General features: G+C 49.1%; 2 protein-coding genes and 1 long non-coding RNA gene across 6 annotated transcripts in view; 2 read left to right on the forward strand and 1 right to left on the reverse strand.

Annotated features, from left to right (window-relative positions):
- Window positions 1-1,663: 1,663 nt before the first annotated feature.
- Window positions 1,664-4,862, reverse strand: LOC132343117 (uncharacterized). The gene is made up of 2 exons (XR_009491803.1): window positions 4,777-4,862; window positions 1,664-1,900 (listed from the first exon to the last, which is right to left on the reverse strand). It is a non-coding gene; the product is annotated as an uncharacterized lncRNA (long non-coding RNA).
- An 86-nt stretch (window positions 4,863-4,948) lies between these two features.
- MXRA7 (matrix remodeling associated 7) lies at window positions 4,949-36,529 on the forward strand. Its single transcript, XM_002696202.7, has 4 exons — window positions 4,949-5,255; window positions 22,059-22,122; window positions 27,099-27,195; window positions 35,180-36,529. Exons 1-4 carry the CDS (start codon window positions 4,965-4,967, stop codon window positions 35,292-35,294), a joined length of 567 nt encoding a protein of 188 aa, XP_002696248.1. The 5' UTR covers window positions 4,949-4,964; the 3' UTR covers window positions 35,295-36,529.
- A 22,266-nt stretch (window positions 36,530-58,795) lies between these two features.
- The window catches only part of ST6GALNAC1 (ST6 N-acetylgalactosaminide alpha-2,6-sialyltransferase 1), a 19,465-nt gene continuing 7,540 nt past the window's right edge, over window positions 58,796-70,720 (forward strand). The window contains exons 1-2 of one of the 4 annotated variants that reach the window (XM_015459001.3): window positions 58,796-59,086; window positions 59,236-60,726. In XM_015459001.3, coding sequence (XP_015314487.2) covers window positions 60,596-60,726 — 131 coding nt within the window. In that variant the 5' untranslated portion in view covers window positions 58,796-59,086; window positions 59,236-60,595. The remainder of the gene's footprint in view (window positions 59,087-59,235; window positions 60,727-70,720) is intronic. The other 3 variants (XM_010816610.4, XM_010816609.4, XM_059878622.1) reach the window with 3 other exon arrangements.

The raw sequence follows: 70,720 nt of genomic DNA on the forward strand, positions 1-70,720 counted from the left end.
CTTCATCTGTCTCCAAATTCAACTAAAGTGTTATAAAAATAAGAGGGGGCTGTCGAGGACGCATCCAGTGAATTTCCAGGTTGGACTGCGGGAGGGAAGGGCACCAGCAGGTGAAGGCGGAGGAGCCTCACCAGCGCCAGCAGGCGCAGAGGAGTGGGCCATCAACTGGAGTCGTACTGTTGGCTCTCAGAATCCTCCCTTAAGTGGGTGTGATCAGGGAATCCTGTTTACTTGTCTACAGACCAGTCATCCCTTCCTAACTCCCTGGGATGGTCATGTGGCTTTACTCTAGAAGGCTGGTCCCCTATTTTGTCTTTGCCCAATTTTTTGCATTCTAAAAGGCCAACCAAAACTCGTGTGGATTGGATGGAACTTCTGCCCATTTCCTAGTATCAGTCTACCTACTATCAGTCTACCCGTCCCCCCCGCCCCCCACCCCCCCCCCCCCCCACGCCTCCAACACACACACACACACCCGCTCTGGCTCCAGGGCATGTCTGTGCCTGTGAGTGTTCAGTCACTGAGTGGTGTCTAACGCTGTGACCCTATGGACTGGAGCCCTCCAGGCTCCTCTGTCTGTGGGATTTCCCAGGCGAGAATACTGGAGTGGGGTACCATTCCCTGCTCCAGGGGATCTTCCCAACCCAGGGATTGAACCCAAGTTTTCTGCATTGCAGGCAGATTCTTTACCACTGAACCACCAGGGAAGCCCAGGAAGTGTCTCTAGGTGTGAGGAATCCAGACCCCGAAGGGATCATCCAGAGATTGCATTCATACTTGAATGGCGTTCCTCCTCCTCTTTAAAAAACTTTTCTTGACATCTTCAAAGTGCTTTTCTTTTCCCCAGTGTTGCTACTGGGCTATCACACTCCCTTTCCTCTCCAATCCATACCAACTGCTTCTCCCTCAGCTTCAGCGTAAAGGATCAAACCACCGGACAGGCCGCCTGCCGCCAGGGGGCGTGGTGGGCATGGTGAAGTAGAAGTTCCGCTGGAGAGACTAGCCACCCAGTTTTACTTACCCAGATGCCAAAGGTAATTCCTGTTTGATCAACAACATCCAGAAATAAGAGATCCAGCCTGTGTGACAGGCCCGCAGTCCCCTGTCCTGAAAGTGCCTGGGTGGCACAGGTTACACCACTTGGCTCCCACCACCCCATGAAGGACTATGGGACCCTCTTTCATTGTCTTAGCCGGGTGAGATTCAGCAGCTGCCTTTTATTGTCACTGAGCCAGGCAAACATACCGCTGTGGACGAAAAGTAGGGCTGAGGTGAGGAAAGAAAGCAGTGGAGTGTGGCCAGGTGGTCACTGTGAGGCAGGAAGTGGGGTCCAAGGGCCCATCTGTTCTAAAGTCAACCCTTCTACCCACCTTGCATGAGCTGCTCCTGTGAGTGGTGCCAAGGACAGTAAGGAGAAAGATACAACATTAAACTATTTTTAGAGATTATTCTCTGAGATGACAGCTGATGTTAAAACCAATAGCAGGGGGATGGGGGTGGGGACTTCCCTGGTGGCCCAGTGGCTATGACACTGCACTCCCAATGCAGGGAGCCCGGGTTCAATCCCTGGTCAGGGTACTAGATCCCCACATACCGCCACTAAAGATCGTGTTTACCCCAAGAAGATCGAAGATCCCGCATGCTGTAACTGAAACTCAGTGCAGCCAAATAAATAAATGTTAAAAAACCAACAAGCTGGGTCCTAGAAGAAAGGATCTAGACTAATAACTACTGAAGACGAGGATCGGGGTGGGTGAGACCAGAGTCAGGGACCCAGGACATCTGGGTCTGTGGAGACGAGGGAGGTCACGAAAGGCTTTACCATCAGCCCGAGGTGGCCAGTGTCGCACAATGGTAGGTGCCTCTGAGGTTCGTAGTGCCGTGATGTTGAAGGTGACACCTGTGAGGGGAGAGCCACCAAAAACAGGAACATCGTTCACATTTTGCTCAACTTGTAGATCCCCATTTGTTCATTATTAAAACGTTCAACAAACGTTGGCGCTCCAGGCTCTATTCTAGGTGTTGGAGACACCACAGGGACAACAAACCCAGATCCCTGACCCCCTAGATCTTCACAGACTGTGAGGGTGCTGTTCATAAGGGCTACGGACGGGTCAGGGCAGGGAGAACCATACACGTCCATCTCCATGATCAGAAAAGCAAGTCTAGCCCTTACTAAGTACAAGTTAATGAGATTTTCATAGAGGAACATAATTATAATTTTAGCTGTATTTTTAACTGAGGACACAGCTTCTTTGTAAATCAGCTAAAGGTATTTAAGGAGCAGCACAAAAATTGCTGGTACAAGTGCTTTACAAATTTATTAGAGGTTCTGCCTCTGTATACTTTAAGATGCTAGATAGGAGTTGGAGTGGAACAGGGATTCTGCGGTAAATGTAAAAAGTACTGTTTAGGAAGTAGGCATTTAAACACGCGACCGTAGATTTCTTGAATTGTATGTAGCGTTTCCACAAATAAGTGTTTTGTCACGTGTATTGGGTCCTGCTGATGGTTCCACGTGGAGTCTGGTTTCTCCTCACTCCTGCCTCCCTAGCTTCTGTCATGATGATACATCAAAACTGCAGGAGCCCTCCCAGGATGGCTTTTAACTTTGTCTCATCTGTAGTTCAAGTTCAGAAACTTGGAACACCTCACACCCATCCTTTGTTCTCCTGAGAGCAGGAGAACTGACCTCGCCTGCTCTCGCCATGGAGACTGGACACTACAGAGGAACTGGGACCATCTGCCGAGTACCTGGTGCCTCCTCAGTCATTTAAGTCAAGTGCGCTGAGCGCCTGCTGGTTCTGCTGTAGTTTTTCCTGTGGGGACTGTCACCAAATGCCTGGGAGTGCTGGGGGACAGCCGCCACTGGTTTGGCATTTTTAACTTGGACTGCGATGAAACTTGTTCATCGTTTTAAATAAAGCAACTTGATTTGGGTTTGGGTTTTTTGCATTGTCTTGTCCTTGTTTTCATTCTTATTCATCTGAAAGTCAACAGAGTGTACTGAGTTTGTCTGCACAAAGGGACCTCTTAAAAATACACTTGACCCTTGAACAACTCAGGGTTTAGGGGTACAATCCTCCCTATGCACAGTGGAAAATTCAAGATAAGCTGAGAGCCAGCCCTCCGTATCCAAGTTTCACAGTTCTGCAGCCAGCCTCGGATTGCATAGTACTGCAGTTCCTGTTTAATGGAAAAATGTCCGCATGTAAGTGGAACCATGCACTTCAAATGCATGTTGTTCAAGAGTCAACTGTACACTTTAAGACAGGGGAGACAGGTAACAAAAATAAGACCCAAACACTTTGGGTGAAAGTCCCCCACTGGTCAAAAGCTAGTAGCCAGGAGAAAAACCTCATTCCACATTTCAGAGTAGTGGGCATTTTTATCAACCTCCGCTAAAATTCCCTTTGTGTGTCCCCCTAACATTATGTGATATTGCAGGATTAAGCTCACCCTGCTGTTGGCATCTTGTTTGTCGTAACTAGAGCTCAAGAGGAAGCTTGAGAGTGTTCTTGCATCTTCCTTTTAAAAAGAGGCACTGGCTGGGACAGGTGATGGTGGGTTGGACCTGGTGGTCCAGTGGCTGAGGGCCTGGGTTCCATCCCTGGTGGGGGAAATAGGCCTCACATGCTGCAACTAGGAGTCTCCATGCCACAACTGAAGAACCTGCAGCCAAGATTCAGCGTGCTGCAACCAAGACCCAGCACAGCCGAATGAATAAAAGTAAAATATATTTTTTAATTAAAAAAGAAGCACTCCTTCCAGGATCTTACATCGGCTATCAACTCAGTTCAGTTCAGTCGCTTAGTCGTGTCCGACTCTTTGCGACCCCATGAGTCGCAGCACGCCAGGCCCCCCTGTCCAGGATTTTACATCAGCTATCAACTCAGACACTGCTTTTCCCAAAAAAGAATGCATCCTAAGCAAAAACCCAGGGCCTGGTTTTTCAATATCAGTCCTGTGTTTGGCACGGCACCTTACAAATGGTCCACTGCTGTTTTTTTTTTTAAATAACTAGGGCAGGGTTTGGGAGTGGTAGGGGAAAAAGGTTTTCTGTTACATTTATCTCCAATCTACACTGTTCAGGGTCTGGAGAAGCAAAAACAGTAGACGTCTTTTCTTTCATTCCACCCTCTCCTACATTACAGAATTATTCAAAGAAGAAAGACTGTAGAGAAAATTGAATTTGACCTTGAAGTCCGTCTTTGGGGGCAGCTTCCACTCCCTGAGGCCTGTGTGGAGGCCTGCTGGGTCCAGACCAGAATGGGGCATGCACGGGCCAGCATCTGGAAATGTCCTCTGTGAGAATGAATGTATCAAGGCAACCCCAAAGAGAAAAAGCGCTGGCGATGGGTCTAGAAAGCGACTGAAAGTAAGCAGAGCTGGTGTTCCGTTTTCATTGTCCTACAGCCTTTACCTTGCCCTCAGCATTCCCTGGCTGTGCTTAGTCACTCAGTCGTGTCCGACTCTTTGCGACCCCATGGGCTGTAACCTGCCAGACTCCTCTGTCCATGGGATTCTCCAGGCAAGAATACGGGAGTGGGTTGCCATACCCTTCTCCAGGGGATCCTCCCGACCCAGGGATCGAACCCAGGTCTTCCGCATTGCGGGCAGATTCTTTACCGTCTGAGCCACCAGGGAAGCCCTAGCAATTCCAAAATGCTCAAAGATTACTTGTGAAGGGCTAAAATGATGCCAAAAGGACCCCGGAGTGGTGGGTATTTCACCCTAGTTTTAAAAAGAAGCCTAAGCCTAAAGTGTCGGGCCTACCTGGGTCTCAAGAGCGCTTCCCAAAGGGCTCTTGTCCCCAGCATCTTGAGTCACCGGGGGCTCGGGGAGGTCGGAGGCGGGCCGGGGGCGTGGCGCGGCGGGGACTCCGCCCCGGGGCGGGGCGCGGGCGGGGCGAGGCGGGCTCCCTCGGGGTCCCCGCGGGCGGGCACTCGGGTGGCCGCGGCGCGATGGAGGCGCCGGCCGAGCTGCTGGCCGCACTGCCCGCGCTGGCCACTGCGCTGGCCCTGCTGCTCGCCTGGCTGCTGGTGAGGCGCGGGGCGGCCGCGAGCCCGGACCCCCCGGAGCCCGCGCCCCCAGAGCCCGCGCCTCCGGCTGAGGCCAGCGTGAAGCCCGCGCCGCCCGGACCCTGCGCCGCGGAGCCGGCGGCCGCGCCCGAGGGGCCGCTGGAGCCCGCGCCGCCGGACGAGCCCGAGGCGGCGCCGGCGGAGGCGGAGGAGCAGGCCGCCGAGGAGAGGCAGGTACGGACCCGCCCTCCCGGGCGCCCCTTCCCACCCCGGGGCCCGGTTCCCCCCGCGATTCGGCGCCCCCTGGCGCCCCTGGCCGAGCCGAGAACCGGGCCCCCAGCCTCGGGCTAGGTTGCCCCAAGAAGGGCAGAGCCCTCGATCTGCAGGAAGGGAAGGTCCAGGCGTGCAGACTCTCAGCTCTCCCTCGAAGTGTGGCAGAGCCTCGGAGTTGTGGGTTGTCGCCAGGCTGGCTTTCCTCTGCTTGGCCTCTCCTCCCCTGGCACGGGTCACACCCACCCCCCTCCCACACACACACACACACACACACACCCCCTCACCCTCCAGCCCACGGGATTTCAAATGCACGTGTATGTGGCTTGTTTCCAGGGCTTCAAGGATGGCGGTTGTCCTGATAGTAATATGATAAAATAGAATACTTAAAGAAGGAAAACTGCGTTTTCTTTTTAGGCCAATTTGGAATTTGGATTCCTGAGTCATTTATGTGTGAAACCCATTGGGTGGGGCTGAAAGAAAAGTACTGGACCATTGCAGTCCTTTTTGTTGTCCTTTTCAAACTGCATGGTGCTCTGCACACCTCACCTGGAGCTGCAGATAAGCCTGGCCAGTGTGCGGTGTGCAGGATAAAGCCTTCCTGCAGTGCAGCTGAGCACTCCCCAGGCCCACCCTCCTGCTTCTGCTGTCCTGCAGCTCTGTCCTGACCCCTCAGTCTTGCTTCAGAATAGCCAGAGAGGTAGTCCTTAGTAGAACTAAGAGCTTCAGGATCTTAGTTCCCCAACCAGGGATCGAACCTGGGCCCCCAGCAGTGGAAGCACACACAGAGTCCTAACCACTGAACCACCAGGGAATTCCCCGATGCACCTCTTGACATTAGAAATCTACTTGCTAGCCGCACATTCCCAGGATTTCAGCGCCCTTGGACCCTTGGGGCCAGCGCCAAGGGCCCAGAGCCTGATCAGAACGCCTTGTTCTGACTCCCGGGCTCCTTTCCTTGTGAGGGAGGCTGGCCGGGACGGTGGAAACCATGAGCGAGCGGTTTTTGGTGCGTTGTCAGCGTGCCTGCAGTGCCCACTCTGAATTTTGCTGGACACAATGGTTTATACTGGAGAGAACCCTTTGACGGGAGGAGGAGGCAGCAAGGCTGGGTGGAGGCATGCTGATAATTGTTCCAGAACCCCTGCGAGCAGGTGCTTTGCTTGACAAGAGGGTGACTAATTGTGTCATTAGAGTGTATTCTAACCGGCTTGAGCAGGGCTGCTGTATTCTTCCCAAGGAGCACCGAGGCCCTGCTGTTCTTGCTGCCCCAACCTGTGGTGTTGGCAGGTAGGGTTTGGACACGTGCTGATGTGTTAGCTTTGCTCCTGTGTTTAGGATTCTCTTGGGAACAGGAGATGCGTAGGGGCTATTCTCAGGCTGCCACTTGCTCTCAATCGGCCATGTTCCTACAGTGAACACATTGACCCCTTTTCATCCAGAGGCAGGTTCTGGACTGAAGTTTAAAATGTCCTTTACGGACTTCCCTGGCAGTCCAGGGGTTAAGACTCCACATTTCCGCTGCAGGAGCCTGGATTCAATCTCTGGTTGGGGAGCCAAGATCCCGCATGCCAGGCAGTGCACTCGTGCGGTGCAGCCAAAAATTAATTAATGAAAAATTTAAAAAGTCCTTTAGTAGTGCTCAGTCATCTCCTGATCTTCCAGATTACAGTGCTTCTGAAAGAAGTTTCTGCAAGGCCTCTAGGCTGTCAGCAATATATCTAGGTAACGGGTTTTGTGGTGGCTTAAAAAGCAGCCGTTTCTGCCTCTCCCTGGGAGAAAGTGAGCCCTGTGAGGGTGAGTAGAGGTTTGAAGGACGAGGCGCCTTATGGAAGCTCACGTGTTGGGCACAAACTCGGAGCTGAACCTGATGCACTGCCCGAGCAGATGACCATGAGAGCTGAGGCTTGTGTGTCCGTCCTTCGTCTCCACGTCCTGACCTGACATGATCCAGGCAACAGGAGAATTAAATCTGTTTTCCTCCCTTGGAGGTCTTGCCCTTCCCTTTTGGGTTCAGCTCTCCAGCCTCTTCTGAGCTATCAAGCCCCTGTGACTCCGACTGTGCATAAGGCCGGGGGCCAGGTGCTGGGGACACATATCAGCTGTTCCTGACTCCTCTGCCTTGCTGCCTGTGGGATTACCCTGGAAGAAGCTGTGCTAAGAAACTGTCCGGAAATGGACTTGGGCATTTTCAAGGGCGGGTCCCAGGGACTTCCCTGGTGGAGCAGTAGCTGGGACTCCGAGCTCCCAATGCGGGGGCCTGGGTTCGATCCCTGGTCAGGGAACTAGATCCCACATGCTGCAACTAGGAGTTCAAATGCTGCAACTAAGACCCAGTGCAGCCAAATAAATAAATATTAGGGGAGAAACGGAGAAGGCAATGGCAACCCACTTCAGTACTCTTGCCTGGAAAATCCCATGGGCGGAGGAGCCTGGTAGGCTGCAGTCTATGGGGTTGCTAAGAGTCGGACACAACTAAGTGACTTCACTTTCACGCATTGGAGAAGGAAATGGCAACCCACTCCAGCGTTCTTGCCTGGAGAATCCCAGGGACGGGGGAGCCGGGTGGGCTGCCGTCTATGGGGTCGCACAGAGTCGGACACGACTGAAGCGACTTAGCAGCAGCAGCAGGGGAGAAAAAGAGCAGGTCCCAGTACTTTCTTCTGATGACCGTGCTGCCCCGTCTTGGAGAGCAAGCCAGAAGGCCCGCTGGGAAAAGTAACTCACGTCTGGGTTTGGGGCTGCCGTCAGCCAGCCTCGGGTCTGTCTGTCACTAAGGGAACAGCAGCAGTGGGAGAGCAGGAGGGCCCAGCCCCAGCCTGGCAGAGCAGCACTTAACTCACCTCTCCCCTCCCCCTGCTTTTTCCATTAACCAAGCCCCTTCTAATCCAATCATCTTCCTTCCTGGCGAGGCCTGGGAGGCCCCGGGGCAGCTGCTGCCCAGGCTCACAAAGCTGATTATTGAGAAGCATCCAGAGCCCAGGGAAGCCGCCTTCCGCTGTGCCTGTGGGTCATGGGGAAGCGACCCCAAGATGCAGGAGAATCGAGTCGCATGAAGGCCCTGGATGGGCTGGGAGGCTGAGCAACCGCTGAGGGAAAGGGGGTTAGATCAGGCAGGCCAGGGAGGCTGAGCGGAGAGCAGTGTCGTATTATTAAACTGCCTGTCATTTCTCTGAGGAATTAGTGTGGAAGTGGGCAGGGATGGAGGCGGGCATGCCCACCGTCACAAAGAATTATGGGGAATGATGTCAAGAACAAAAGCTGGTCCCTTGTAAGGCCAGGAAGCAGTGCTTTCCGGCGCTGAGGTCATTTAGTCGCTTCAGTCGTGTCCGACTCTTTGCGACTCCATGAACAGTAGCCCACCAGGCTTCTCTGTCCATTGGATCTTCCAGGCAAGAATACTGGAGTGGGTTGCCATTTCTTTCTCTAGGGGATCTTCCTGTCCCAGGGATCAAACCCGTGTCTCCTGCATTGGCAGGCAGATTCTTCAGCACTGAGCCACCTGGGAAGCTCACAAGGTACAGGTTAAGATTTAGGATTTGCAGACCTCTCACCTAACGGAGACGTGGATTCCAGCAGGGCTGTATCATAGGATGCCAAACAGTGGTCATGGACAGAGGATCAAAGTCACTCAGTAGTAGAGGGGTCGAATCGCTCTCTCTGAGCCAGGACTCAGGCATCCTGGTGCTCAGGCCCTCAATCTGCTCAGAAATGGAGAAGGGACTTCCTTAAGGCTGCTGGGTAATGCAGCAGGCAGGGAGACGCTTAGAGATTAAAGGAGACTAAAGAGACAGGAAAGACAAATGAAATACCTGGTCCTTGATTGGATTCTGGATGGGGTGGGAAGCTATAAAGAATATTTTAGAGATAACTGGATCAAGTTTCAAATGAATGATTTATTAGATCATTTTGTTGTATCAATGCTCACTTTCTTGAGCGTGATGCCGGCATTGTGATTATATAGAAAAATGTCCTTGTTCTTAGGAAGATGCATGCTGAAACATCTAGGGATAACATGTCATGATTCAGATAGTTACACACCCACACACACATACACACACACACGTCATGGGTGTGTATGGAGAGAGAGTACAGAGATGGAAAAATGTTAACAGTTGGTGAATCTAAGTGGAAGGGTATAGGAGAGTTCATTGTATTATTCTTCTCTGTAGGTTTGGGACTTTCCAACATCCAGTGCTGGGAAAGAAGGAACCTGATGGGGAATTTCTCAGGAAAGGGCTTGGTGTTTCAGGCACTCTGAGGGTGCCGATTTGATTGAGCTGCACAGCCTCCTCTGTCTGCCCTCACCATGCAGCTGGGCCCCTGTTAGCCTTTCTGACGGACATTATCTTGCTGTTGGGCCCATCTTAATACCAGCCTTGTCACCACAGGTCTGTCCCCCAGGGAGCTGCAGAGCCCCTAGCCTTCTCAGAATGACCGAGAAGGTAAATCCCATCCCCCATCATCTGTCCTGACCTTTGTTAATTTTTTTTTCTTTGTTGTATTTTCTTTTCTTTTTCTCTTTTGTGTCCTGAGCTTTGTGATGTCAATGTAGCCCCACTTTCTGTTCTCCTAACAGAAGTCCATTTAGTGGGTGGCCAAACAGGTATCTGGCAGTTGTTCATACCACTTTGAGTCTTGTCCTTTGGGCCTCTCAGGCTCCTATAACACAGAGTACTACTATAGATTGGACTTCACTGGCAGTCCATTGGCTAAGAATCCATGTTTCCACCATAGGTGGTACAGGTTTTATCCCTAGTCAGGGAACTAAAATCCCGAATGCCCTGTGGAGTGGCCAAAAAAAAAAAAAATCATTAAACAACAGACATTTATTTCTGCCAGTTCTGAAGTTTGAGGAGTCCAAGACAAAGGTACCAGCAGATTCGGTTCCAGATGAGAACCCACTTCCTAGCTAGCTGACTGCTGTGTCCTCACACAGCACAGAGAACACTCACTCAGGCGTCTTCCTCTTCTACTAAGGGCCTAATCTCATCATGGGGCCCCAAGGTCATGACCCCATTAAACCTAATTGCCTCTCGAAGGCCCCACCTCCAAGTGGGGGTTCAGAACTGGGGTTCATATGCTGAACCCCCAGTTCAGCATATGAATTCTGGGGGACACAAAAACAGTCTGCGATGGATCTAGTGGTTTTCTGGGGGTGGAGGGACAGAAATAATCCAAATGTTAGCAAATTGGTGGAAGTAAGTAAGGGAAAAAAGCTGAACACAAAACTGGAATAATGGGACTTCCTGGTGGTCCAGTGGCTAAGACTCCACATTCCCAATGCAAGGGGCCCAGGTTCCATCCTTGGTCAGGGAACTAGATCCCCCATGCACAACGAATATCAAAGATCCAGCATGCCACACGCAACTAAGACCTGGCACAGCCAAATAAATAAACATAAATATTAAAAATTAAAAAAAAGATCATGGGAATAGTCTCTGCACAATAATTACAACAATGTACATCAACAGAGGATGAGATGGTTGGATGGCATCACCGACTCAATGGACATGAGTTTGAGTAAAGTCCGGGAGTTGGTGATGGACAGAGAAGCCTGGGGTGCTGCAGTCCATGGGGTCAAAAAGAGTCCGACATGACAGAGCGACTGAACTGAACATCAACAAAACAAGATGACGCAGAAGGCTGAAAGCAGAGTTCAACATTTAGTCTTGTAAAAGGGTATGTTTTGTAAAGTTCTTTGAAAGTGAAAGTTGCTCAGTCCCATGGAACTCTTTACGACCTCACAGACTGCAGCCTGCCAGACTCCTCTGTCCATGGGATTTTCTAGGCAAGAATACTGGAATGGGTAGCAATTCCCTTCTCCAGGGGATCCTCCCGACCCAGGGATCAAACCCAGCTCTCCCACATTGCAGGTGGGTTCTTTACTGTCTGAGCCACCAGGGGAGCCCAAAGTTCTTTAAGCCCATAATTTAATTTTTTTCATATGAGAAAGAAATTGGGGCTTTCCTAACAGCTAAATTTTGTTCTTTCTTTCAGCGATAGAGTTTTGTTTGCATGTGAAAAATGTAGCTGTCAGTTAAAATTTTTCTGCTTAATGGGAAAAGTAAATTCCTAAAGAACATACCTTAAGGAAAAAAAAAAAAAGTGCCTGGCTTCAAAGAGTTAGAAATAAAACATTGAGCGTGCTCACTTTTAGACAGTTTCTCTTCTGTAGCCCTTTCCTTCCCAGACTACAACGTGGAAGGGCTGAGACCAACTTAGACCTCCGGTGGACATTTTTTCTGAGAAATGCCAAGTCCCTAGTGGCCAGAGCATTTCTGGAACAACCTGAGTCTGACCACGCTCGGTTTTGCCCTTGTTGAGGATAGATAAATGGAACAGGAGTCCGGAAACCTCCTCCTATCAGGCCCTGATGCACAGAGCCACTGGCTGCCCTTCTGATACCTCGCTGCTTGGTCCGAACCAAAAAGGAAGGCTGGGATGCTGATAGCAATCATTCCTCTCTCGCCAGGGAGGTGGGCGCATGGGTCCCTTTCTGCTGGCTGCAGTGAATGGCTAAAGAATAGCCAATGAGATTGAAGGCCTGAAGGAAATCGAAATGCAAGAATTCAGGGAACTTGCTTATCTAGTATTTTTGCCTCTGAATAGCCCTGGAGACTTGGGGAAGCCATTTAACTTTGGGTATGAGTTTTCCCATCTACAAAACGGAGGGGTTGAGCTAAAAGGAGGTCTGCAGCCCGGGACTGTTTGCTTTCTAGCCATCAGCTCTTGTTTCATGACCTGGGTAGCAAGCGTGTGTGTGCGTGTGCACGTGTGCTTATTTGGCAGTGTCGAGTCTTAGTTCTGGCGCTCAGAGTCTTAGTTGGTCACGTGGGATCTTTCGCTGGTCACATGGGATCTTTGGTTGCGGCACGTGGACTCTCTAGTTGTGGCACTTGGGCTTACTTACTCTGCTGCATGTGGGATCTTAGTTCCCCGACCAAGGATCGAACCCAAGTTCCCTGGCATTGCAAGGCAGATTCTTAACCGCTGGACCACCAGGGTTGTCCCTGTTTAATCCTCGAAGACGTTGCTAACCATCTGGCCGACACAGCCCTGAGCCTGGCCTCAGCAAGGGCCTAATTCTGTGACCTCGGCATTAACGCTTTCCCGGCCAAGTTCTTACTTGCTGAACACTCAGAGTCTGTGATCAATCTCAGGACAAGAAAATACCTCTGGCCCAGTGGCCTCCTATGAAAATCAGTAAGCCTACTCTAGGGTCAGACAGTCCTTTATCTTTATTCCTCATGATCTAAAACTGGTTTCCCTTCCTTGGGTAGAGATCTTAAATGCTGGCCATCTGTGTTCTGTTATTATCCTTGGAGTTAGTCATGCTCAAAATTCTTCAGCCTGGCTTTCCCCAACACAATGATCTCATTTCTTCTGACCCTCTCGGATTTGGTCAGTATGATTTAGTCAGACTGATTTGATCAGTCCCTTGGTTTTCCTCCGTGTCCTTGACCTTCTCTGTTAATCCTGAAATGTAGAGACAAGAATTCAACCTAATTCTCACTGATTGAGGGTCTGGTAGATGCCTGATTGCTACCTCAGGGGTTTTTTTGTGTGTTTTTTTTTTTTTTTTAAATGAAGCTTTTGATGTCCTCTAAATCCTATTTGTAGGAACAGTGCCAAAACCCGTTAATCTGATAGGATTGAATCTGGCAGGCTGATGTCTGAGCCAGACAGAGTGGCTTAGGGTTAGGGTTTGGGGCTTGTGAATGTGCCCTCAATTGGGATCTGAGATCAGAGTCCAGGATGGTCCTTTTAGTCTGGACGTTTGACCACACCATCCTGAGGCCTGACTCCTGGTGCCCTGGGGCGATGTGCAAGTTCTCAATCTCGCTCTGCTCTCCCCCGACCCCTGCCCCTTGAGTCCAAGGATTACCTGGTGCTTTCCTTTTGCTGGAAAATCTCATGCTCATTATATCAAGTGGAGGACTCACATCTGGGCCCGGGCCACCCCTGCCGCCTCCCAGAACACATTGACCAACACGGGCCTCCCGGTCAATAACTGCTGATGCAGGACTTCCCTGGTGGTCCAGTGGTTCAGAATTCACCTTCCACTGCACGGGGGGCTTGTGTTTTATCCCTGGTCAGGGAACTAAGACCCCACATGTGCCACAGGCAACTAGGGAACCCATGTGTATGTGTGTATGTGTGTGAATCACTCAGTCATGTCTGACTCTTTGAGACCCTATGGACTGTAGCCCTCCAGGCTCCTCTGTCCGTGGAAACTTCCAGACAAGAATACTGGAGTGGGTTCCCATTTCCTTCTCCGGGGAATCTTCCCAACCCAGGGATCGAACCCAAGTCTCTTGTGTCTCCTGCATTGGCAGGCAGGTTCTTTACCACTGTGCCCCCCCACACACACACCATGGCAAAGACCCAGTGCAGTCAAAAATTAAAGTTAATTAATTAATTTAAAAATAGCTGAGGATGTCAAAATATATACACCCAGCCCAGCACCATCCCAGCGGCCTCTTGGACATCCCCCTTGTCCTCTCTAATGAGCACCGCAGGTAGCAAATCCGTTCTCCTGCGTAAAGCCCCTTAGTGGCTGATAGAATAAACCTCACCCTCTTACCCGGGCCCCTGAGGCCCAGCAGGACCCCACCTCAGACTTTTCTTCAGCCACCCGCCTCTGCTCAGCCCACACGCTAGGGCTGGCGGACCCTCCCCGACCTAGATCCTCACGGTTGCTCCTCCTCCCCCCGTATCAAGTCTCTATGTCCTTGACCACCTTGGCGGATATGCATTCCCCCAACACGGCTACCATCTGGGCTGACTTCCTTCTCAGCGCTCAGCCCAGGCTGAGGTCATCTTTTGTTTCAGCCTATGCTGTCGGCCACGGCGGGATGTCAGTGCGTGAGAACAGGGTCCTTGCCTGCCATGTCCAGAGCCACATCCCCAGCTCCTAAACAGACTTGGCAGACACTGGCACCCCCAAAGTACCTGCTGATTGAATAAGCTGCAATAATAACAAAAAGACAAGAAAACTCTGTCAGTTCCTGCTGACAGGCAGGCTCTGCCTCCCCGCAGAACCGCCCTGGGCAGCAGGAGTCTACTTCTCTATGTGCCCAGGGTCTTGCGTGTCGCCTGCCTGCAGAGCATCCCTAAAGTCATGTATTATGCTCCAAAGAGGCAGACGGCTCTGTAAGCTGGTGATCCCCCCGATGTAAGACGAGTTCAAACACAGACTGGATAACTGGCAATTCATCAAAGGTTTGATCAATGGCCGTTTTCTATTGGGTAGAAGCCACATTAAATCAGGGGCCTCCTAACATTTTTGAAAAAGAGTTATTCGTTTATTTTTGGCTATGCCAGGTCTTCCTTGCTGCACGCGGGCTTTCTCTTAGTTGTGGCGAGTGGGGGCTTCTCTCCGTTGCGTGCGCAGGCCTCTCTTGCTACGGAGCACAGGCCCTCGAGCTGGAGGGCTTCGGTAGTTGCGGCTCGTGGGCTTTGGAGCTTGGGCTCATTAGTTGTGATGCATGACAGGCTTAGTTGCGCCATGGCTTGTGGGATCTTCCTGGACCAGGGGTCAAACCCTTGTCCCCTGCATTGGTAGGGGGATTCTTAACCACTAGACCACCAGGGAAGCCTACCTTCTAAGACATTTTAAAAGCCTCAATACCTTTTACCCTCCTCAGTCTTATACAGACGGAAGTCCAGTGCGTGGAGGAAAAGTGGAACTGCTCTGGGTGGTGGTGGGGGTGGTCTCAGCCCCTTTGCTCCTCCCTCTCCCCTCGCAGTGGTCCCTGCAGCAGTTCCACATGGCTCCAGGGCTCAGCCGACCGAGGGTAGGATAACTGAGCTCAAGATCGTCCAAGTTGGATCCAGTGATCTCAGAAGACCCTGTTCAGGGGAAGGAGGAGGGCTCAGGGGTGAACAGCCAAGGACAGATCCGTACCTGAGGCTGTGGTCCCAAGGATGACCCTGCGTTCCAGCCCACGCTCTCCCCACCAGCCATGCATGGCGGGTGGGAGGGGACAGCACTTCCCAGGAAGCTCTTAGACACTGACCTCACTGAGTCTGGAAGCCAGAGAGCTTCAAAAGCCAGGGGATTCTTGGATTGAACGTGGCAACCACCATTATGGGGCTTTGAGAAGGAAACACATGATAAAGTTATCATTTTAAGATATCCTCAGAAGAGATGATGGCAGGAGAGTGGAGTACCTGTGGTGCCCATGAAGGTACTGGGTGATTGAGGCAGGAGTGGGGAGAAGGAAGAGGAGGATCCTAGATGGCTTTCCAAGGCAGGGAGAACGGGTTCAATCCCTAGTTAGGGAACTAAGATCCCACCTGCCACGTGTCATGGCCCCATAAAAAGGAAACGGCAGGTTGGCATTTACATTCCCAGGCCATGATGAAGAATCAAGATGCTGTGACTGCAGGGAAAATTAGGCAGGTTGAGAAGGACCAGTCTGAAGCATGGGATTTAAGTTCCTTGTCACAGGGGATGAGCCTTTTCTAGCTGCACGTGTGGAGCTGGCCTGAGTGGCCTCAGCTTGGAGCTCTCATCTGGAGGCAGGGGTGGCAGAGTTGTTTTGATGGTGCAGGCAAAGAGCAGCCTGGCCGTGACCTCTGCCAGCCCATCCTCCCCAGCCAGCACCCGCCCATCACCAACGCCCCGGGCACTGGCGCCGGCTCTGCTGCTGTCTCGGCTCACCCCACAGCCGACGCTCCCCTCTGAGTGCCGAAGATGAGCAGCCTGACTGCCTGATGAAATCCTCCTGGAAGGACTGCCAGCAATGTCGAATCCGCTTGAGCCGGGAGGCAGCCCCTGAGTCTTGCCTGTTCTCGGGGCCTCTCTCAGAAACCTTCTCTGGAGACCAGGCGGTTGATTGGCCTGTCCCAGACTGCGGCCCAGGGCAAGGGATGCTGTGGGCCCCTGAGAGCTTCCTGTTATCTCAGTCTTTGCCTCCACAGGGGAGCTGGGCCTCCTCGATGACTGCCTGGTGGAGCCCTGGTCCTCCAGGTTTAAAATCAGTCTGGATTAACTGGGAGGGGGGTGGAGACGGGGGTGTTGGTGCAGCTCAGGTGGGTGGTCTCAGGGTCCAACAGACCCTGTTTGCAGGACCCCAGGGCAGACTCACCTCCTTAGGCAGAAAGAGAGTCAGACAGACAAAAAGACATCTGTCTCTGTAGGCACCTCTCCCTATCTCTGCTCCACCTCTCCCTATCTCTGCTCCATTTGAGCCTGTGTATCAGCCAGGGCAGCCATAAATGGCAATGAGCTGTCTGCAGCGTGTGCCTCTGGCTCCTAGGGGCTCCAAGAAGCCTTCTTCCAAGCCCCTCTGTGTCCTACAGCCTCCTACCCGTCCCCTCTGCCACCCCTCCCCTCTTGGCCTCTCGGGGACCCTTGTCTTGGGCTTTTGGCCTTGGTGAGGCTGTCAGGAGGCTGTCCCTCCACCTGCCTTCACTGGTGGAAGAGCTGAATTAGAAAATTAACCCAGGGAGTTCTCTGGTGGCCCAGTGGTTAAGACTGTATGCTCCCAATGCATGGGGCATGGGTTCAATCCCTGGTTCGGGAACTAGATATATAAGCTTTGATATTTGGTCACCTGATGCGAACAGCTGACTCATTGGAAAAGTCCCTGATGCTGGGAAGGATTGAGGGCAGAAAGAGAAGAGGATGAGATGGCTGGATGGCATCATGCATCAGGCTGGATGCCCTGGACGTGAACTTGGGCAAATTCTAGGAGATGGTGAGGGACAGGGAGGCCTGGCATGCTGCAGTCCATGGACATGGAGTCACAAAGAGTCTCTCTCTCTATATATATGTATATAAAGTAGCGGAGGAGGCAATGGCATCCCACTCCAGTACTCTTGCCTGGAGAATCCCAGGGACGGGGGAGCCTGGTGGGCTGACGTCTCTGGGGTCGCACAGAGTCAGACACCACTGAAGTGACTTAGCAGCAGCAGCCTCAGCAGCATATAAACTAGTCTCTAAGACGCTGGTCAGTGAGCTGACTGGGGTGTGGTCTCGGCCTCGGGCCTGCTGTGGGGGACCAGCATGATGAACCCCTGCACTCAGTCCCTCCTGCCTCCTGTCTTGCCAGCGCATCCCCACGTACTGCTCCCAACTTCAGCTCTTATCTTCTTTCTCCCCATTTTTAAATTCCCGGTGGCTCCTCAGTACCTTGTCCCATGTGAGTTCTCTGATCCAGGCCCTGCTTTCCTGGCCTCCCACACCCTCCCTGCGGTCACACCAGACGCCAAGGAGTCACTGAAAAAGCTGTGATGTTCCAGGCCTGGCCAGCTCTTCTCAGACCCAGCTCAGGATTCTCGTCCCTCCTGAGGCCTCGCCTGCACCACTCGGGCTCAGCTGAGCTCTCCTCCTTAGCCCCACCCAGGGATCGAACCTGGGCCCAGAAGTGAGCGTGCTGAGTCCCAACCATTGGACCACCAGGGAATTCCCAGTAAAGTCCTTACTGAGACAAAGGCTTCGACGTTTTGCACACGGTCTCACTTTATTCTTTTCCTTCGTGGTTGTGCACACAGCTCGCCATCTTGAAGCGCAGAGCACTGGACTGAGGCTAAGAGCTCCCACCTCCAGAAGGGCTTCCATGGTTGTCTCAGTCACTCTGTTTCTGAAACCTGCCCCTCTTGTTGTCGGTATCAGCACATTTGGTTTTTTGGGTTTGCTCTGTTTGTTTGGGGTTATTTTTTGGCCCCAGGGCATGGCTTGCAGGGTCTTAAGTTTTCCAGCCAGAGACTGAACCCGTGCCCTCCACAGTGAAAGCGCTGAGTTCTAACCACTGGACCGCCCGGGAGGTCCCCAGCACTTTTGTCTTACTGCCGGGTGCACACTTTTAATAAACTAAGGGCAAAATGCAACGAATGATATTTTTTTTAACTTTTTTTTTTTTTTTAATAATGGAAGCCGAATATTCTGTTATCTAAAAGCCCAGTAAGTAACCACCTCCCTGGAGCAGCCCCCACTCCCCATCCCCTGCTGCTGAGCAGCTGGTATGTCAAACAGGCAACAGCCTCCTGGCAGAACTTGAGATGTTCTGGGCTTGCAGAGAGGGATGTGAGTGGACAGTGACAGTGGTCAGGACTCTGGATGTTGGTGACAGAAACTCAGCTTAGGTGAGCTTTCGTGGAACCAGGATTTGAGTCGCTCACGTACCGGGGAGGCTGGGGTAGAATGACCTCGGGGCAAATCACAGCCAGGGACTCTCCACCCGGTGACCCTGGGTCACCCCCAGCTCCCAAGCTCTCAGCTCTGGGACCAGAGGTTCTTTGTGCCCAAGCAGAAATCGGGCCCATGGTTCATATCCGCCTGTCAAATCCATCACAGGGCATGGCGGGGGTGGGGTGGTCTGACTGCCTGTCTGGCAGTTCCCACCAGGACCACAGGCTTCAAGGAACACCTTTTGAAAGAAGGGGGTTTCTGTGCAGGCAGAAAAGAGTAAATGGCCGATTCAGCAGTGTTTCCAAACGTCAAGTCTCACCATAAGAAATCTATTTAAATTGCACCCACGTTTATAAAGTCACAGAAGCTTTTTAAAAAGGTATCTACCTCTACCACACATACACACACACCAGTATTTGTCTTTAATTCTGGGATACAGGGTGCCCCCAAAGTCTTGTGCAGTTTTAAGTCTTAATAACTTAAGAAGTGTAAATGCTACAAACCTACAAAACACATCGGTTGAGTATTTACTTATTTAAATTCCTTTTATACTTAGTTTCCTGACATTTGAATGCTGTGTTTTTCATTTTAAGTCTTTGTAAGTGCCAGAATCCAGACAGACAGGGCAGCTAGAGGAGTCTCCTCTGGGCATCTCAGACACCGGGTCGACCTCCCTTGAGGTCACGTCCAAACTGTCACGTGTGCATCAAATCCCATAAGATCACGGGGCTGAAATCACAAAGGCAATCCTATTAGTCACTGACCATCCGCCCATGAATATTTTTTCAAAGTCTAGAAACCAACTAGAGCCACTGGACGGTGGTATTATGTGAGTCTGGATAAGAAACGTCAACATATTTTAAATGTAAATAACCTTTCAAATGTCATTTTGGGAGATGTTTGGAGCATTTGTGCTCCTAACGTTATTAAATCTTAAAACCACACTGAGACATTGACTGCACATTTTTAAAATACTAGTAGCAACCTCTAAGTTGCTTTCATGACCCACCAATGGGTTACAGCCAGTTTTTTTTTTTAGATTTTTTTTTTTTTGACATGGGCTATTTTTAACGCCTTTATTGAATGTGTTACAGTATTGCTTCTGTTGTTTATGTTCTGGCTTTTTGGTGGTGGGGCATGTGGGATCTTAGGTCCCCAACCAGGGATCAAACCCGCACTCCCTGCGTTGGAGGATGAAGTCTTAACCACTGAACTGCCAGGGAAGTCCAGTTTTGAAAAGCACCACACTTCAAAAGTCAAGAGCAGAATTCAAATGTAAACTGGCCTTTCCCCAAGGGAGTGTTGGCAGATCAAATGACGCTGCCTCCCTTTGGACTAAAGAAGTCTGCATCAGTTCTTGAATTTCCCCTCTTGCATGGCAATTATCTGGGTTTATATCTTTCCTACTGGATGGTGAGTTCCTTCACAAAGGGAGTGTGCTCGCTTTTTTGTTGTTTTTCCTTTAACCTTCGTGTCCCTCACACACAATAGGAGAATTGGTCTCCTCTCTAGTCTTGATATTAGGCTTATTTCTGGGCTACAGCTCTGATTAGATTCATCTGTTTTTTTTCTTTTTCCCTTCTTTCTTTTCTTAAAGGAAAATATATGTAAAATAGCCTCAGGCTCACTGTTCAGCGATCCCTGTGTAGCATTTTAAAAGTGCAGTTCATGTGTATTATTAGAAAATCCAAATTATACTGAAATGGGTAAGATGGAAGGAAAGGCCGCCCCCACCAGCTCCTCTCTCCAAAGGCAGTCGCGGTTAATGGCATCTTGGACGTGCTTCTAGAAAACATTTTCTCCACATTTATGAGTGTGTGTGTGTGTGTGTGAGTCGCTCAGTTGTGCCTGACTCTTTGCAACCTCATGGACTGCACCCAGCCAGGCTCCTCTGTCCATGGAATTTTCCAGGCAAGAATACTGGAGTGAGTTGCCATTTCCTTCTCCAGAGGATCTTTCTGACCCAGGGATCGAACCCATGTCTCCTGCTTGGCAGCTGGATTCTTTACCACTGAGCCACCTGGGAAGCCCCAGGTGGTGCTGAGCTGCATGTAAACTGCTAAGTGGAGAAGAACCAGCTCCCGCCTCCCACGCTGCTCCTCCTGGAGGCATCTTGTGGGGTCCCTCAAAAGAGAGTTACAAGAGACCCAAGGGAAACCTTTTGGGTTTGCCACTTACAACTTGCTTTTTTTTTTTTTTAATATTAATTATTTTGGCTGTATCAGGTCTTAGTTGCAGCATGTGGGATCTTTTAGTCAGGGGATGTGGGGTCTAGTTCCCTGACCAGGCATCGAACCCGCTTCCCCAGAGTATGGGGTCTTAGCCACTGGACCAGGAGGGGAGTGCCATGACTTGCTATTGGGCTTGTGCAAACTTTGTCTCCCAGCTTAGCTTGCTCTGATTTGGCCGGGAGCCTGCCTGCGCATTTTGCAGAGGCTGCAGACCGCTGGACCCGGGGGCTCAGAGCCTGAAGGCCTGGGTCTGGCTTGTCAGCTGTGCTGCCCCGTCCCCTGTGGGGCAGCCGTTCACGTCTGCGCTCCCCTCTCCTCCTCCTTCCTGCTCTGCCCTGTCTGCCGCTGGGCTTCCTCGGTCTCCTCCCCGCGCCCTTCAGTCCCTCAGCTCCCCCACCACCTCCCTCTCATCCTCCAACATTCCTGCAAGTTGAAGTCACCCCTTCCTCTCCACCAAGGCCATCCCGGGACATTCCTTCCAGCCTGCTGTTTATTTTGTCCGTGCATCCATGGGAGAGAACTGGGCTGAGGGAGGTGGAGTTCCAATTTTGGGAAAATGCGATCTGAAACGGTCAGGGACTGAGAAGAGGTTGGAGGAAGCAGAGATGGAGACTGTGAGCACAAACACGGCTGCTCTGTGATGGTTGGCCCGGCCCGGACTCCAGAGACCCCACCAGCTTTCCTCTCTTGCCTTTTGGGTTTTGTTTGGGGTTTTTTTGGCTGCACTGTGTCTTTGTTGCGACGCGTGGGCTTTCTCTAGTTGTGGCACACGGGGCTTCTCTCTAGTTTTGGCACACCGGCTCCAGGGCGTACACGCTTAGTTGCTCTGCAGCATGTGGGATCTTAGTTCCCGGACCAGGGATCGAACCAGCATCCCCTGCGCTGGAACATGGATGCTTAACCACTGGACCACCAGGGAAGTCCCACGTGCCCTTTGTTCTGCTCACTGTAGTGGGAGGTGGGGGTCACCCAGTCCACTTGTCAAAGTGGCACCCACCACTTGACCTACCTGGAAAAGGCAAAGGAGCCACAGTGTCAAGGTGAAAACATGGCTCCTTGGCCTAGAGTCTCCCCGCCGTCACCTCGGACAACCGGCACTCACACTGACGTTCCTGTTTCTACCTGCTGTTGACCGTGGCCCCTTCTCAGGAAGGACCTCCCAACCACGCTCAAAGGACAGTGCGGGTGCTGTGCGTGATCAAGCTGTCCCTGGGCGGCCCCTGCCTCTCCCCAAGACGCCCCATGTCCCCGAGGTCCACTTCCAGTCCACAAGCACATCTCTCCCAACAGCAGATCCAGGGGTCAGGTCACTTTAACCGAGGGGTCAAACACCGAATGACGGTATCGAAGAGTAAACCGGGTGCCTGGGCACTGACCCTTCTCCTTGTCTTGCAGGAAGCGGAGCAGGAGCTGGACGGTGAGGAGGGTTCACCGCAGGCAGGGCCTGAGGAGGAAGACGGTGAGTGGGACCCGGTCTCCAGGTTGCACAGTGCTGCCCCCGGAGGCCGGCATTATCGCCTCTGGCTGACACTGAGGTCGGAGCCTGCTCCTCTCTGATCCCACCTTCGCACCCATCTCCCTGCTCACCTGCTTTGCTCCTTTGGCCATCGCTTTTCTATCTATACCATATGCGTGCCTGTATGCTGAATTGCTTCAGTCGTGTCTGACTCTTTGTGACCCTATGGACTATATAGCCCACCAGGCTTCTCTGTCTATGGGATTCTCCAGGCAAGAATACTGGAGTGGGTTGCCATGCCCTCCTCCAGGGGATCTTCCTGACCCAGGGATCAAACCCGAGTCTCTTATGTCTCCTGCATTGGCAGGTGGGTTCTTTACCATTAGCACCACCTGGGAAGCCCATCTATACAATATGAGTTGTCTGTAAATACAGACGGCCCATCACTGACCTTCTATTTCCTGCGGTGCCTAACGCCCTTCTCACCCCGACTTTGTGCATTTCATGTTTCTCTCAAATACCTCGGACCTATTTCACAGAGACTAAAGCCACTTTCAGGGCCACCTCTTGGGTTCTGCAGGTTAAGGTTCCCTGGAGACGAAATGTCTGATTTCCAAGCAGCTCTAGCTGACCAACCAGACCTGTGTGGCCCTCAGATCCTAGGTAGCCGGTGGGAGAAACAGGGAGTGACCGGGAGCCTTGAGGAAATGGACCAGTTCAGACTTAACTGGGTGGAAAGCAGTGTGTTTGCTCTGGGCACCCACGGGGACCAGCGCCCCAGACAGATGGGACCCAACACAGGGTGGGGCCTCTGCTGGATCTGTCATGTTTTATTTCTTTATTAAAAAAAAAAAAGGAAGAAGAAGAAGCTGAAGCAAAAATAGCAAAATGTCAGCATTGGTCAAATCTATATGGCATGTACACCGAGGACTTATTACTCGCTGTACTTTTGTGTACGTTTGAAATATTCAGGCTTTTTTAAAAGGGGGGATTGTTGCTGTGATTTTTAAGTCAACAGCTGGCAGGGGCCCCGGAAAGAGAGGGCTGCAGGAATGCAGTAACCGGGGCTGGTGGTGTGGGCCAGGCGGCCAGCGTTGGGCTGGGACTGGGGGAGGGTGTATCTGAGGAGGCTTCCCCCACCAGGAGGCTTCCCCCACCAGGAGGCCCTGCAGGAAAGGGCCTTGGGTTTCTATCCAGACAGCTTTAGAGGAAGGGGGTGGGGCAGAAGGCTGAGGTGGGGGGGGTATCAGCCCCTTGCTAGGGGCTCCCTTTCTGCTGCTGCTGGTTCTTTCAGATCGTCTGCAGGAACCACGGCCCTGAGGCCTGTCTCTGCCACGTTATTGGATCCTATTAGTGATTTGGGAATGCAGAAGGCAAAAGCCAAGGCTGCTGGTAGCCCCAGGGGGCCAGGACAAGGGGAGGCTCAGCAGACCCCTCTTCTGGAACACTCTCAGACGTGCAGCCCCACACCTAGCCATGTGCAGGGTCAACAGGGCCCTCCCTCCTTATCTGACTGCTGCTCCTGGACCTTGCCCATCCCCCAGGCGGCCTCCTGGCAGCCCTCTGGAGGCCGAGGCTGGAGAGGTGTAGGGCTCCAGCTGTCAGAAGCGCACAGGAGAGGCCCCCAGGCCCTCTGCAGTGAGCAGTTCCGCTTGCTAATTAATTAGTGTTCGCCAAGGTGCCTTCCCTAAGTGACTGGGTGGATTCACAGAAGACGGCATGAGGAAGGCCCCCTCCCTGGGAGGCTCTCACGTCGAACCCCTCCCTGGTCTAGCCGCCTTGGATGTGGCTGTGTGTCCCTCTGTCACCATTACGGGAGTAAGCAAAAGCCTTTTTAAGTGGTTTGTTCTCTCCGGCTCGGGAGAGAAGCATTATCAGACCCACCCCACAGGTTGGAAACCTTGAGCAGTACTCAGCTGGCAGCATTTTTCTGCTTTATGTTTCTAAAACATAGCAACACCATGACCTTGACATCGAGGTTAATCCATTTTCTTTGTCCGTTGCCTCTTCCTGAGGGCCAGAAGCCAGCATGGCCACGAGCTCGTTCTGAGACTAGCTCCATGTGATTCTGTCCCTTGGCAGGTTTTTTCCTGACCACCAAAGACCCCGGCTCCTCAAACGACGGCCCCAAATTGCTCAGCTTGGGTCCCAGATCCCCGGATGTCACAGTCCAAGCCCTGAGCTGTTGGAAGCTCCTAATGATGCTGCGGCCCTTGGCTCATCAGCCTGAGCTGTGCTCAGCCTGGAGGGGAGAGCAGCTGATGGGAGTGGGGTCTCCAGGGAGGGGCATGGGCTCATCCGGTCTCAGCACCAAGCCCCAGCCCCAGCTCACCAGGAGGAAGAATGTCCTCTTCATTCATTCAGCAAGCCCTGCAGAATGAATGAAGAGCCAAGTGCAGAGTGAAGATCAAAAAATATTCAGCTGGTCTCTGCATTTCCCATCCTCAATTCTTTACACCTTAACAGAAATGTAATAAGGCCTCCCCTGGCGCCCCAGCTCTTCACCCCATGTCCTCCTGTCCCCTTGCTCCCTGCCACCTGGCCTCACTGGCTTCCTTGCTTTGCTAGATCCGTCTCCCCAGACCTGCAGCATCACCTGAAAAGCCCTTCCTGACAGCCCTCCCCACTGCCATTAAACTTCCAAGCAGCCCTCTCCCCACCTTCCTCTCCCCTCCCACTGTCCTTTGCTGAAGAGCTCTCAGGACCTACTGCAAACTCTGCTATTTTGATTACTCATCTTTGCCCGCTGTATGCTTTCTTCCCTGCTAAGCCCCCAGCACCCAGCAGAGAGCTCACTGAATATCAATATTTGCTGAATGAATGAAGAGCAAATTAAACCCTGTCCAGACGTGGGGTAAAAGGAGTGCTCAGCCCTGGGGGCCAGATTCTCCTGCAAAGTCAGTCAGGTTGTGGTGAGAGCAAACACCGCCCCCATGACAACCCCTGGGTTCTGAGTTTGCATCCAGAACCTTCTTCCTTTGGCCTAGAGAGAACACGAGGCTCAGAGGCTGCAGCCCTTTCCTGCCTGGAGCCCACGCCAGCCTGTCTGATCACTGGGGACAGCCGCCAGCTGGAGACCGTCTGGGTGGCCCCAGGGCAGGATGTGGAGGTGTTTGAGATCCCTGACATTTGAGTGACATAGAACAGAACTGAAAAAGAAGACATCTGTGTGGGAGGGTGATTTGCTGGTCTCTGCGTTTCCCATACTCAATTCTTTATACATTAACAGAAATTAGATAAGACAAGCTGTTCAACCTCGGTCCTCCAGGCTGGCCGGAGGCTGTCTGCCCTCCACCTGCTGAGCTGAAGGTCCATGTAAGGGCACTGCTTCCCGAGGGAATGCTCTCCACTGGACACTCAGCCAGGAGAATGCTCACAGCTCTTTCCTTTTCTGCCCTGCAGCCTTCTCCCCACATCACACATGCCTGTTTTTCTCTGTCCAGACCCCCTGGTATGCCCTTCTCAGGCCTCTAGAACTGCCCTTCTGTACATTCCAAAGCAGCTACAAGGTCTTACGAAGGCTGCCCTGGGTTTGGCGAACCCAGAAACACCCATTCAGTAATAAGTACTTTAAAATATATATGAAAGTGAAAGTCGTTCAGTCGTGTCCAACTCTTTGCGACCCCATGGACTATACAATCCATGAATACAGTTCATGGAATTCTCCAGGCAAGAATACTGGAGTGGGTAGCTGTTCTTTTCTCCAGGGTATCTTCCCAACCCAGGGATCAAACCCAGATCTCCCTCATTGCAGGTGGATTCTTTGCCAGCCACCTGGGAAGCCATATATATATATATATATATATATATATATATATATATAATATAGTTATTTATTTGGTGGTGCTAAGCCTTAGTCGTAGCATGTGGGATCTAGTTCCATGACCAGGGACTGAACCCAGGCCCCTCTGCATTGGGAGCTCAGAGTCTTAGCCACTGGACCACCAGGGAGGTCCCCCTAAGTACTGGTTTTAATGACCTATTTAAACACACCATGGACAAGCCCACATCATCCCTTGTCCCATTGTGGGCTGGATGTGTTTTTTGTTTTGTTTTGTTTTTAGATTTTTAGTCACTGGTGGGAGGAGGGGCATAGAAGGGGCCTGCTGACATGAGGCTCCTAGATGGCAGGGCAGGCACTCTCAAGCCCAGGAGACCCAGGACCTCGGCAGGAGGGTTGCAGGTCCCTGTTGCCTTCTGTACCCGGGACCCAAGAAGAGGCAGGGAACGCAGCGCCCGGGCACAGCCTGCTTCCCAGAGATAAGTGCCCTCTGTCTGACCATGTAATGAGCACAGCAGCAATGGGGAGGGAGGATCAGGATGAGGGGGAGAACAGCCCCGGGGACAGCTGTTTGGCCAGAGTCCTTGAGGGAGAGGGGCCAACAGGCAGCTCTGAGGATGGCCCAGCCTGGTCTTGGGAGAATGCATGTGTGCTTGCTAAGTCGCTTCAGTTGTGTGCAACTCTGTGAGCCCATGGGCTGTAGCCCGCCAGGCTCCTCTGTCCATGGGATTCTCCAGGCAAGAATACTGGAGTGGGTTGCCATGCCCTCCTGCAGGAGGTCTTCCCTACTCAGGGATCCAACCAGAGTCTCCTGCATTGGAAGGCAGATTCTTTAACACTAGCCTGGGAAGCCCCTTGGGAGAATGGATGGAACCAAATGGCCTGGGGGGACTGGTGTGTGTGTGTGTGTGTGTGTGTGTGTGTGTGTGTGCGTGCGCAGGTTTCTTTCTGGCTGCCTCATCCCCGGTTCAAGTTCCTAAAAAGAGTTCCTGAGTGGAAGGGGTGTGGGGAGATCCTTCCAGGTGCAGGCCTTGGGTGGGCGTGGGCCCCTGTCTGCCCGTCTTCGAAGCGGGGCACCCTCTCTGGCCCACGTGGTTCTTTGGAAGGGAAAGAACCTTTCCTTTCTAAGGAAGGGAAAGGGGACTAAATTTGCCGGAGAGCCCAGCACGCTAACCGGCTCTACTGGGTGTCTCTGCAGGGGGCGAGGCCTTCTCCTTCAAATACAGCCCTGGGAAGCTGCGGGGAAACCAGTACAAGAAGATGATGACCAAGGAGGAGCTGGAGGAGGAACAGAGGTAGGCCGCCCGGCCCTCCTCCGGGCTGCTCAGCTTTCTGGGGTTCGGGTGCCACTCCGGGAGGCCCCTTCGTTGTAGTGTGGAGAGGAGGCGGGCCTCCCACAAGCCACGCCCCCACTGCCCGATTTCCGTTTTAGAGGTTTTTTCCCCCCTGTCCTGGCTCCATTTCCCCTTGGGAAACTCTGGAGGAGCGGGTGACAGGGAGGAGGGAGGGCGGCCGAGCCCTTTCTTGCCCCCCACCTCCCCCACCGAGAGGGAGAAAGAGAGATGCTTGGGAAGAGCCTGGAGCAGATCTGGCTGTTCACGGTACACGGAGAGTTCATGACAAAACCAATCCATCACTTCAGGACAGAGCACGATTCTTCCTGCTCATCCGCCTGGCAGCCAAGCGCCCCCGCCCTACCCCGCCAGCACCCTCCAGCTCCCCCACCCCCACCCCCGCCCCAGCACCGGGCTAGCAGTCCTTTTTTATCTGTTCTGCTCCATGGAGCTCTGAGGCAGCTGTAGCCACGGCAGCAACTCATTTTTAGGACTAGGTTCTTCCCCCGCCCGTCGCCAGCCGGACACCTACGCTGACCCATGGGCTTCCCTTAGACCCATGGGCTTCCCTCCTAAGGAGCAGCAGTACAGCGGGGACGGATCAGGGGGAAGAACCGGTGGTCTGACACAGGCCAGCCTGTGGCCTGGGGTCCTTTTGGTTCAGGCACACATCTATTAACAAATGGGGGCGTGTTTCCTGAGCCCGGTAACCCGGAGGGGCTGGGCGATCACTCCCCACTGGCTCCCGCAAGCTGGGTTCTAGGGTCAGGAATGGAGGCTCTGTTATTCCAGGATCTAGATTCTATTATTTCCAACCCACCTAGCATCACTCAGGAGTCAGAAGGTGCTCTGCCCACGAGAACCCCTTTTCCCCTCCTGGAGCTGCCGCCAATCCTTCCAAACCTGGCCCGGAAGGCTCTTCACCCAGGGGCGGAGGGGTGGCAGGGTGAGCCCAGCCTGGGGGAGGTGTCCTCCCACTTCTCGGTGCCCACGCGCCGCGGCCTCTGGGTGTGACCCGGTTTGCTGCCTTTATATTTCAGGATTGAGCTGACTTCTGACCTCACTTCCCTGTAGCAAGTTCCTTAGGTCCTGAGCCACAAATATTCTTGCAAATCCTTTTGGTAAGGAGATTGACTTGGTGCCTCCTTCACCCTGTCTGTGACTGTCCCCATCACGACTGTGATCTAAATCTCTCCTCCTCCGCCGCCTTCATAACCGATTAATTCATTTCTGTGTACCCGGGCCGGCTCATTCTCATCCAGCTCAAGGCTCCTGGGCCAGCAGGCCCCTTTCCCACAGCCCAGGGGTTCTTGGAGGCCCAAGTCCCTCCTGGACCTAATGAACCAGCTGCTTGGAGGACTAGCGCCCCCTTGTGAGGCTGGGGGGAAACTGTCATCCCCAGGAGGTGGTGTTCACCCCTGCAGCCTTAGTCCTACCCTAAGAAAGCTCCAATACTTTGGCCACCTGATTTCCAATGAGAGCCGACTCATTGGAAAAGACCCTGATGCTGGAAAAGATTGAGGGCAAGGGGAGAAGGGGGCGACAGAGGATGAGATGGTTAGATGGCATCACTGACTCAATGGACATGAGTTTGAGCAAACTCCGGGAGATAGTGAAGGACAGGGAAGCCTGATGTGCTGCAGTCCACAGGGTTACAAAGAGTCGGACACCACTTAGCAACTGAACAACAACAAAAGAAAGTAGAACAGTGCCCAGCAGAAACCCTGTGCCAAGTTGTGGGTCAGGCTGGTAGTTATGATCAGAGCAAGGGCTGGCAGAGGGCTACGGCCCTGTTTTTGTAAATCCAGTGTGATTGGAACCCGGCTGCATTCATTTGCTTTTCTGTGGTCTGTGGCAGCTTTTGCACTGCAGGGGCTGAACTGAGTAGTAGCAGAGGGACCGTGGGGCCCAAAAAGCCTAAAAGAGTCAGAACCTGGCCCTTTCCAGAAAAGGTGTGCAGCCCAGCATTAAGGATGGAGGGGGCTTGACGTGGCTGTGGGTCCCTCGAAGGCCCCTGTGGGCAGAGGCTGTGGCCAGGACCCTGGCCTTATTCTGTGTCTGCTGCAGATGTGAGGGACCACTAGAAAGGGAAAGGCCAGTTAGCTGACTGGATGGCAGGATCAGGCTGGGGTCAGACTGCCACCATCCCTGGGCTCAGAGCTGGGACGTCGGGCAGGAAGAAGGAAAGTCCTTCCTCCATGGTGTCCAGAGAGCAGACTCTGTTGCCTGGGGGGGATGGGTCTTTTCCCCCCTGGATCTCTGGGGCTCTCCAGATGAGTGCTATTCTGTGGGGGTGGAGACTGCCCGAGTGCTGCTGTTGGGGTGAAGTTTTCTCACCTCCTCACGTGCAGGCTTGGTTATCACCGCCCTGCCCAAGCTGAGAAGGAGGGACTGGCGGACTTCGTGGCCGTGAACACGGTCCTCCCAGGATGGGGCTGGAGTTCATGTTCCTTTTCATTACTGTCCCCTCCCAGCATGCTCCCGGGGCTGCCCCACACGTCTGCCTGTGGGGTCTGCTTGCTCTCTCCCTGCACGTGGTCAGCTGCACGTGGTCCCTGCACGTGGTCAGCCCACTCAGCACTGCATGGGGCCCCATGACGCCCACTCTTCTCGCATGGTCCTCGCATGGTGATGCTTGGGGTTGCAGAGGCTGGCAAGTGTGGCTTTGTCTTTCCATCTACAGTTAGATAGATCCCCTGGGGACGAGGAGAGCTGACAGGTGTGAGACAGCTCTGGTCCCAGTTGGGTTCAGAAAACTGCCTTGGGATTGTCAGGGTGAAAAATACCGTCAAACCACTAGAACCAGAGGCCAGTGAAAAGTGTGTGCTCTTCTCTGACTGTTAAATTCTGATCAACCAAACTCTGCTTGTTTCTAATTCCTTTCCTGGCATTCAGGGTCCCCATCACGTGGCAAGCAGGTTAAAAGCCCATGCTGCAAATTCTTGACTTTAAATTCACTAAGCCGGCCAACACAGTAGTATGGATTCCCCCCGCAGCTCTTCTGGGAGGTGCCACATGCAGCCTCAGAATGTGGCTGGAATGAGGGACTTGCAGGTTGACTGTTCCCCGCAGCAAGACACCACCGCTCACACCCAAGACTAGTGAAACTGGAGAGCTTGGCTGGCTTCTAGCTTGGCAGCAAACAAAAGAAAAAAGGGACCATTGGGCACTCCTTTCGTTGTACACCATCCCTTCTTCCCATCTTCCGGACCAGGGAAAAGTGGAACCCAGGAGGTAGACCAGCTGGCTCTGATAATAAAGACCTGGGACCCAAGTACCCATTCCATTCTGAGTGTCCCCAGGACTGGCCCGACCCTTTTGGAGGTGGACACCGCTCTAGTGGATGATGTTTTGAAATGCGTAACTGGCAAGGGGAATGGATCTTCTGTTTTCCACCTCCTGGCATGTCCGTGAATCATCCACCAGCGTGAATTTCTAGAAACACGTGCTGGCTTATGTCCACATGAGGGCGCCAGAGGGATAAAGTTGGGTCCCCCAGGGCTCCCTCAGCGCTCACTTGGGTAGAGTGCTCAACTTGTCTCTTAGAAAAGGCACATATGCCATTTGCCTCATCTGGGGAGCACATATCCTTAGAAGCCACTGTCCCCAGAAGGGACAAAACCCACCTAGCAAGGACAGGAAATAATCTCTGGTGAGAGGACCAGCTTAGAACGGCCACAAAGCCAAGAATCTGACCCTTGCAGTCTGACCTACCTAACTAAATATAGGTGAGGCCTCAGCCCACCCATCTATGGCCGCCCTGCTCATTGACACTTGGGGGAACCTCCCCGCCAACTATCTGCTGAGAGACCCTCCCTGTTAAGCTGGGTACAAGTGAGCCCCAATCTGCCCAGCTACCTAATTGAGGACCCAACCTGCTCAACCCCCTACATGTGCAGTCCAGACTGCTCAAATACCCAATGTGGGACCCTCTCTGTCAGCTACCTACAATTGGGCTTCAACCTGCTCAGCTATCTACATGGACACCTGAACCCCCAAATATCTAAGTGGGGGACCCTACCTGCCCAACTAAAGTCTGACACTCACTGCCAACACTCTGCAAGTGGGACCTGCCCTGCCTGACCACCTACTTGTCCTAGCTGTGGGACCCAACCTGTACAGTTATCTGAATGAGGGCCCTGATCTGCTCAGCTGCCAATGTGAGCAACCCCTATCTGCTCAATTACCCACTGGTAGCACCCAACCTGCCCAGCTACCTACACGTGGACCCCTACTTGATCAACTACCCACACGGGGACCTGACCTGCCCAGATACCCAACTGAGGGATCTAACTTGCCTAATTACCCACGTGTGGGTCCCAGTCTGCCAACTACCTATAATGGGGCCCTTGACCTGCTCAACTATCAATGTGTGGGCCCTGACCTGCCCACTTACCTAACTGAAGGTCCACCCTGACCAACTGCCTACAAGTGGGACCTTACTGTGAAACTGCCAATATGTGGGCCCCTACCTGCCCTACTGCCCAACTGAGGGCCCTCCCTGCCTAACTACCCATGTGTGGGACCCCAACCTGCTCAGTCCCCCCACACTTGGGACCCTCTTTGGGACTGCTTAACTGTCCATGTGTGGGACCGGAACTAAATACATACATGAAGGACTTGACCTGCCTACTGACCTACAAGTGGGAGCTTTTGGCCTAACTACCCACACGTGGGGCCTGACCCGCTTCCCAGGAGGCCTGGCAGAGGGTCTCCGGCTAGCTCTGGTTAGTGGGCCATCCTGCTGCAGGTGACTCCCCTGGGGTCTGGATCCTAGCGTCTGGGCTGGCTTCTGCAATTCCAAACATTCCCTTCCTCACCCTATTTCCCCTCTTCTTTTCCCGCAGTAAGATGATATGAGTGAAATCAATGATCTTTTCCCCTTATTTCTCTTTACAGAACCGAGGAATAATGAAGTTATCCTTAGGCTCCTCCTAAAGGCTTTTCCTTTTGGCATCTTAAAACTTGAGCGATACAGTGGAAGCCCCAGAGAGGAGCAAGTGGGCTCCTGGGGTGCATTTTCCTACATAAATCTTCCAGGAGTCGACCCCCACTCCAGGACTTTCCTTGGCTGGGAGGGTCCACAATGCCTGGGGTAATCCCTTGCAGAGGCGTTCCTCCCTGTCTGTGTGGATTGCTTTGTTTAGCTGAAGGATTTTCCTGGACTTTTATTTTCCTTGTCACTCAGTGTTCCTGTCGTCCACACACCCTTTACACCTGAGATATCACCAATGTCACCAATGCCATCATTTTAAAATCAGTATAGTTTCATCCCAGCCCTTCCGCTTTTCATCACCGAAGCCAAACCAAGAGAGACATTGAGGTGTGATGGACACATGATGGGGTGCTGCCTGGGCCCACTGGGTGCTCAGGGGGGTCGACTACCCTCCTCGCCCTTAGGGCCCGCTTCCACTCTGTCTTTAGCTGGCTGGATTGGGGGGTGAGGGAGACAATGGTTGATGCGTGGGCAGCAAAGCGCCAGAGCCAGCTGTTGATTTCCTCCGGCCCTTACCCTCCACTCAGAGCAGGCTTGGATCCAGCCCTCTTGTTGCGAAAAGGCCTTTTCACCATGTTCTTACCAGCTCAGCTGCATCTCCACCTTCGCTTTAGCAGAAGCAATAACGATAGTGTTCGCTGAAAATGGATGTAACAATTCTGCCTTTTCCTCGGTTTCATAGATGAGTCAGAATTTCACCAGATCATCAGGTGGGGTCCCAGATCCATCTCTTGGAATTTTATATTTGACGATATTTATACTATACCAAACTAATCTGCAGTTTTTAGATATATTGGTTAAACATTTTTTAAAGCACTAAGTTTATAAGAAAATTTCTTTTTGTATCTAATGCAAGGCTGGGAAACGTTCAATGTCAGTTCCCAGGGCAGGTTACATTCCCAGGGACCTTCTCTTCCGGGTCTAGTACTTTAGGTTCATGGGTTTAGGAAGGAACAGGGAACAAAGGCAGAGTCACACAGCACCACGTAACAAATAGCAGATGTGCTCCTGTGAGTAGCCCCTGCCCCACACAGCGGTAGTAAGAGATGTCCTTGTCCAGGCCAGGGTCTGATTGAAAAAATAGGTGACTCTTTCCAGGTTATGAAGTTTGTCTGGACACTTTCTGAATGTGGCTTGCAGGCACCAAACCTCATGTACTCCTTATGGCTTGGATTTCTGTATTCAGCCTTTGGTCCAATAAACTTTGAGTAGATGGTCTTGATTACTGCGTGATTATTTCCATTTTGCTTTATCTTTCAAAAATAATCTTTTTGAACCCATTAAAATTCAAGCTCGCTCTCTCTCTCAATTGGTGCCTTTTACTCTCCAGCAAAGTACGACGTCCCAGGACGTGCAAGCCCATGGCCATTAAGAGACACATGGGAAGATTTGTGTTCCTTTGGGGGGTGCACACTTGTACATCTGGATTCCATCCAAGGAGTTCAACTCACAGCTTCTTGACCCATAGTATTCCTTTCTTCAGACGGTAGGATACTGCGGACTTCTCACAGGTTCCTTCTCCTCTGGATAGGAAAGCGGATTGTAGAAATAACTTCTCCAGGGTGACTGAGAGAGGCTTGGATGTGGGACTTCAGTATTTCAGCTTCTAGCTGCTGCTCTAGTCAGAAAACCAACAGCCTGCTGTTTGGAGATAAAGGATTATTGGAGAAGGAATATGTTAGGACAAGTGTAAGACCAGACATAGATCGAGAGCCCCTCTAGGCAGGATGGAGGTGCCATCTGGGCAGTGCTGTGCCCTGCAAAGCCAGAGTGCCCAGAGGCTGTACTGAGGCCCTGCCTCCTGGTGGGTCTGCAGGGACCAGAACAGACTTGCCGTTTGCTTGACATCCTCTGAAGGTGGCCCGTGCCGATCTGCTAGTACAGGGTGGAAGGAGGAATCACAGAAGCCTGAAACTGGCGTGGTGAGCCCGTGCCAGCATGCAGGGCCCAGCCAGGCTGACAGCACAGCACAGCAGAGCAGAGCCAACAAGAAAGCAACCCATGGCAGCTAAGCGTCTCCCCACCCTTTCATGTTTGCATTGCTGGGAGGTGTCCTGTGCTGGTCAGATGATATGGCCCAGCTTCACAGAGACAACAGAACATCACTCCCAGCCCCCAACCCCCCAGCCCAGGTGCAGTGAACATAAAACTGATCTCTAGCCAGGGCTGTTCCCCGGTGGGAGGGGCAGAGCCCCCACTGGCTCTAAGGTGTCCTTGTGCAAACTGGAAAAAGGCACCCCTTCCTCTGGGCAGTGAGACCCCACACGCACCCTTGCCCTCAGGCCAAGCACCCTGCACACACGTCTGTACGTGCCCCTGTTTCCCAGCCAATTGTGTTTTATCTTCCTCCACTTTTGGCTCAGCCATCTAGACTAGCGGTCCCCAACCTTTTTGGCACTAGGAACTGGTTTCGTGGAAGACAGCTTTCCCACGGACCGGGACCAGGGGTGGGAGGAGGTGGTTTCGGGACGATTCGAGCACATCACATTTATTGAGCCCTTGACTTCTATTATTATCACATCAGCCCCACCTCAGATCATCAGATCCTGGAGGCTGGGGCCCCTGCTAAACGAAGGCTGTTTCTAACATGTCTCTTCACAGGCTCTCCAGTCACCTAGTGGAATACGTCTCCTTCCTTGTGGCCCACCCCCTGGGGAGATGTGTAATCAACATTAAAGGGAGGCCTATGGGGAAGTGCAGTGACGAGAACCTGAGTGATAACCTGGGGTCCCCAAATCTCCAGGGTAGACCCCAAGACTTAGAACCCCAGTTAGTAGAAGTCTCGTTTTTTTTTGCTTTTTTTTTTTTTTAAGACCAAACGAGCTCCTGTGTTAAGAGCAGGTTTTGTCTTTGTTTCATTTCCTTATTCTGACTCTATGGGATGCACAAGCCTCTGTCTCTCCCTGGCTTGGGGGCACCTTTTTCCTCTTTATCCTTTCTTCTTGACAGAGTTAAGAAGGAACAGCTGGCTGCCATCTTCAAGCTCATGAAGGACAACAAGGAGACCTTTGGCGAGATGTCCGATGGTGACGTGCAGGAGCAGCTCCGGCTCTACGACATGTAGGCCGCCTCCGCCTGGCAGATCGCCATGACAGCTGGGTTGCGAGAGCTGGGCCGTGACTCTGCCCCAACCTGGGACCCACGCCCTTGTTATCTTCAGACTCTTGTAGGCTTCCTTTTATCTTATATACATAGATGTAGAGATGTAGCATATACAGAGTTTCTCAGATCTTACAGTTTAGATATCATGTTACAGGAGTCAGGACAGTTGTCCTCAAAGGAGGAAAAAAAGTCCCTGAGTCCTTTGGCTTCTGTTTGCTGGGGAGGCCCTAGCTGTGACATGGGTTCCCCTCTGAGCCTGTCATCTGATCCAAATTAGATCCTAGGCAAGCAGCGGCCCAGAAGGGCTGGCTCGAAGCCTCAGCTCCCCCCCACCCCGCCCCCCACTCCAACCCAGCACACAGTGTGGAAAAGATTCAGGGATGCTGTAAGGAGGAAGAGTATCAGGTCCCGCTGCCCGAGTATCCAGCCTATTAACACTACACCTTCCTCTGCCTTGGAAGAATTTCTGGAAGCTTCTGTCACTGTATGGAAGCAAGGCGTAGGGGAGCATCACTAAAAAAGCAAACAAGTCTGATTCAAAGACTCACCTTCCCTCCTGGAACAAAGCGATGGTATCAGAGTTAGGACCCTCTAAGAGTGTCTCTTATTTAACCATGACACTTACTTTGTATATAATTAAAATTTCTGTGAGTGCTTATCACGCACCTAGACCCGTGCTAGACACTGTCAATAGAAATAAAATATGCAGCACAGTCCCTACCTTTAGAGAAATTAAAGTCCTGTGGAGGAAAATTGCCTGCTGGTCCAGTGGTTAAGAACCAGTGCTTTTACTGCCGAGGATGTGGGTTTAATCCCTGGTGAGGGAACTAAGATCCTGCAAGCTGCGAGGTACAGCCATAAACAAACAAATAAAAATCAAGACCTTTGGAGAAGCCAGGTGCACATGCAGTAAAAGAAAACCTCACCAGTTAGCATTCAATAAAATGCCAGAATGACCTCATGAAGAGTGTCTGGGCCACCTTAGCAGGTCAATAAAGTTCTGTGAGTCAGTGAATGCACAATGATGACAATAACAGTGGTTCTTCCATGCTGTCCAGATCCTGCTTCTGATCACCCCCCTGGCAGAAAAATCTATAGCCAACTGAGTTAAGGAGGGTACGCTAAAGGGATAACCTAAGAAAGTTCTTGAAAATATTTTTTATTTGCTGAAATAAAACTAAACACATGAAAGTAAAAGCAGCAGTGGCGTTTTACGAACCTCAGTTTAATAATGACCACGGGGAACACAGTGAACTTTCTTTGCTCCTCTCTTGCTTGTTAGCAGTTTTCCCAGGCCCCTCCCCCCATCTGTCACAGTAATTGCTTTAGCTTCTTTGCTGACAGTTCACAACAGGAGGGTCTGCTCTCTGTGTTTGTTGTTATATCCAAATGTCAGTACTTTTGTTCTTTTTTTAAATATTATTTTTATCTTTTGTGTCACCGCTGTTTTAAAATGTTATGATTTAAGTATTGTTTCCTCTCTCGTGTCCCAGGGACCACCCACCCCCCCATCCACAACCAGGCGGTTTTCTGTCTTCCTGCCCGCCCTGAATGCATGTCAGCAGAACTTGCACTGCCATGCAGCCACTTCATGTCTCTTTCCTCGCCTCCTTCTTCCAGTCCTTCTCTCATTTTATCAAACAAACAAATGACTTGTGGGGACTTGAGTCAAAATTCTTATGACTGCAGAAAAAGTAAACTGCAGGAAATTTTCTACACTTGGTTCAGCTAAGATGTTCCAACTGCAAAGAACTGAAAAGTCCAACTCAGTTGTCTTAAACAAGAGGAGAACCAGGGCATGAGAGGAGTCCAAAAGCAGAATGGCTGCAGGTCCAGAAGAGTCAGGGCCCAAGCCATAATTCTCTTGGACTTCCTTGCACTGTAGACTTTTGTCACAAACCAGCTCTCCTCATGGTTGCAAGATGGCTGCAGGAGTTCAGATGTCACATCCAGAAGCAAGAAAAGGTACATTTCTTGCTTGTGTCTCTAGGAGTAAGGCAACTGATTCAGGTGCCCCTGAATCAGGTACACCAGCTGGCCAGAATGTCCTGTGTCCATTCCTTCACCAATCACTAGCAAGGAGATGGGATTACCATGGTTGGCTGAGATGTCTGGGGCTGGGACCAGCATCCCCTAAGCACATAGTCATGCAGAGGAGCAGGTCACTGGACCTCACTGGGGCTCTGTGAGAAAGGGGTAGGCTACAGATAGACAGGATCACTCTGTCACCTGATGGTGACTTGGAAGCTAGTTTCTGAGTGCCCAGCATACATGACACTCCTGGGTAGTGGTTCTGTTGCCCAGGCTCTGTGCCTCTGATGCTCTGCAGAAGCACTGCTGGCTTGATACCATCATTGGGTGACTTTGGTGCCATTTCCAGATAAGCCCTGGCTTCTGTTTATGTGATTTCTGTCACTTCATCTGCTTCACTGGGACACCAGTGACCGGAAGAGTCCACTTAAACCCATTTTCAATTGACACCCATATGTCCTACCAGATATCAATATTGCTATAGATCAGGAAAATTGAAGCCCCTTCGGGAAATGTACTTGCAGAATCAGAACTTGTTCTTAGAAGTTTCTGGGAGTCAGTGCAACAAACACATAGCCTCTGCAAGCTGAAAGCGAAAGGAAACAACCATAAGCGTCTGGAGGAAGAAAATTAGATTCAAACAGGGCCATTGCATTGTCCTTAACAGACAACCTTGTTGAATTTTGGACTTCAGCCAATCTCATAGGTCAGAATGTTAGCTCAATAAAATTTTAATTTGCATTTTTCTTATGAAAAGGTTTGCATGTCCACTCAAATATTCAGGGGTTTCCGCGGCACAATTTCATCCGGTCATTAACCGCCTATGTTATATATTCTGAGGAACCACACACCCGCAGATTGGACCAATCACTTTCCAGGGCCAATATCCCTTGCGGCGCCTCAGTGGCTCAAGCATCTGCTAATCTATCGCGAAAGGCGGATCCCTTGATTGTCATTGGGTACCGCACCCTCCCATGGCTCCCCGCCTCCCTCCGAGGCGGGAAGTCCGGTGAGTCCGGTCGCATCCTCAGTGTCGGGTCGGGTTTCCTCAGTGATTGACAAGAGCCCTTGTCCAATAAGGAGCGCAGACTGGCTCATCTGGCCCGCGCGAGGCCTTGCCATGCTCCTGGGCGGCGGCGGAAGCAGCCCAGAGCGGGTTCGGAGACCAGGTCTCCGCAGTGCGCGCCCACAGGGCTACCTCGTAGTCCAGCGCCTCTCGGCGGCCACGCCCACTGGGCTCAAGTCAGAAGATCCGTCCCCTCACCGAGGTCCCTGACGCTTAGCCGTGCGACATGGCGACATGTCCCGCCTGCGGCCGCCTTCGTTCCCTCCTGAGGCCAGGCTCCCGCAAGTGAGGAAGCCGACCACCGTGTTAGACCCATGATACGAAGATGAATTCGAGCCGGTCCCTGCACCCGAGTGACTCTCCAAGCCCGCCCTGGACTCCCAGGCCACGGTCCCGCCTCTGAATCCAACACACCCTCGACCTCCCTCGGTGGTTAGGCAAAATCTAACAAATCCCCCGATCAGGCAACTATGCACACCCATATATTCTCACCAAGGTGTCTGGTATTAGGCTGACCTTCAAGAAGGGGCGAAGTGAAATGAGTCACACCTTTTTTCATCTGTGCCCGCCCTTTCACATTATGCCTGAGGCGCTTAAGCTGAGGTTTACGAAAGCCTGCGCTAAGTGTGAGATCAAGTTGGACTCAGCCTCCTGGAATGAATGGTCAAATTGTTTCCATTCTGACACCCAAGTCCGGCCCACTGGAGGCTCCACAGCCCTAGAAGGGGTTCCACTGACAGTGAATCTTTGGGCCTGATGGCGGCCTGGGTCCTCTACAAAATGAAAAAGCGACCCATACCTCAGAACATGCCGAGTCATCAGAGGTTACTGAACTGTTAAGTAATCCACAGTCTGCAATCAGGATTTCTTCATACATTTCTTTTTTTTTTTTTCCCCCTCACCTCTTTTGGTGCCTCAATTACCTTTTGTGAGCGCTCCAATAGGGGACAGGTTAAACTGACTGGTTGTCAGTTAGTTAGCTTCTTCAAAGGTTGATCACACTTACTTCAGAACTGTGTGAGGTGGTGTCTTTGGTTCTCTTCTAATTAGCGTCAATGATGCTGCAAGTTCAGTTTTAGGAGAGGAAGCAGCTGGCAAGGGGAATAAAATTAAGAAAATTGTTCCAGGAAGAAAAGGTTTAATGGAGGAAATGAGAGCAAGGGAGTCAAAGCACACAGGATTCAGATCTGAATAATGAGTGATGTGAATTGGGACATTTACCCTCTCAGACATTTATTAAGTCTGGCTTCAAGCACAAACGCTACGCTAGGTGATGTAATGCAAAATGCCTAGTTGAAAGGCAAGGTGCGAGATAGGTTCCCTAACTTTTCAGAACACTGCTGAATGCTGAGAACTGTGTGCCTTGCCAGTGTTCTCTCATGAATCTTCACAACTCTGTGAAGGACATAACATTCTCCTACAGGAGAAAACAGGATTCAAAAAAGATTGATGATCCAATTTTTAAACATGAGCAAAGGATCTTAATAGACTTTTCTGCAAAGAAAATATGGCCAATGAGCACATGAAAAGATGCTCAACATGCAAATGAAATGTAAATCAAAACCACAAGGAGCCGTCAATTCAGGACCACTAGAATGACCCTAATTTAAAAGGACAATAACAAGTGTTGGTGAGGATGTGGGAAAATTGGAACTGTCACACACTTTTTTTAATTTTAATTTTTATTTCTTTTTAAACTTTTTATCCTCACTGCATGGCACGTAGGGTCTTAGTTCCCTGACCAGGGATTAAACCCACATCCCCTGCAGTGGAAGTGCAGAGTCTGCCAGGGAAGTCCCCTGCCCCACACTCTTGATGGGAATGTAAAATGATACAGCTGCTTTGGAAAACAGTGGCGGTTCCACCAAGTATTAAACAAAGAATTGCCATGTGACTTCACAATTCTACGTATATACCTGAGTGAAACGGAAACATACCCTTACACTCACCACAGAAAAAGAAACAGCAATTATGTGATGTGATGAGGTGGAAAATGATGTGACATGATGGAGGTCATGCAAATAATTTTGCAATATATACATATATTAAATCAACCCATCATACGCCTTAAACTTACACACTTTTATATGTCAATCATGTCTCAATACAGTTGGAGAAAAACAAAAGATATGTCCATACAAAAACTTATAAATGAATGTTCATGGAAACATTATTTGTCAGAGCTAAAAGGTGGAAACAACCCAAACATTCATCAACTGATTTATGGACAAGTAAAATGTGGAGAAGGAAATGGCAACCCACTCCAGTATTCTTGCCTAGAGAATCCCAGGGATGGGGGAGACTGGTGGGCTGCCATCTATGGGGTCACACAGAGTCGGACACGACTGAAGTGATTTAGCAGCAGCAGCAGCAAAATGTGATAAATCAAAATAATGGAATATTCAGGTCAGTTCAGTCGCTCAGTCACATCCAACTCTGTGTGACCCCATGAATCACAGCATGCCAGGCCTCCCTGTCCATCACCAACTCCTGGAGTTCACTCAAACTCATGTCCATCGAGTCGGTGATGCCATCCAGCCATCTCATCCTCTGTCATCCCCTTCTCCTCCTGCCCTCAATCCCTCCCAGCATCAGGGTCTTTTCCAATGAGTCAGCTCTCACATGAGGTGACCAAAGTACTGGAGTTTCAGCTTCAGCATCAGTCCTTCCAATGAACCTCCAGGAGTGATCTCCTTTAGAATGGACTGGTTGGATCTCCTTGCAGTCCAAGGGACTCTCAAGAGTCTTCTGCAACACCACAGTTCTAAAGCATCAATTCTTCAGCGCTCAGCTTTCTTCACAGTCCAACTCTCACATCCATACATGACCACAGGAAAACCATAGCCTTGACTAGACGGACCTTTGTTGGCAAAGTAATGTCTCTGCTTTTCAATATGCTATCTAGGTTGGTCATAACTTTCCTTCCAAGGAGTAAGCGTCTTTTAATTTCATGGCTGCAATCACCATCTGCAGTGATTTTGGAGCCCCAAAGAATAAAGTCTGACCCTGTTTCCACTGTTTCCCCATCTATTTCCCATGAAGTGAATGGAATATTATTCAGTGATAAAAAGGAATGAGGTAGTTACTTGCTATAGCATGGATGAACCCTGAAACTTTTAAGCTAAATGAGAAAAGTTAGATACAAAAAAAAAACACACTTTGGGACTTCCCTTGTAGTCCAGTGGTTAAGAATCGGTCTTCCCACGCAGGGGATGCCTGTTCCATCCCTGATTGGGGAACTAAAATCTCACATGCCACAGGGCACCTGAGCACCACAACTAGAGAGAAGCCCCCACGCACCACAGCTGGAAAAAGCCCATGCCCCAAAACAAAGACCCAGTGCAGCAAAAAGAGAAACCCCACGTATTGCATCATCCGGTTTATATGAAATGTACCAAGTAAGTAAATTTATGGGGCTTTCTTTTTGACTCAAAGGTAAAGAATCTGAATCTGCCTGCAATGCAGAAGACTCGAGTTCGATCCCTGGGTGGAGAGGATCCCCTGGAGAAGGAAATGGCAACCCATTCCAGTATTCTTGCCTGGAGAATCCAGGGGGCAGAGGAGACTGGTGGGCTACAGTCCGTGGAGTCGCAAAGGAGTCAGACATGTCTTAGCGACTAAACAACAACACACAAATGTATAGACACAGGAAGGAGATTAGTGGTTGCCTACGGCCGAGACTTGGCTCAGGAGGAAGACGGTATTGGGGGGAAGAGATGAAAGCACTCAAAATCGATTGTGATGATGTTTACACAACTCCATGTATATACTAAATAGATGAATGGCATGGTATATGAATCATGGTATATGAAATATATATATTTTTGATTCTGATATATATAGTTTTTGCTTTTGTTTGTGTTTGGTGGCATTCCAGCCCAAATGGCAACATGAGCACATATTGTGGGTGCCTCTTTAATCTTTGGGTTTTTTTTTTTTAATCTATAACCATCAGAGGGGGAAATAAAGACATGCCTTGGGTGTGTAACAATTTACAACTAAGGTTTCTTATGAGCTTATGCCTGGCTGTGATGAGAACTTGATGTTCTACGTGATACAGTCCTCACGGAAAAAGTGGTGTGTGGCAGCTCGGGCCCCTGGGAAACCAACTCTAAAGTGGAGATTGTCATAGAAGAGATTCATTAGGAAGTCCTCCTGGAATCAACACCCGTGGTGAGAAGGGAAAGGGGCAGGACTGGATTGAGGGAGAATTCAAGTCCAACACAATCTCCGTAGAGGCCAAAACAGACCCTGTGGGGAGTTTTCAAGATGAGATGGCCCTTCAGAGCCTATGGGGTGTGAGGACCGGCTTTTAATACCACTTCGCCCATCAGTCATAGGGTGCTGGCTACCCTGGGAAGAAGCTTGTTCTCCCCAGTGAGGCAGCTCACCATAGGGAGGGAGCTTTACTTTATTTATGATTTTATGTGAACAAGTTCTAGCATTTGGTAATAGATTTCTGGGCTTCCCTGATGGCTAAACTTCTTTTTTTTTAAGTAATTTTATATGGAAAATTTCAAACATATGCAAATGTAGAGGGAACCATGTCATAAAACCCTCCATATAAACTACTATAAAGGTCCTACTGTATAGAATATTCAATATCTTGTAATAAACCATAATGGGAAAGAAGATGAAAAAAAAATATATGTATATATATAACTGAATCACTTTGCTGTACACCAGAAACTAACACAACATTGTAAATCAACTATATTAAAAAAAAAAAATTACAAAAACAAAACCCTCTGCACTAATCACTCAGCTTCAACAATTACCAATGTTTTGCCAATCTTATTTCATTTCCTCCCCTCACCCCGGCAACTCTTTTTCAGCCAAACCCAGACATTATGTCATTTTACCCATAAATACATCAACATGCATTTTTAATGAGTATTTGAAAAAAAAAAACATAATCATGTGCAACTGTTCCACTTAATAAAATTAATAATTCCTCAGTATCATCTAATCTGATTGCTTAGCTGTTTTTTTTTTTTCCAGATCAGAATCCAAACAAGGGCTACACATTACATTTAATGATTGTGCCTCTAATCATTTACATAATAATCTTTCCTCCATTTAAAAAAATCACATTGATTTGCTAAAGAAACCAGGTCATTCATATGTCTTATAAAATTTTCCACCGGACTCGGCAGGTGGGGACCTTGTGGTATAGTTTTCCCTAGTTTGTTACACCCTGCATTTCCTGTGACCTGGTGGTTACCCCCAGCGGCTTGTCATATTCAAGTGCACTGGTTTTGGCCAGAACTCTTCACAGGTGGTACCATATTTAGCGGTGCCAGGACTGGCCAATGAACTTGGGTGGAGGCAGTCTTATCCCTCCAGGATCCCACCTCATGGCTTTAGCATTGATGCTTATTGCCTTAGGGGTTGCTAAAGATGGTGGTTTTCTAATTCTGTTATCTCTCCTGCACTTATTACTGAAATTCTATAAATCACTTTCTTTTATCAGTTCTTTCCTTTCACTAAAATACAGTTTGAACAGGAGAGAAAATTTTTTACATCGGCTCCTGTGAGCCTTTTTCCCTTTTGGTAAGTTTTTTAAATTTTGAAATAATGTTTGATTTACGAAATAGTTACAAGAGTAAGGCAAAGAACTCCCACAGACTCTTCATGTAGATTCCCCAATTGTTTGCATTTCACCACTTTTGCTCAATCATTTTCTCTTTCATATATACAACTCAAAAAAATTTTATTGCAAGATATTTGCTTTACAATATTGTGTTGGTTTCTGCCATACATCAACATGAATCAGCCACAGGTATTCATATGTCCCCTCCATCTTGAACCTCCCTCCCATCTGCACGCATACTGTTCCTTTACCTGCAAATACAACAGTGTATAGGGGGCTTCCCTGGTGGCTCAGGTGGTAAAGAACTTGCCTCCCAATGCAGGAGACGCAAGAGACATGAGTTCGATCCTTAGGTCAGGATGATCCCCTTGAGGAGGAATTGGCAACTCACTCCAGTATTCTTGCCTGGAAAATCCCATGAACAGAGGAGCCTGGTGGGCCACAGTCCAGGGGGTCACAAAGAGTCAAGACGGAGTGACGGAGCAGCCACACACGATAGTGTATATTTCCTAAGAACAAGGACATGCTCTGAAATAACTACGAACAATGGTCAATACCAGAAATTAACATCGATACAATGCTATTCTTCAGTCTATGATCTTATTCAAGATTTGCCAGTCATCCCAAGTCTTTTATTTAAAAAAAAAATTGTACTTGAGGATCCAATTCAGGGTTAAGCATTGCGTTTAATTATCTGTCTCTTTAGTCTCCTGCAATCTGGAATGGCTTCCAAGTCTCTTGATCTTTCGCAACCTTGACATTTTTGAAGAGCCAAGGCCAATTATTTAGTAGATTCTATGATCTGCTAACACAATTAGTCTTTGATAGCTTCCTTGCTTTCTGGCAAAACAAGATGTCCCAAGTTCATCTGTACCTTAACTATTCCTTATCCTAATGACCTTTTCTCTAAAGATCCCTGGTTTCTTTCCATAGGAACCAGGGCTTTGAGATGGGAAATGAATTCTGATGATGCTGCTGTTGATGGGGAATGAGACGTGAGTGGGGGCAGCAGGAGGGTGAGCAGCACCCACTGGGGCCGGGCTTTCCCCCCCCGCCCACTGACCGTGCCCCATCCCTCTTGTCTGGGGGAACAGCAGTTTCAGACTGGCCTTTGTGGATCAGTTTTTCTGAGGAAAATCAGGGAGGAACATATGGCTGTTGTTCACTGGCGTGGCTTAAGGTATGGTTCAGCTAGTATAAACCCTGAGTACACTCATTTTTCATTTTTCGTTTGATGGCCTGGAAGGTTTCTTTGTCTTTTCTTATCTAACACTGTTAATTTATTGTAGTCAACTGGAGGTACAAAAACAGACCTGGGGCATCCAAAGTCTGTCAAGGAAGGATCAGAACACCTGCATAAACATCAGGTAATTGAGCAAAACAGAACTCCAGCCATAAACACATCCAGCGCCTCAGAGGAGTCGCTTTGTCCCAGTTCAGCCAGCCCGCCTGTGCGTCTCTGGAGACCCTTGTTCTTGGTTAGAGTCCTTCCCGCTGTGGCTTAGAAGGGCTCCTCAAGGGGGAATGGCTATTCCATCAGCCATCCTCTCTCTTGCTCTCATGAATTATCTGAAAGAACAGACGTCTTAAGTGATGTGGAGTTCTGGGTGCTGGGTTTCTACTACTTCCCTGTCCTAAGAACCACAGCTCCCAGGGAAAAACGGGAAGTCTGAAGTCAAAGGACAAGAAGAGGTTGCCTCCCTTGGGATGCTAAGGAGCCTGCACATTTGACTGCTAAGTTTCCAAATGGAAGCGGAGCAGAAAATGCTCCAGGGCCATCTCAGGACACAACTGCAGGTATCAGAGAGGAGGGAGACTGGGGAGGAGGGGAACTGTGGTCCAGACAAGAACCTAAGTGCAGCCTTTTCACTGAGCCTTGGCTCACTTCTCTATTTTCTAAGCACAACCTCCCCACCATTCTATGCCAGCTGCCCTTCCTGTCCCTTGCAATGTCTTGGGCAGGTTCAGTCACTTTAGGCTGTGGAAACTCAAGCCAGTTGTTTCAAATTCCACTTGCATATCTGAGGCAGAGCTTCCTCAGCTCCTCTCCCGGCACAAGTGGGGGCCCTGACCCTGGCAGCTGGGAGGACAGGGGAGATGGGGCGTGGGTGTGGTATGGCGCCTCTCACTCCCTCTCTTCTCAAGGCCTAACTTCCTAGCTTCCCTGGTGTGGAGAGCATGAAATGGAAATCCCTGGGTTGGGAATCAAGGGGGAACCAGGTGGCACAGTGGTAAAGAATCTGCCTGCCAATGCAGGAGACGCGGGTGCAACCCCTGGATTGGGAAGATCCCCTGGAGACGGAAATGGCAACCCGCTCCAGTATTCTTGCCTGGGAAAGTTCCATGGACAGAGGAGGCTAGTAGGCTACAGTCCATGGGGTCTCAAGGAGTCGGCCACAGCTTAGTGACCAAACAACAGCAACATGGAGCATGTGATTCCCTTTTGGAATAAATATTGGTGTGGTCATTGTTGTTGCCCAATTGTAATCAGGCATTTAAAATGCTATGTATGACAAAGCCGGTAGCTGATGGCGATAATGAAAGGCGAGTGTTCCTCCTCTGTATGCACTCTTCCACGTGAAGAGCGATGCTTCTGCATGGAGAGGGTACAACCACAGAGATCACGGTCTCACATCACTACCTCGCAACACAGGTAGTTCGTTTGGGGTAAATGGATTGTCCAACTGTGCCTTATAAACTGGAGGGTGCTTCTGGTAATTTCTTCTGAGAACCTTTGGAAAATTAAAATTTACCGAATCTTTCTGTTTGCCTTTAGGTTAAAATGTTTTAAGGCCTCCGGATCGGACAGCATCTGACTTGCAAACATAAAAATAGTTGAATTCTTCCTTATGTCTCATTTTTGGTAAAGGATAGAGTTATATTAGTGCAGATTTAATCATCTGCTGCTGCTGCTTACTGCCTTCAGTCCTGTTGCTGTGGAATCCGGAGTCGCAAAGCATGCCTCAGAGGACACTCCAGATGGTGGAGTACAGTTTATTATGCCAGTGGGTCCAAGGGGAATCAGTTCCCAACAAGGACCCTGATGTTTCTGAGACCCAGTTTTATATCCTCCACTACATGACTGGTTACATGTTAGCAACCTCTTTGTTGTATACGACTGAGTTTTACAACAAGTGGGTGTTAGGAGAACAAACAATTAAGGTTAGAGGGGGGAAACAATGATTATGCATGAAGGGGGGATGTCTCCACGCTTAATCTAGCAGGGGCAGCCTGACCTCATCTACAATCTCCGTTTGCCATCTGTAGGGAGGGAAGTCTCCAGGAGACCTGGTTTTCACTAGCAATGGTTTCCTCACTCTTGGGCAGGGTTCAGGCCCCATTGACATCCTGTCTTTAAGATGGATGATAGGCTTCAAGATGGAGTCTCTCTTGCTTTCCTCACAATGGCCCCAACAGTGTCTGACTCTGTGCAACCCTACAAACTGCAGCCCGCCAGGCTCCTCTGTTCATGGGATTCTCTGGGCAAGAGTACTGGAGTGGGTTGCCATGCCCTTCTCCAGGGGATCTTCTCGCACCAGGAATTGAATCCGGTCTCCTGAATTGCAGGCAGATTCTTTACCACTGAACCATCAGGGAAGCCCATTTAATTATCTAGCTTTTATCACTTAAACTGTTTTTAAGTTTCAAACATCTTGTGTTCATATGCATTTTAATTTGCTATCAGAGCCAAAACTTGAATTTTTTTCATCTAGCCTTTATGGGTAAAATTGATATCCCACACCAAAGAGTTTTAGCTATGATCTTGCAGAATTCAACACTTGTAATGGTGAAAATTCAAAATAAAGTAAAAAAATCATTTGTTGAGTTGTGCCATCATTTACCAGTGTCTCTATCTTTTTAAAATTTATTTGTTTAGCTTCACTAGTTCTTAGTTGTTGCATACAGGATCAGGCTGCCTGACCAGGGATCAAACTTGGGCCCCCTGCATTGGCAGCATGGAGTCTTAGCCACCAGACCACCAGGAAAATCTCTATCAGTCTCTTTTAGAACAACCTTTAAAACAGAAATTCTCAAGAAACCGTTTTGTTTTGTTTTTTTTAAGATTTATGTGTGTGTGTGTGTTCCAGTTTTACAGTCTTTATTGAATTTGTTAACAACATTGTTTCTGTTCTATGTTTTGGTATTTGGCCATGAGGCATGTGGGGTCTTAGCTCCCCAACCAGGGATCGAATACACACCTCCTGCATTGGAAGTTCAAGTCTTAACCACTAGACTGCTAGGGAGGTCCCCTGTTGTCTTTTTAAAGGGTAATATTTCTAGATTCAGCATTCAGGGAGAAAGAAAGTATTGTTAGAAGATCTGAATTCATGACAGAACTCCAGGAAATGCTACTTGGAAATGCTAACTAATATACTTACTGTCAGACCCAACACTTACAATAGTGTTAAGACCAGTCACTGGAGTCAGTGGGAAGCCAGGAAGGAACGGTGGAGAGGCCCAGACAACCAGGCTTGAGTAAGGAAGAAACACACCAACGTCAAGACTGAAGGGGAACAGAGAGCTGAGACTGACCGTTACAGAAAAGGCTGAAGAATATAGAGAAACTGCAGGGGGTATCCTGGGGAGAACTGAAAGGGGAGACAAAATATTTGACATTGTCCAAAGGAGCAGAAGGCAATCGGAGAAAGCAAAGTATAGGCCCTGTGAACATACAGACCTCAAAGTTCCCTTTATGAGAATCTAAAGAATGAGATACTGAAGGGAAGAGTCTATTTGCCCTCAAGGAGGGCATCACTATCAATGCCAATCACAGAGGCTCACTGTGATTGAGAACCAGGGCTGGACATGCCATATCCCAGACAGTGAGCTCTCTGGAGGCAGGCCTGCTGCCGCCTTGTTTTCTGTTTGTTTGTTCGTAATTTTGTTTAGTTATTTTGGCCATGCTGGGTCTTTGTTGCTGCGAGTGAGCTTTCTCTAGTTGCAGAGAGCAGGGGCTGCTCTCTAGGTGTGGGGCTCAGGGTTCTCATTGCAGTGGCTTCTCTTGTTGCAGAGCTCCAAGGCACGTGGGATCTTTCCAGATCAGGGATCGAACCTATGTCTCCTGCATTGGCAGGTGGATTCTTTACCACTGAGCCACCAGGGAAGCCCCTGCTCTTGTTGCTTTTGCCATGCCATGCAGCCTGTGGGATCTCAGTTCCCCAGCCAGGGACTGAACTCCTACCTGGAGTCTTAACCACTGGAACACCAGGGAAGTCCCGTTGTAAGTCATTCTTATCATATGATTCTGTCAGCAGTTGCCTTTATTGGTGCAATTAGGTGATAAAAGTTTCCATTGAAAAGCCACTATAAACCCATGTTCTATGTGCAATTAAATGTGCATTTCTGAGAGTCAAGGCCAGGCTAAAGCTTAAAGAGCAAAACACAATAAATCTTCCTTTAGAGGCAGAGGAAAGATTCCATGAACTTCTTGTTTCTGAAAAGCCTGCTGGTCAGAGAAAGGGTCAGTGCTCTAAAATAAACACCAACAGTCCCACCAAATGGCCAAAACCAAGCCAGAGAACATGACACACCCAAGCGGGGTCTGAACTCCAGGGACCAGGTGGTTCTCAACCAGTGAGAAAGAACTCCTAGCCTGGAAGCCAGAGCTGTCGATTTTAATTCTGTGTTGTGGAGTTGAGGTTGCAAGCATGAAAGAAACTGTATGTAATTAGTTTCTTCTTTTCAGAGAGCTGTTTAAATGGCGTGTTCTACCGGCAAGTGGTTACATAAATGAGGGCGCAGCACAAAGGACCCAGGTGGGAAACTGGATAAAACCCCTCTGATCTAGGTACTGCCCCTCTTCACCTGCTTTTTCAGGCTCTGGGCACAGTCAAAACCTTGCCTGGTGGTCCTGACAACGCGAGTTACTGTCTGCCTTGGCTTGACTTTGCTGCACCAAGGTTCCCATTAGCATTTTCTTGTTCTGCATGCTTTGAACTTTTGATTTTTTTTAATATCAAAAATATAGTTCCTTAGGGGATTTCCATGGTGGGCCAGGGTCTAAGACTCCACGCTCCCAATGCAGCAGGCTGGGTTTGATCCCTGGCCAGGGAACTAGATCCCACCTGCTGCAACTAAAGATCCCACACGCCCCAACTAGGACCCAGCACAGCCAAATAAGAGAATTTTTTTTTTTAATAACTGCTCAGAATTTATTTCCCAAAGCTTTTTACTTCACTTCCACCTTTTACAAGAAGCTTGAGTTGTGTGAGAGAAGTTGTTCTGGAGAAATGCCAGAAACGTGGAAGAAAGATGGATGTGTTCTCTAAGGACCACATGACACTCATCATACAGCAGTCCAAACAAGAAACAGAAGCACACATGTTTATCACAAGTGCTGTGTTTAGCAGACCTTTCAGATTATCTGGCACAAACCATGAAGGAAATCAGCACCATCCACAACCTTCTGGAGCTCCCGTCATCCCCTCCTGGCCAAACCCGAGGGCCAAGTCTCCGCCGAGCACCCCCACCCCACATTTAGAACCCACTCCAGCTCAACACCCGCCGTGGCTTCTCTTAACACGTAGAATAATGCATGTTCTGCCTTTCTAGGGTAAGGACAAATACAAGGAAAGAATAAGAGGCTTGATTCCCCTGTAGAAAGTAACGGAAGAGATACCCTTTCTCCCCCACTTTTCATTTTTTTAAGATTTTTTTTGGATGTAGATCATTTTTAATGCCTTTTCCTGGTGGCTCAGCTGTTAAAGAATCCCACGTGCAATGCAGGAGACCCTGGTTCAATTCCTGGTTCAGGAAGATCCCCTGGAGAAGGGATAGACCAGCCACCCCAGTATGCTTGGGCTTCCCTGGTGGCTCAGACAATAAAGAATCCCACCTGCAATGCAAGAGACCTGGGTTTGATCCCTGGGTTGGGAAGACCCCCTGGAGGAGGGCATGGCAACTCACTCCAGTATTCTTTTCTGCAGAATCACCATGGACAGAAGAGCCTGGCAGGTTACAGTCCATAGCGTCACAAAGAGTCAGACATGATCGAGCGACTAAGCACAGCATCACACTGAACTTGTTACAATGCTGCTTCTATTGTTTATGTTCTGGTTTTTTGGCCATGAGGCATGTGAAATATGAGCTCCCTGACTCGGGATCGAACCCCTACTGCCTGCATCAGAAAGTGAAGTCTAAACCCTGGACCACCAGGGAAGTCCCTCCTCCCTTTTCTTAGAGCATTTGCTTTGGAAAACACTTAGATTCTTTGTCTCTTTGAAATGTATGTGACTTCTTAAAGCTAAATAATCTTCTCACCAGACCTGGGAAATCTCCTTTTTTAAACTAATTAATTCATTCATTTTATTTTTGGCTGCACTGGGTCTTCATTGCTGTATGAGGGCTTTTCTCTAGTTGTGGTGGGCAGGCTTCCCGTTGAGGTGGCTTTTCTTATTGTGGAGCACAGGCTCTAGGACTGTGAGCTCAGGAGCTGCGGCCCCCTGCTTTGTTGCTCCGTGGCGTGTGGGATCTCCCCAGATCAGGGATTGAACCTGTGTCCCCTGCATTGGCGGGTGGATTCATAACCACTGGGCCACCAGGGAAGTCTCTTGGAAATGTCACCCTCAAGGATGAGTGAAAGCCACCCATGTCCCAGTGTCTCTGGGAGCTCAGAAGCCTGCGTGTATTTCTCTCTGGATAAAGTCAATTAGTGAACACACTGATGGTCCAGGGGTTAAAACTCCATGCTCCCACTGCAGAGGGTACAGGGTCAGTCCCTGGTTGGGGAAGTTTCTCGTGCTGCACGGTGTGGCCAAAAAAATGACAGAGCCAACTAGTGAGCACAGCCACCAAGGGCAGTTAGGATGAGCGCTGTGATAAACGGTGCCGCCAAGGCCTCTTGATTGAGAAGCAGTCACTGTTTATCCTGCGAACATGTTTTCCATGAGATGTATCTGCTCACCTGTAGGAAAGACCGGGATGTCTTCCTGTCTCTGCCACTTCTTAGTGGATGGCCTCTGATACACAGCACATTCTGGTTTAATGCTTAGTCAACAACGGAATTGTTTTCTTTCTTGCCTGCCTTTGTGGGGAGGTTTTCTGGGTCAGAAGGAGGTGATTTTGCTTTTCGCTCCCCCTCCCCCTCCATCCCTTCCCACTCAGCTCCTGCCACGGCCATACTGGCTGACCTTTGTTTGCATCTTACAAAGTGCTGAGCGTGCTCCTGACTCAGGGCCCTACATTTCTAGTTCAATTGGTTCAGCCCAGTTTCTGCCCATAGATTTCTGGTGACTCGGCTTCCTTCCTTTAACTTGGTCACTCCCCAGAGAGCACTCCCCAGTGCTATCATTTTTTCTGATAGCACTGACCACTATCTGTTCATTGACTCATTTCTGCTGTAGAAAGTTAATCTCTGTGAGGTCAGGACTTGATCTGTGTTGCTCATGACTGTACCTGCCACATTGAAGGTGCTTGATATTTATTTTTGTTCGGTGGCTAAGTAGAGTCTGACTGTTTGCGACTCTATGGTCTGCAGCACACCAGGCTCCTCTGTCCTCCACTATCTCCTGGAGTTTGCTCAGATTCATGTCCATTGAGTCAATGATGCTACCTAACTATCTCATCCTCTGCCGCCCCCTTCTCCTTTTGCCTTCAGTCTTTTCCTGCTTCAAGGTCTTTTTCAATGAGTCAGCTCTTGGCATCAGTTGGCCAAAGTATTAGAGCTTCAGCTTCAGCATCAGTCCTTCCACTGATGAAAGGGGCAGTAATAATTAAAAATAAGTCTCCTGCAAATTCCTTGGTGATCGAGTGGTTAAGACTCTGTGCTTTCATTGCCAAGGGCCCAGGTCCAATTCCTGTTCAGGAAGATAAGATCCCACAAGCCTCGAGATGTGGCCAAAATAAAAAAAAGGCTTCTGCCAATCCTGAAAAAGTTAGTGTTAGTGTTAGCCGCTCAGTCGTGTCTGACTCTTTGCGACCCCGTGGACTGTAGCCCACCAAGCTGCTCTGTTCATGGGATTCTCCAGGCAAGAATACTGGAGTGGTTTGCCATTCCCTTCTCCAGGGGATCTTCCTGACTCAGGGATCGAAGCTGGGTCTCCTGTATTGCAGGCAGATTCTTTACCATCTGAGCCACCATCCTGAAAACCTCTCCACAAAGGCACTTTCCACACAATTATTAATATTGCAGGTGGCCTGTGCGCAATTTGGCCATTAATTCTCAACCCTTCTTCTCTAGGTCCTGGTGGAAATCTGGGCTAGATGTGGCTAGGGTAAAATTTTCCTGCTAGAGTCTTATCCTCAGCCTTCCTGGTGCTGCCTTTTGAGAGTCTGTGTCCCATCTCATTCTGTGGGTCTCACTGGCCATGATGGGAACGAGGCCTGGGGAACCTTGCTGTACTTGTGCTGGTTAGGCCTCCTCCTCTGTGGCTCCGGTGGACCCACGTGTCCTCTGCCACACGGTCACACACCAGCTTACAGTTCCTTAGCAGTCCAGTGTTTAGTGATCACTCAACAAATGCAAGTTAAATGAGTTCACCAGCAAAAACTTTGATTTCGAGTTATGTTGTTTTTAAGAATTAAAATAATAAATGTATTTATTTGGCTGTGCCGGGTGTTAGTTGCAGCGCAGGATCTTCATTGCAGCATGCCTGTGGGGTCTTTTATTTTTGGCATATGAGGTCTTTAGTTGCAGTGTGTGCGATCTAGTCCCCTGAACGGGGGATCGAACCCGGGCCCCACGCTCTGGGAGCTTAGAGTCTTAGCCACTGGACTACCAGGGAAGTCCCCATGTCATGTAGCTCTTAGATACCCGGTGACACTGGGCCCAATTCCTCCAAAAGGAGAAGCAATGGGATGGTAGATGACCTCCAAAGCCCTGGGGACTGTGATCTTAGAAAATGAACACGAGTTTTTTGTTGATATCGGAGCCTTAAGAGAATAAGACATACCGTAGTTGTATCCAGAGACTGAAGACCCGTCATCACATAAGTCTATTAGTGTCTGCCTGGCCTTTCCAGCAGCTCAGAGGGCCCACAACAGGCCATCTGATCCAGTTCAGTGTCCAAGATAAGCACACTTGCTGAGTGTGACCATCCAGGAGGTAGAACATTCTGTATGGAAGGAAGGCTAGCAAGCCAACTTAATATTGAATCCTTGCCTAGGGCACCCTTAATCATCTACTCCTTCATTAAACAGCAAAGATTCATGAATGAAAGTTCCATTTTTTTTTCCCATTTGCACCAAATCACATTATTTTTGCCTTGGTCTTCCTATGAGAAAACTCTAAGAAATGGATATACCCATTACTAAGAAAAATACTGTGGTTTTGGGAACCAGAAGCATTCTAGCTAGAAAAAAAAGGAAAGTTTGGCCAAAGGGGAGTATAGAATGGTCTCACCTTCAGACATGGACAAGAAGGGCCCCTTCCCTGGAACCCACACGGTAGAAGGCCTCACCTCACAAACATGCATGTACAGACTTAAAAAGCAGTGAGCACTTGGACCACTTGTCTGGTGCTCAAAGCTGCCTTAGCACGACCCATTACCATCAAAATACAGTTCTGTGTTTTTATTTGACTGTGCTGGGTCTTCGTCACTACACACAGTCTTTCTTTAGTTGCAATGAGCAGGAGCTACTCTCTAGTTGCAGGGCATCGGCTTCTCTTGTAGCAGAGCACGGCTCTAGGTCGTGTGGACCCAGTAGCTCTGGCTTGAGGGCTCAGTTGCCCCACGGCGCGTGGATCTTCCCTGAGCAGGACATGGGAAGTCAGGTTAAAATATTTTGTTTTAATGTTTTAAGAAAAAACAATTTTTTAGCAATGATGACCCAGCACAGCCAAGAATAAATAAGTAAATAAAGCAGTGTGTATCCCCCCAAAAGAAATCTAAGGGAAAAAAGAATCTGAGCAGAGCCATCAGAAGATGCACACTCTACACAAATCAGGAAACAGAATTAGTTAAGAATTAAATAAATAGGGACTTTTCTGGTGGTCTAGTGGCTAAGACTCCACACTCCCAAAAGCAAGGTTCATGATCAAGAAACTAGATCTCGCATGTCGCAATGAAAATCGAAGATCATACGTGCTGCAGCTAAGACCTGGCACAGCCAAATAAATAAATAAATATTAAAAATAAAGCAAAATAAAATAAATACATAGTTGACATACAACTCAGTTGACATACTCCAATGTATCTACCCAAGAGAAGTAAAACCATATAACCACACAAAAACTTGTACATTGAATGTTCAGAGCTGCATTATTCATAATAGCCAAAAAGTGGGGAGGAAAAAACCCCCAAATGTCCATGAACTGACAATGGAAAAACAAAATACAGTGTCTCCATACAATGGAGTATTATTATTCAGGAATGAAAAGGAAGGACTCATTGACTCCTCCTACCATGTGGGTAAACCTTGAAAACATTATGCTAAGTGATAGAAGACAGCCACAAGAGACCATATGATCTGATATGATCTCAGGCTTTCCTGGTGGCTCAGTGGTAAAGAATCTGCCTGCAAGACGTGGGTTTGATCCCTGGGTCGGGAAGATCCCCTGGAGGAGGGCATGGCAACCTACTCCAGTGTTCTTGCCTGGAGAAGCTATTGGACAGAGGAACCTGGCAGGCTACAGTCCACGGGGTCACAAAGAGTCGGACACGGCTGAAGCAACTTAGCACGCATGCACATGATATGATCTCATTTACATGTAATGTCCAGAATAGGCAAATCTGCAAAGACTTAGCACAGATTAGTTGCTGCCTCCAGCTGGGAGGGGAAGGAAGAGAGTTGGGGGAGGGGTCACTATTCATGAGAATAGAGTTTCTTGCGGGCATGATGAAAATGCTTCCAAATTAGATTATGGTATGGTTGCACAACTCTATACTAAAATTGATTGAATTGTGCACTTAAATGGGTGAGCTATATAGTATATAAGTTATATCTCAGGCTGTTAAAAAAAAAAAGTTAGGGATGGGCCTGGCACAGAAAACAGAGTTAGAGAAGACAGGACATTTAACGGGAACGCTGAAGGCAGTTTTCCACCATCTCCGACAAGGTGACTTCTAGAGAGTTGAACCTCTTTCCATGCAATCCAGCTTCCTCTAAATCATAAAGTGTATCTTACAGCAGACGGCATCCAATGACTGACGTTTTTCAAGAATTCCAATCCTGGGACTTCCCTGGTGGTTGAGTGGTTAAGACTGTGCTTCCACTACAGGGTTCGAATCCTAGTTGGGGAACTAAGATCCCACATGCTGCACGGTGTGACCAAAAAAAGAAAAGAAAAAAAGAATTCCAGGACACCCCTGGTGGTTTAGTCGTTGAGAATCTGCCTGCCAAGACAGGAGACGCAGATTCGATCCCTGATCCGGGAAGATTCCACACGTCACGGAGCGACGAAGCAGCTGCACCACACGCACTGAGCCTGCACTCTAGAGCCCAGGAGCAGCAACTATCGAGTCCGTGGGCCGCAACTACTGAAGCCTGCGAGCCCCAGAGCCTTCGCTCTGCAACAAGAGAAGTCACCCCAGTGAGAAGCCTGAGTACCTTGACTAGAGAGTAGCCCCTGCTCGCTGCAACTAAAGAAAGCCTGCACAGCAACAGAGACCAGTGCAGCCATGAATAAATTAATAAATATCAATTTTTTTTTAAAAGAATTCCAATCCTGGAGTGGTTCTCATGCACACTCACTCTTTTTTTTCCCCTTGTTCTTCATTTTTATGTATTTAAAAAATTAATTTATTTATTTTAATTGGAGGCTAATTACTTTACAATATTGTGGTGGTTTTTGCCATACATTGACATGAATCAGCCATGGGTGTACATGTGTCCCCCATCCTGAACCCCTCTCCTACCTCCCTCCCCATCCCATCCCTCAGGGTTGTCCCAGTGCACTGGCTTTGAGATGCACACTCACTCTTGAAAACGGTTGTGCTTCCATGGAAAAACATATGCTCTCTAGAGGACACCCCTCCAAGTTAGCTGACTTGAGTTTTCCATCATCTCTGAACAACTTTACAATCTGTCAGTTGTGGGCTTTTGATAATCATGCAAATCATGCCCTGGCTGTGACTTCCCTCCTGCCTACGTTTTGCGCCCTTTAATTCATTTGCACAGTCCTTGCTCTGTGTGAGTGTACGCTTCTGCACTTCTGTTTTGAATTAGTTATTACATCTGCCTGGTTTTCTCCTGAGTGGAATAAGATCTGTAACACTTTCTCATGTTTTGTATCCATATGAGAGTTATGATTTTGCCTTTTGCTGAAAACAATCTTTTTAAATGTCTTTTTATTATGGAAAAAGGCACATAATATGGGCTTCCCTGATAGCTCGGTCGGTAAAGAATCCGCCTGCAATGCAGGAGACCTCAGTTCGATTTCTGGGTCAGGAAGATCCGCTGGAGAAGGGAAGGGCTACCCACTCCAGTATTCTGGCCTGGAGAATTCCATGGACTGTATAGTCCATGGGGTCACAAAGAGCTGGACATGACTGAGCGACTTTCACTTTCACATGATATGAAGCATACTATTTTCAGTGTATTTAACTGTACACTTTAGGGGCACTAAACACATTCACATTGTTGGGAAACTCCCACCATCTTCCATCTCCCAGATTTTTCACCTTCCTAAATGGAAACTCTGTCCCCACTAAATATAACTCCTCACTTCCCCCTCTCCCTACCCCCTACCCCCTGGCCCTGACATCTACAATGTACTTTCCGGTACTAAAGTGAAAGTGTTACTCTGTCCATGAAATTCTCCAGGCCGGAATACTGGAGTGGGTCGCCATTCTCTTTTCCAGGCCATCTTCCGGACCCAGGGATCAAACCCAGGTCTCCAGCATGGCAGGCAGATTCTCCACCTTCTGGTGTATCAGGGAGACCCTTCTGGCGCTATGAATTTGACTATTCCAAGTCCCTCGTGTAAGTAGAATCGAATAGTATCTGTCTGCACCTAATGTATACTGGAATGTATTTTCAAAGTTAATAATGTCCTACAAACAGATCGTACCTTCTTTCTTCCCCCTGTGCTGTACCCGCAGGCTCTAATTAATTATCTGTTTTATTTATAGTAGTATAGCTATGTCAATCCCAATCTCCCAATTCATCCCACTCCCACTTTCCCCTCGTGGTGTCTCTATGTTTGTTCTCTATGTCTGTGCGTCTATTTCTGCTTTGAAAATAATCTTTAAAAAATTTTTATTTATTTTTGGCTGTACTGGGTCTTCATTGCTGCGAGGGCTTTTCTCTAGCTGTAGCGAGCAGGGGCTCCTCTCTAGTTGCAGTGGGCAGGCTTCTCACTGTGGTGGCTTCTGTTGTTGCGGGGCATGGGCTCAGGGCACTCGGGCTTCAGCAGCTGTGACACATGGCTCAGTAGTTGTGGCTCCTGGGCTCTAGAGCACAGGCTTAATCATTGTGGCACAGGGGCTTAGCTGCTCTGCAGCATGGGGGTTCTTCCAATATCAGGGATCAAACTTGTGTCTCCTGCATTGGCAGGTGGATTCTTCACCACTGAGCCACCAGGGAAGCCCTGAAAATAATCTTTTAACAAGTCATATCTGCATGTGAGGTCCCACACATCCTATGGGCTGGTGTATAAAGAAGATTAATGTCAAAAACCTTTCTTAAATAGGAGAGAAAAAGGAGACTTTGCTGAGCACAAACATCATGATATTTGAAAAACTTTTGGCAAGCCAGTTTCCATGAAAATTCATACTTCTCTGCATCTCCCATTGGGCACAGAGAAGCACATTGGACTGGAATCTGAGAACCCAGGAAGTGAGAACACCAAATGAACCCGCCCCTACCAACTGGCTTTGAGAACTCTAGATTCAACCCACCCCTAAGGTGGTGAGAGAGACAGGCTGTGTACAGTAGCTCAGCTGGTGCCCAGGAGCTCAACTAGATCTCCACGCTCTGGGGATGCCAGAAAGAACACTAATAGCCAGTGCCTTCTGCAAAACATGAGGTGAGGTGAAAGAGACACTGCATGTAGGCAAATCCACGGGGTGGGTAAGAAAGCCCCTTCCCACTGTGCAGGGTGTTTGCCTGGCCTCACAAACAGGCACCAGGATGTCGGGGGACTGCGTGTGCCAAGTACACAGGCGAACCCAGGGCCAAGTGTCAGGTAAGGCGAAGAGCCGTGGGCGGATATGGGTCTGTAAAGAACATGTTTATTATGGAGTCGGTGTTGGAGCACTTACAGGTTAGGTGCGCAGAGACAGAGAGACAAGAGACAGGACCAGTACCAAGTGAATTTGCTCTCCTTGCTTCCAGGCCATCTGCTGGAATAGTGCGAGTTACAGTATCTTGTCTGTAGCTCTTCATCCTCCCCGGGGAAGGTGATCCAAGCATCTGCTGGCACATCACCTGCGTGAAAACCAAGAACTTTAGGTGAAGAATTGGACGCTGTGCATTCGGGGAGTGCACACCGTGATGACTAAGCAGGGAGCCTAGGTCCCAAGTTCTTCAAAGCCCTGTTGTCCCAAGCTCTACCTCTCCCACTCGACTGCGTGGTTCGACCTTACTGCCAGCAGTCATTTTAAAAACGGAAAAGCCACAGTACTTTAGGAAGGGCGGCATCTCTGAATTTTCTGTTTTCTACCCCTGATCTTGGTATTATTCCTCTGAATTGTACCTTTTCCCCAAGTGTCCTGTGTTTTTGTGCTTTTCATATCAAGGCACAGAGACGCTGCTGAGCAGTGAGTAAGTATACTGGTCAGTTGGATCCAGTCCCCCAAGCCACTGGCTCACTCCATGATCTTGGGCAAGATGCCCCTGCACAAAGGCAGTTTCCTCGATCGTAAAACGAGGTGGCTAATACAGTGTTCCACTCCTGGGGTGGCTGCGAGGGTTGCATTCATGCATGCAAAGCTCACCACGTTGCATGAGAAGCAGTGAAGACCGAACAGAATGGCTGCACATCTGTGGTTCTCAACGTGGGCACACATCGGAATCACCTGGGGTAAAGAATGCCCATGCGTGGAAATTAGCTCTCCACGGAGATTCAGGCTTGACTCATCAAGGTGCAGCCTGAGCATCAGGATGTTTTAAAGTTTCCCAGGTGATTCTAATGGGCACCCAAGACTGAGAGTCACCCTTCAAAATAACTCGGGAAACAAGATGTTCTGAGAGCTCCCATCCAAGGCTGCACAGTCTCTCAGAGGAAGATGGCTAGGGGGTGTCAAACCTAAATGCATACCCTGTGTTTTTCTTGTAAAACTCACGTTGAAGATGGAGGCTGTGCAAGGCCCTTCCAGCCCAGGTACTTGTCCAGGGTCCCCCAGGGTTTGCGACCTGATGACAGTGAGGTTCTATGTAACGTGTGTGTGTTTCTCATTAAAGTTCCACATTCAGAAATTGGCTTCAGAGACAGCAGGAAAAGAAGGTGAACTTGTTTGCACAGAAGGAGTTTCTCTTCCTTCAAGCCACGCCAGCCTCTAGAGCCTTCATAAGGCAAAGAAGGCGGCTCCCTTCCCTGGCACACTCCGAAAGATTCTGCGTTCACCAGAGTGGCTCGTTTTTAAGACAAAAGGGTGCACACCCTGACCAGGAGATCTGAGCAGTTAAACTGTTTGCTGTCTACATCAGAGCCCCAGGACATGCAGAAATTCCCTGCAAGGCCGGACCCAGCAACATGAGGCCTTGCCCAAGGAGACTCTGTCGTCTGGACCAAACTGTCCGGGGGCTTTTGCTTTTGGCTGTGCTCATCTTCTTCCTCTTCACCCTGCCCTCCTTTATTAAGGAACCTAACACAAAGCCTAGCAGGTAAGAGTCTGCCCTTTCCAAGTTCCCTGTGGCTTATTAGAAGAAACTGGAAAATGATAACCCGGGGAGAATGGGGAATATCTGAGACACCTCTGCGGTGACAGGTGTTGTCAGGGATCACAAAGGTTGTCAGGAATCATGGGCTATGAAGCCTGAAGGGGAGACCCGGGGGGACATGGAGGTGGTATAACAGGAAAATGGGGGCCATGGGGCTTATACACAGAGGAGGTAGAGGCAGGAGTGGGACAAATATTGGTCTGGTCTCCAGAAGGCATAGGTGGAAAACTATTTTCCCCTCTAGGTCTGTGAGTAATAACCTCAGCTTTGGGGTTCATTATACGCCATTCTCTGTATACTAAAGCAAATGATCTATCCCATGAATTCCATTAATTTCTTTATATATATATATATATTTCTTTCTTAAAAAAATAAAATGTTCATTTGTTTGGCCGCACCGAGTCTTAGTTGCAGCACATGAGGTATTTAGTTGAGGCATGTGGGATCTAGTTGCCTGAAAGTGGAAGTGTTAGTCGCTCAGTCATCTCCAACTCTTTGTGACCTCATGGACTATAGCCCACCTGGCTCCTCTGTCCATGGAATTCTCCAGGCAAGGATATGGAGTAGGTTGCGATTTCCTTCTGTAGCGTATCTTCCCAACCCAGGGATCAAACCTGGGTCTCCTGCACTTCAGTTAGATTCTTTACTGTTCCCTGACCAGGGATCAAACCTGGGCCCCCTACATTGGGAGCTTGGAGTTTTAGCCATTGGACCACCAGGGAAGTCTCCCATTAATTTCTAAATCGTGCAGTCTCTGAGATGTTTGTCAGTAAAATGAGACGTTGCTCACTTAGGGGGGCAGCTGAAATCCTGGGTCCCAAGTGAATCCTTCAAAAGGACACTCTAGGCCATTTTTCTGATAAACACATCCCCTGCAGGGAGAGACCCCTACCTTTCCAGGTTCAGTGTATTTTGAGTGATTTTGTCTCACTACTCTTAGAATTTGAAAATAAAACATACCCTCATGAAGTTTTAAAAGATACACCAAGGCAAAGCAAGAACAAAGGTCTCCCTCTGATACCCCATCCCTCCCCAGTCTCCATGGATAAACACCCTTGACACTTTGGTGTAGAAACAATTACCATGTTATTGTAGCTAACACTTCTACAGTGCTCAGTATATGCCAGGCACGATTCTAGATGCTTCATGCGTGTTAACTTACGAATGCTTACGTGAGTATTCTGAGGCACAGAAGTTTAGACGAATGATCCAAGTTCATTCTGCTGGTGGCTGCAGGGCCAGCAACCAAACCCAGACGTTTTGGTTCCATAATCTGTGCTTTTTAACTTGTGTTAGACAAACCCTTACAACAGATGGATAAGTTGGTAGATAGGTAGGTGATACTCAGCAGTAAAGAATTCACCTGCCAATGCAGGAGACATGGGTTCAACTCCTGGGTTGAAGGAGAGAAGGAAACGGCAACCCACTCCAGCATTCTTGCCTGGGAAATCCCATGGACAGAGGAACTTGACAGGCTACAGTCCATCGGGTCTCCAAGAGTTAGGTACGACTTAGCGACTAAACAACAATACACAACAAAGGTAGGTGATAGGTAGGTGGATAAATAGACAGGTGGATGGATGGGTGGACGGACAGACAGACAGATAGGTATCACACTATCACACTATACACATTGGTTGACTTTTTTACTCAACTATATCACGGACCTCCTTCCATGTTGGCATATACATGTCTATGCCCTTCCTTTCCATGGCTGCATAGCTTCTATGGAATGGATATAGCTCAGCCAACCCCATCTATGGGCACTTGGGTTGCCACTCATTTTTCACAAACCTTTGGGCACTTATGTATTTCCGTAGGTAGATTTCTAGAGGTGGAATTGCCAACATAATGAATATGTTCACATTAAATGTCAGTGGAAGGGCTTCCCTGGTGGTCCAGTGGTTGAGATTTTGCCTTCCCATGTTGAGGGGTGCAGGTTCAATCCCTGCTCAGGGAGCTAGGATCCCACATGCCTTGCAGCCAAAAAACCCAAAAATATAAAAAACAGAAACAATATCATAATAAATTCAATAAACACTTGAGAATGATGTACATTAAAAAAAAAATCTTTAAAAAAAGTCAATGGACACCATCAAGTCATCCTCGGAAAAGCCTACACAAACAGGTGTGAAAGTTACTCTCTCTCCAACCTCTGAGGCAACGCTGGATCTTGTGAATGGTTTTCAAGTTTAATCATCTGATAAGTAAAAGCATGTTTCTCTTTTTAATTTGCATTTCTAGGGCTACTGGTGAATCTGAGGATCCTCTAAAGTTTATAAAGCATTTCATTGTATGAATACGCCACACATTATTTACTCATTCTGTTTTTGATGGACGTTTGGGTAGTCTCCAGTTCTGCCTATTATGAATCATGAGTAAACCTGCTGTGAACATTGTTGTGCAAACCTTCTTTTGTGTACATAGTTTTATTTCTCTTGGGTCAATATCTAGAGGTGGGATTGCTGCGTTATAAGGAAAGTATATGTTTAACTTTATTTATTTATACTTTTATTTATTTGGCTGCACGAGGTCTTACTTGCAGCTCGAGGGGTCTTTTTAATTGTGGCATATGAGATCTAGTTCCCTGACCAGGGATCAAACCCAGGCCCCCTGCACTGAGAGCATGGACCACCTGGACCACCAGGGAAGTCCCTGTGTTTAGTTTTAGAAGAAAAGTTATTGAGTTATTTCCAAAACAGTTTTGAATTTTTCTATGTCTCCTTTCGGGTTTCCCTGGTGGCTCAGTGGTAAAGAATCTGCCTGCCAGGCGGGAGGTGCGGGTTCAATCCCTAGGTCGGGAAGATCCCCTGGAGATGGAAACGGCAACAATCCAGTATTCTGGCCTCCGAAATCCCATGGACAGAGGACCATTTAAGAGATAGCAAGGGGCTGGACACGACTTAGCGACCAAACAACAGCGTTTCTCCCTTCAGTTTTGTCAGTTCTTGTTTCGTGCCTTTTGACGCTCTCTTATTTGATGCACACGCATTTTCGATGGTCCTGACTTTGAAAGTGACTGTAAAGGTATTGAATCTGCCCACGATTTTAAGGGACAGGAAACAGGCCACATACTGAGATGTCTCGCCAAACTGTTTATATTCTTACATCCCAAGAGAGCAGAGACAGTGGGTGCCATAACAATAGTGGCCCCCGGAGGAGAAGATTTTGTGTCTGTCGAAAGGTTCAGAGAGAAGATGGCATCTAGGAGACAGAGAGGGCTTGCGTGAGTGCCTGGGGAAAGACGTGTGGCGAGCAAAGGATGAACAAGGGCACCAGCCTAAGTCCTAAATTAGTGTCCTCTCTGCTGACCCGAGAGTGAATCCACCTCAGGGACGTGAAGGCTTCCTCTGGGGAGCAGAGAAAGGGCATTTAGGAAGGTGGGACCCAGCGCTGCTGCAAAAGGCTTTCAGCCAGGGAGGCGGCCTCGCCTCGTGACAGCACTATTTTAAGACAGTGAGTTGGCCAGAGTGAACAGGACGGTTTAGAAGGAGGGAGTTGCCACCTTGGGTTGACCAGCAGTGGCGCCCAAGGGAGTTGGATGATTCCTCAGGCAGATTATTCTGGTGTGAAGGGAGGGGCTGGGGCCACCTTTAGCCATTAAAACTCAAGGTGAGAAGGATCTGGACTAAGAGACAGTGGAACAGCAAGAAGGGGGAAATCAGGAGATATTCTGAAGGAGAGGAGGGAGAGAGAGGGAGAGGCAAAAGTGATGGGCAGTTTTGCAGTTTGACTGATCATGCCCTCCCTTCCTTGCAGAGCTGCCCGGGCAGAGGGTGGGAGCAAAATCAGACAGGGAAGGGAGATGCACAGTTCAGAACACACCTGTAGATCCCCATGGTTTATGAAGGTCATTATCGCATGGCTGAATGCTGATGCTGAAGCTGAAACTCCTTTGCCCACCTGATGCAAAGAACTGACTCATTGGAATAGACCCTGATGCTGGGAAAGATTGAAGGCAGGAGAGGAAGGGGACGACAGAGGATGAGATGGTTGGATGGCGTCACTGACTCGATGGACATGAGTTTGAGTGAGCTCGGGGAGTTGGTGATGGACAGGGAGGCCTGGCGTGCTGCAGGCCATGGGGTCGCAAAGAGTCAGACATGACTGAGCGACTGAACTGAACTGAACTGATCACATTGATGTTTATACTTTGTGGCTTGCCATGGCCATTTGAGAGTCGGAGAAAATTTTCAGATCTTAATCTGTGCTCCGGGGGCCTTTCCATGTGTTTTTCCTTCTTCTTCTTCTTCTTTTTAAAAAACATTTATTTGTTTTTTATTTTATTTATTTGGCTTCACTGGGTCTTTGTCATACCATTCAGGATCTAGTTCCCTGAGCAGGGATCAAACCTAAGCCTCTTGCATTGGGAGCTCGAAGTCTTAGCCACCCTGGAACACCGGAAAAGTCCCTCCACGTGTTATTTCTGATCTTTACAATTGCAGTTCAAGATTAGTATTTTTATTCTTTCACAAAAAAATGGAGATTACGAGGCTCAAAAACGTTAAGGGGAATTCCAAGGAACCGGAAGTAGCAAAACAGATATTTGAATTTTGAGGATTTGAGCTCCAAATCCTGGGCTTCTCCACTACCTCCTATGTGTTGACTCTTAAGAGGTTTAAAGTCCAAGAGAGGACTTCCCTGATGGTCCAGTGCTTAAGAATCTGCCTGGCAGTGCAGGGGACACGAGTTTGATCCCTGGTCCAGGAAGATCCCACATGCTGTGGGGCAGCTAAGTCCATGCACCACAAGTACCAGCCCGTGTGCCTAGAGCCCATGCTCTGCAACAAGAGAAGCCATGGCAATGAGAAGCCTACACATCGTAACTAGAGGATAACCTCTCTCACCACAACTACAGAAAGCCTGGGTGTAGCAATGAAGACCCAGTGCAGCCAAAAATAAAGAAATAAATGGATTTTTTTTTAAGTCCAAAGGAGGAGAGAGACATACACAAAGCAAAAGAACTCAGGTGATATTATTAGTAGTGATAATGTCCCCAGTACAGTCAAGTGAGACAGATGCTACCAGAGCACACAGAGAAGTGTCATCTAAACCAGGCAGATGGGGGGGAGGCCAAGGAGAGCACGGTGGAGACGGGAGCGCCTGCAAGGTGCCTGACAGCGGGTGACATTTCAGCAAGCAGGAACACCGTAAGCAAGGAGGAAGTAGCGTAGGCAATGGCGCAGAAAGGAGCAAAGGATGATTTCAGGAATGGGAGACTGACAGATGGGTCATTTAATAAGCACTGATAAGGTGTTCACTGTGTACCAGGCAGTGGTCTCGGAGTTATGATTACTAATCACGTGTCAAGCCAGAGAGTAGATACTGTTAGCATCATCAACTCCTTTATAGATGAGAGAGATTAGATCACTTGTCCAAGGACACCCTTGTCACTGATGTTCAAACCCAGACAGGCTGGCCCCAGTGTCCCAGCATCGCACCACCCTCCACGTCTCTCCATCACATCCATCCTGATGTCATAAGCCCTAAATGTGTCTTTTTCTGCCAGACTATGAATTTCTTGTGGGTAAGAACTGTCTTATTCATCTCCATTTCTCCAATAATTTGAGCAGGTCCCAGACACTGTACATATGTATCACAGTGTCAGTGCTTACTAATGAAAGAATGAATGTGACCTTAAATAACTTTGTTCTGTAGCTATTAAGAATTTTAGGACTTCCCTGGTGGTCCAGTGGTTTCGATTCCAGGCTCCCAATGCAGGGGTCCTGGGTTCCATCCCTGGTCCAGGAACTAGATCCCACATACCACAACTAAGATTGAAGATCCCACACGTTGAAACTAAGACCCGGTGCAGCAGAAAATTATTAATATATTTTCTGTTTTCTTTTTAAAGAAATTTTAGAGTGAGGGAGTAGCTTGATTAAATGTATGCTTTACACAGGTTACTCTGTCAATAGAGTGTAGGCTGGGTAGACGGCCAGGCACAGTGAGGTTTTTATTTGTTTGTTCGTTTTTAGGCGGTGCTGCATGGCTTCCAGGATCTTAGTTCCCTGATCCAGACTGAATCCTGGTCCGGGCAGTGAAAGTGATGAGTCCTAACCACTGAGCTGCCAGGGAACTCCCTGGGGCACAGAAAGTTTTAAGGAGACAGGTTAGAGGGCCAATGCAGTGGTTTAAGATAGAGTCCTTGGGGCCTGGGGCGAGGAGGTTATGATGACAGCAGGACCCAAAATAAAAGACTGAGAAGGAGTTCAATCAGCTGGATTTGGTGACAGATATGATGGTGGGGGCAGTGGTGATAAGGGTTTTAAGACAATTCTGTGATTTCGAACCTAGGTTATTGGTCCACCTCTCATATCCTTCTAAGACAAACACAAGCGCACCAACCTGACGAAAGTTTCGGTGCCAATCTCCAACTTGCTCTCTGATATGTAAAGACCAGGTCTCTGTCTGCTTGGCTTCCCTACTCTGGAATAAATGTATCCTAGAAGATGCTATGCCTTGTTTTGGCTTCAGAGATGATCATGAAGAGTGAGCTGGGAATCAGACCTATGGATTCTGTTTCGTTGATTTGGTTATTGTTTTGAATTTTATATATTTAGTTGGCTGTGCTGGGTCTTAGTCATGGCATGGGAGATCTAGTTCTCTGACCAGGTATCGACCTTGGGCCCCCTGCACTGGGAATGCAGAGTCTTAGCTACTAGACCACCAGAGAAGTCCCCTGGTTTCTGTTTGGTGTTGTATTTTGCTTTGGTGTAAGAACCAAACTGTGTTTTCTATAACCTTCTGGTTTCTGATTCTGGACCCCTAGCTAGAATCAGAAAAACTTAACCTCAGCCATTCTTACTCCTCTATCCCATCCCCAGAAGGGCATCAAGGGCTTTGGGATGTCTGATATGCTGCCAAGGCCCAGGAGAGGGCAGCTGATTCTTAGCCATCAGCTTGCCGCAAGATATCCATCATCACTACCTCTTGGCTCTTCTGTGTCACCTGTGAATGTTCTGTGATGTGGTTTCTATCTTCCCAGTTTCTACATGCAGTCAGTTCCTTTCAGGGGTCTTAAGAGACCCTTGTAACGCTACCAGGAAGTAGGAGCCCTCTAATCTTGGGTCCTTAGAGCCCTCCCTTCTCTCCCGCCTCCTTTCAATCCTCCTCCCAGAGTAAATATTTCTAGGGAGGGGATGATGGCATAGGAACTAGAAAGGTCCCTCTCCAAGATATTTACCTATTTCCCCAAATCTTCTCCCCATTTGAGGGCTTAGGTATTTGGAGGGGAAAAGCCAGAAGGTCTTGCAGGGTATTCTTTATTTTCCAGCTCTTGTCTGCACATGTGTTCGTGGGGACAATGAACGTGGAGCTGACCATTAGCTGCTGGTGGTGGGTGGGAGGCAGGCACCACTGGGAAAGGGAGAAAACACAGGGAGGAAAACAACCAAATAACATTCCAGGATATTATACAGCTACATTTGTGAGTATAATAGGCAAAGAAAAGGGATCTGGATGTTCATGCCCTCGGGGGTCAACAGTAGGTTCTTTGAGAAAGTATAATCACAAGTTCACATCCTTTTGTGCTGAAATTCATTTTCTGCTTTTTCAGTAAAGAGCACGCATTGCTTTAGTAAATTGAAAAATAATTCAGAAAACTTGCGAAGAAAGAGGAGCAAAAGTTTAGGTATCACTGTGGATTGAAGTGTCCCCCTCAAACAGAACATGCCCTAAGCTGTGTGCCCACTGTCTTCCACATAATAACACGTTATTGCATCAACTTACACTCATGTCTGTTCCCCCTGTTGGTTCGTGAGCCTCTTAAGAGCAACGACTATAGCTTTTTTTATCTCTCATTCCTAACAGATAACTCCAAAAGCCTGGCCTATAATTACTGCTTAATAAATATTGCATTGTGTTTTCAAATTCTCAATAGGATGTCTCATTTGATTCTAAGTTTTCTCTTTAATTTTTTTAGTTTTATTGAGCAACATGCAAATGTTTCAGTGAAATAAGGAAGCTTATATCAAAACACAGTCATCCCCAGGACTTCCCTTGGGCCCCCACTTCCTCTGCAGGAAGTATGGGTTCAACCCCTGATCAGGGAACTAAGATTCCTCATGCTATGGGGAATGGCCAAAAAATAAATGAAATAACCAATAAATATAATAATATAACTGTTCCCATGTCTTCTCCCTGCTCCAGGATTCTGATTTCCAAGGTGATTACTTCAACCCCCTTGGATTTTTTTTGGTAATCTACTGCTCTATTTATAACATGCCCACCTGCTATTTCTTGATTTCTCAGTTAAGTGGTTAAGGGCCATCAAGGAAATATTATTTACCCATGGCCTTGAAGCCTGTCACCCCTATAGATTTTCATCTCCGGATGCATGAACCCAAACAGGGGCTGTGGGCATCTCTAACTGTCGCCACAGGGTCAGCACCTGACCCAATTTGACATGCCTGTATTTGTATAACAGCATTGTTGGAAATGGTCTTCCCCAGTGGCTCAGCAGGTGAAGAATCTGCCTGCCGATGCAGGAGACATGGGTTTGATCCCCGGGTCAGCAAAATCCCCTGGAGGAGGAAATGACAACCCAATCCAGCATTCTTGCCTGGAGAATCCCATGGACAGAGAAGCCTAGCAGACTACAGTCCATGAGGTCACAAGAGTTGAACACCACTTGGCAACTAAGTACACACACATTGTTCGAAACACCATTTCTATACTGGCTTTTACATCCTTACAACCATTTTATAAGGCAGGTTTTAAGATTCTCACAATGGATAAGAAAACAGAGGCTCACAGGGTCCTGTGACTTGCCTGAGATTACACAGCTGGCTAGTTAGAGGCGGGGCTGGGCTAGAATTCAGGCTACTTTCCACCCACCTGGGCTCCATTGCCCATTTGCCAAGTGCCAGGAAGTCAGTGTTCTCTCAAGTTCAACCCAAAAACATGTCCAGTGGAGCCTAAGAGGTTAAGTCACGGGGAGGTGACAACCACCACACACCAGATGGCCACCCTTCATGTCACCTTGCAGGAGACTGGCTCAACTTGCTTTCAGAGCTCCCTGTGTCACCAGGAAGGAGAAATCATAAAACCCTGATCAAGTTACTGAATACTGCCAAGGTTGTTGGGTTCTGCAGATTCCAGGGAGCTCTTCCAGCCACAAGGTGGAGCAGAAGGCAGGGTTGGGGCAGGCTGCCCACGCTCTCTATTCCTATAAGCCTCGCCTCTCTTCCCTCTCCCTGTAGAAGGCTCTGGGGAGAGGGCAGGGGAGAAGAAGAATGTTATTTTTAACCCTAAGGTCAGTATTTTAAAATGCTAGAATAAAAATATCAACTGAACTTGGGATAATCTGTGAAACAAACTTTATTCTCAAGTGTGACTTTTTCCCAGAGAGGAAGATCTAGGTACAAGATACAGGTGCTTTAAAAAATGGACTTGGCTTTAGGGACTTTCTTGGTGGTCCATTGGTTAAGAATCTGCCTTCTAGTTTAGGGAATGCAGGTTCGATCCCTGTTCAGGGAACCAAGATCCCACATGCCACAGAGTAACTAAGCCTACCTGCCACAATTACTGAACCTGTGCTCTCTAGAGCCTGCGCACCATAACAAGAGAAGCCCTGGTGTCAGAACTAGAGAAAGCCCACAGGCTGCAATGCAGAAGCCGGGCAGGCAAAATTAAAAAAAAAAAAAAAAAAAGGACTTTTTTAAAAACACCCCTGGTTCTCAACTGGGAGCTTCTGGGCGCTGGGCTACACAGGTCATTCTGTATCTGTGGCTCTTGATCTGTAACTTTGCCACTTCTTTGTTCCCAGGTCCTCCCCAGGTGATGTGCTGTTGTTTCGCTTCATTTATGGAATAGAGCTATGTGATCCCTGCTGGAGATATACTTAGTTCATGTTTATTGTTGTTGTTTGTTGTTCAGTCACTAAGTCATGTTCGACTCTCTGTGACCTCGGGGACTACAGCATGCCAGGCTCCTC

This window comes from Bos taurus, chromosome 19 (assembly GCF_002263795.3).
Source record: "Bos taurus isolate L1 Dominette 01449 registration number 42190680 breed Hereford chromosome 19, ARS-UCD2.0, whole genome shotgun sequence".
Classification (NCBI taxonomy): Eukaryota; Metazoa; Chordata; class Mammalia; order Artiodactyla; family Bovidae; genus Bos; species Bos taurus.

Bases quoted from the DNA above. Each gene is read 5' to 3' on its own strand.
- MXRA7 (XM_002696202.7), top strand. From the start codon at position 4,965: ATGGAGGCGCCGGCCGAGCTGCTGGCCGCACTGCCCGCGCTGGCCACT. The intron at 5,256-22,058 runs GTACGGACCCGC...CTTGTCTTGCAG, and splicing joins AGGCCGCCGAGGAGAGGCAG to GAAGCGGAGCAGGAGCTGGA. The intron at 22,123-27,098 runs GTGAGTGGGACC...GTGTCTCTGCAG, and splicing joins AGGGCCTGAGGAGGAAGACG to GGGGCGAGGCCTTCTCCTTC.